Source organism: Solanum lycopersicum, chromosome 10 (assembly GCF_036512215.1).
Source record: "Solanum lycopersicum chromosome 10, SLM_r2.1".
Classification (NCBI taxonomy): domain Eukaryota; kingdom Viridiplantae; phylum Streptophyta; class Magnoliopsida; order Solanales; family Solanaceae; genus Solanum; species Solanum lycopersicum.
This window is the reverse complement of record NC_090809.1, coordinates 17647461-17719549: the sequence shown is the minus strand read 5'-3', so window position 1 is coordinate 17719549 and position 72089 is coordinate 17647461.

The following is a 72089-nucleotide window of genomic DNA, read 5'->3' as shown; positions in this document are numbered from 1 at the left end:
TTATGTTATTGCATTACTCACCTTATCTTGTTCAACATTATTTGGTAGTCTTGTACCATTCTTTATGAAAGTTGTAAGGACTAATTCAATGTGCTACTATGTTCATAAGTTCTTTTATATAGGGAATGTGGGGACTTTTCCCAATCATTAGTATACCCTGGGTTATGAGTTCATTGAGTCACAACTTGTCAAGTTATTCTTTAACATTATTTGGCCTTACAAGATCATCATAATTTAAATTTGCCATATAAGATTGGTATGGCTTTATCAATGGCCAATTTTATTACGTTTTTTTGAAATAATATTGTAAGCGAGTTTATTGGCATAAACCAATCTTTTACTAAACACTGCTCATGAGAATATCATCAGCCAAGTCAATTAACTTCATTTATATACTATAGTAATCTCATCATTTAATGCAATCCAACCTTAAATAATTTCCTTTCATCAAACACAATTGGGCATTACAATATTCTTATCTCATGTAAATGATACTCTAATCATACGGATCTAACCTATAGGTAACCTACACATAATGCTCAATTAGCACCACATATCAACAACATGATCTAGATTTGCATTATACATACTACTAGAATTGGAAATCGGGAGAACTAGGGAGATGAACATTCGATTCATTGGGAACAACCCTAGTTTAAATTTTCCTGAATTCAAAAACGTTTAAAGAGCCTCTTGGGAAAGAAATCCAATAAAGAAAACCCATACCTCACATTAGAATTTAATCTAAGAAGATCACCTCATACATTGCACAAAAAATCTTGAAGATGTACCTTCACAAAAAATCTTGAAGATGTACCTTTAAATCTCCTAAGGAGACTTGTTCACTATTTTTCTTATGTTTGTTCTTGTTTTGGAGTGGTAAGGTTTCTTACCTATTTAAACGTGAGTCTAATTCGTAGGAACTGAATATTGACTAACTCAACATAGGCCAATTAACTTAGTTAAATAATCAATTAGCTAATTACAAAAATATCCCTCCTAAATTGACTAAAAATACGAGAGCATTTGATTTAGCCAAATCTGAAAATTTTCTAAGGTGTCTCGACTTTACCATAAATTATTAATTAATTAAATATGTTTCTAATTTAGTAAATAAGTGACCTAGGTTAATTACTAAAGTACCCCTAAGTCACTAGGACCATAACAAACCTCTTTGGACCATCCTAGGTTAGGTATTAGGATGTTCTTTAGTTAGTTACCCGGCTAGTGTCACCCGATTAGATTTTTTTTCGGGTACACTATTTAGGTAATTTTAGTTAATCCTAGGTTGGTGATTTATTTAGATAAGTTATTTAAAGCCTAAAGTTATTTATCAACCTAGGAACCGCATGGCTTTCCTCGTGCGCGCTCCTGTCGTCACGACCGGAATCTAGACCCTAGATGAGACCGGCGTCGTTGACCTCTCAGAGGTCGCAGAGAAGCCTACTTACTTCATTCTTACTTTACATAGGTTAATTTCAGCAGAAAATTTGAAACTTTTTGTTTATTAACATACTTATAAAACCATTCTCATCAATACGTAATTGTTAACCATCAACCATCTAACATTAATAGATAAGCAACTGAAAGAAATAGTTCAATTCTTATTAAGTGTATCATTGCCAAAATGGCACCAATACATAGTCTGAATAAAAACAGGAAAGAAACACTAGTGGAACATGCTCCACTATCTCAACTCTAAAACTAAGCTATAATGTAAAACGGAAGAATCCTCGTAATCATGAGGACCTACCAAAACCGGATGAATGCTGAGTGCCCAGATAACTACAACGACGATTCTGTAGCTCTATCGTCTACCTGTGCCTACACCTAAAAGAATATAGTTTGTATAGGGTTAGTTCACACTTGTACTAAGTATTGGTATATGCAAGCACACACCAAGGACATGCATGAGAAAGAATAGCTCTTTCCTAAAAACATGATTTTTGGAAGTCAAGTCAGTGGACTATCAAAATTGAGATTTGGAATGTTTCCAAATTTTTATTATGAAAGTCAGTGATCTTTCAAGATTTGGAATAGGAAATATATTCCACGAGAACAACATATATCATCATACTTTTCATATTTTCACACAACATATAAAATTTACACATATCACATATCATATAGCATACAACACATTTTGCATATAGCACATAACTTCTTTAATATCATTCATTCATATGCCACGAGACCTTGGAATCATGGACTTAACATCAAGACATCCCAGAAATTAGGGCTCAATAGATAGGACCTCAAATAGGGAGTCTTCATTAGCAAACACATAGTCTGTTTCGTCCATTCATACGTACTCCATTTCATTTCATTCATAGGCCAGTGTAAACACCAGCTATACCGAGGATGTAGTTTAAGACTTTCATTAGGTTCGTTGTGAAACGACCAAGAATGACCTAATGTCATTACTTGAATCGAACTCACCTTTTGATTATCATATCCTAACACCTTTGGTATAATTCATTTCATTATGTGCATCATTAAAGGTTGACCTCCTTCATTCATTGGGAACTTTAACTTTAACCAACATAGATCATATGAGCATCATGAAATACAGTGTCTCCCCCACGCTGAAAAGAGGTAGAATCACCGGCCAAAGTAACCCAAAACATGCATTAGCATACATAGGAATTTAACCTCTCCAGATCCCTATATTGGATGTATAGGTCCGAAGAGTAGGATATATAAGGAGACCCATACCCGGCAAGCCAGACAGTATCAACTTATAAGAGTTACGTAAACCTCTTTCCTTCCTGAAAGAAGGCATTACCGCTCTTAGCTATCCTATTTTTGCTCAGTATAAAGTTACATTTCATTCATATACGTCATGGAAGATGGATTCTAGTATGAGGATAACATAGCTCATTAGTTGATTTCTCATCTCATCATTAGAATTAAGTATGCATTAACTTTAATATTTTTATGAGAGTGTTCATAGAGACTGGTGTCTTCATTAGCTTTCCACTCTCATAGGTGAGTATATTTTGATAACATTTAGTTAGGATCATTTGAGATGGCTCTCATCTTCACATTATCCTCTTATCATCATGTCACCGCATTCAATAACTTTAACACATTTTCTATTCATAACTACCCAACCCTTCACGTGAATGTTTATTTCATCATTTCATTATTCATTTCATCAGATGCCAATCAACTTGGCCATTTAGTGTATCTTACACTCATACATAAACCTTCTAGGGTTCATCATTTCATTACAAACATCTTAGCTTCACTTACTTTGGAACGTATGTTAGACTTATGTGTCTATACATACAAGCCACAGGGCTTCAATCATATTTCGTTAAGTGATTCGTACATTCCAAAGATTATGGCGTACAATACTTATGTATCTTGTATATATGCCAAGATTTTGATTTGATCTAAGTTTGTGGCATTATTTTGGATATTTTGTTCACGTATGACTTATGTATCAATACGGAAGTTTGGCCAAGGGAACTCAAGTTAAAATCTCTTGGATAACACTTTAAATTTTCATTAATTTTATTTTTAATCTCCATGATATTGTGACTCTAGATTAAACCCAAACATTAATAATATATCTTTAATTCTCTACTTGGTTTTCCTCCTAAATTGGCTGAAGGGTTGTGGGTTCGAATCCCCACAACCCCTTTTTTATTTTTCATTAACATCAAATTGCTCATTTTCACCCAAACCAAGAGGTTGTCGGATCAAACAACCATAGCCTCTTTTATTTTTGTTATTTATTTTTCAGGAATAGGGAGGTTGTCGGTTCGAATCCCCACATCCTCCTTATTTTCATTTAAATTCGCTAGAGGTTTTGAGGTGGTGGGTTCGAACCCTCGCAACCTCTAATTTTTTTTAAAAAAAAATTATTTTGTTGATTTCTGTGGGGCGTGGGATGGATTTCCCACGACCCCATACTCTTCCTTTAATTAATTTTCGCTCCCTTATTCTCTCATTTTCTCTACTGTCCAAGGGGTACTGGGATTGATTCACCACAACCCCTTTTTCTTTTTAAGATTTTCTCTTCTCCTTTGCTGTCTACTAAGAGGAAGTGGGTTCGAACCCGACTCCTCTCATTTATTTATTTTCATTTTATTTTACTCGCTGCCTGGAGGACGGGGGTTCGATTCCCACGCCTCTCATTTATTTATTTATGTCGTTTTCCTCTCCTTCGCAAAAACAGTGGCCCGAGTTCGATTCCCCCCATTCCCATTTTTCGTCTCTTTTTCTTGCGAATTGCAGTAGCCAAAAGGTGAGGTCATAGGTTCGAATCCTGGTGGCATCACCTCTTTATAATATATAAAATTTCAAGATTTTCATTATTAAACTTTAGTCTAATTTAACCTTGCATAGTTGCTGGAAATTTTAGGTATTTTTGATTCATTTTTATCAACGTTTTCACTTGATTCATAAGGTGTATTCATGTACCATTTTAAGACGTATTTAGGCGTATGTGTCATGACTTTATTTGGCTAAAAGATTTTCATCACTCAGCCACATTTCCTGAAATCAACATCATGATTTTCATGGATTTATGTACACAAAACAACAACTACAACCATACAAAATTTTGAGCATCAAGCCGAGGCCCTTGCCATATTCACAAACTTGTTCACACTTGCACATAACTTCAACCACACATTAATTGTCATTTTCATGATTTCAAGTACATAAACGTATTCACATTGAACATAAGAACATTACACATACCTAAATATACCATCAAACATACCCAACCTACGAATCATTGGGAGCTAGTGACAGGGACATGCAATGGGGAAAACAATTCTATTTTTCGGACTAAATAACTGAACCTTAAGGGATATCTTGGAAAAGGGACCAAGAGTAAAGAAACTCATAACTTTATTGATGTTCAAACGATAAATTTGCTGCCCAAAACCCTCTCCAAAATCAGTCCAAGTTACCTCAACGTCCACACCACTCAAGGAACAACTTCTCTTTGCCTTAACGTTTTTTGTTCCTTATTTTTTCTTAAAATTTCATGTGAGTTCTTCAAGTGCGAAGAAATCTTGATATTACTGTTGTTCTTTGTTGTTTTTGGCAGAACCAACGCGAGGAAGAGAGTGATGAACGTTAGATAGAGAGTAGTGAAATAATAGGAGTTTTAGTTTGGGAATAACTCGAACTCCTTATTAATTGATATAAAAAACCTGATTTAATTAGCTTAGTGAAAGTACCATTTTGCCCTTAAAATTTCAGATTTTAAATAATAAATAAATCACTATAAGTATTTATCCTATTCATTTTTAGGGTTGTCACACCTGTCCCCTAACCGGCCTAACCGAATTCGGTTGGGGCTTTGTCACTTTGTCTCTTGCATATGTGCTTGCACATGTGTTGCTGCACATTTCTTGTCCATGTACCCTCACTATGTCCTTGGGCACTGCCTAATCTACATGATCATTTTAAATTATTTTGTCTTATGGTACATAGGCTTGACACTTGGATGCCTCGTACCTAATGTGTGGGATCTAAGAAATGAATATTTTATTAGTTTACGGTCTTCATTAAAGGTACAATTCCTAAACAAGCTTCGATTGGAGCATTGAACACCAACGTATATCTTAATACATAGAAATTGTCTAAAACCCTTAAGCCAATATTCTCTAACATGCTCAATATTACTAAATATTGGGAATTGAGATGCCTATGTACCCCAATACATATTCTTAAAATATAATAAATTCTTCATTAGACAGGTACATTTTCTTGAATGTTACAAATTTCCTAGCATGAACGAAAGATATAATCTTAGCTAGTTTAACTTGTACACCCCTACCCACTCTAATTTTTCCCTACTAGGCATCTCTAGAGTACTGACTTAGCATTATAATTGTAACATTCCAGAAAATATACCCGTCTAGTGAAGGGCCTATTAAGTTTTAAGAATGCATATTGGGGGTAGATAGATGTCCCAATGCCCAATATTGAAGAATATTGGGCATAGTATAGAAAATTGGCTAAGGGAGTTAACCAATTTCTATAAATGTCCAAGTAGGAGTAATATAATCCAAGATTGTTGTCCAATACATCTACCTTCAATGAAGACCCTAACCTTAAAAAAGGTCCTCAACAAAATATATTAAGTGTTAGGAAACCAAGTGTCAAGCCTAGTATCACACCACATGACCATTAAAAATGATCATGTAAATTAAGAAGTGCCCAAGGACATAGTGAGGGTCCTTGGGGCAACAACTAAATATTTCAAATAGGACATCAAGAATGGTTAGTTAGGAAATTACTACCAACCCATGTGCAAGAACATGGGAAAGGCATGTGATAAATGGCCAAGAGGGGACCACCCTAACCAAATTTGGTTAGGGTAGTTGGGGGGCAGCAGACATGCACATGGATTCACACATGTGGGACCTAGATCTCCAACTAATTCTAGACTCTAAGCTACTTACCTAAATAACTAACAAAACTAGTATAAACAAATAAACATTATCTATTACATCCAACAAACTAAGACTTAATTGGGTGACACAAACCTAGTAACTCGTTAAAGAGACAACCTAGTACCTAACCTAGGATTGTCCAAAGGGTTGGTTATGGTCGTAACAAATTAGGAATACTTTATTAATTAACCTAGGTTACTTAATAAATTAATTTATCATCTTAATTAATAAATTTAAAAGTGAAAAACCGAAATCACAATGCAATTTCCACATTTCAGTTAAGACAAGAAAAGGACAACCTAATACCTAACCTAGGATGGTTCAAAAGGTTAGTTATGGTTATACTGACTAAAGGGTACTTTAGTAACTACCCTAGGTTACTTAATTGATTGAATTATGCATTTAATTAATTAGATTAAAGGGGCAAACCGGAATTCTTACACTAACCTAGAATAAATGAAGAAACATCCTATTACTTAACCTAGGATGATCCAAAAGGGTTACTTATTGTTCCAATGACTTAGGGGTACTTTATTAATTATCCTAGGTCCCATAACTAATTAAATTATCCATTTAATTAATTAATTTAACGGGGTCAAAACAAATTCTTAGGAGGGGCTTTTTAGTAATTAATTAATTAATTAATTAATTAACTTATTAAGAGTTAGTTAAATGAGTCAAGATCAGTTCCTAAAGCTAAAACTCACGGTCAAACACTCAGAGAACACAACGTTAAAACAAACGAAATAAAGTGCAGAAAGTTCATAGACGTTCTAGGCGATTTTAGGGTTTCTCCACGTTTTCATTCAAGGTGGTCGTCGTAGATTGAGTTCATCTTAAGGTATGGGTTTATCTACTGGAATTCTTTCCCAGAGAGTACATTCCATCGTCATAATCTTTGAGATTTCAAAACTAGGGTTGTTTTCCAAAAGTTCTCGTCGAACTTTCCTTTTCCATAGTATCCTCATTGTGGTTTCTATGTTGTATAGATTAGTCTTGATCATATTTTTGGTATGTGGTGCTGGATGATCTTGAAGTGTAGGGTTCTTGATTTTTAAATGTCGAATGAAATATGAAATAAACTCGTATGATGCTAAGGGTTTATTACGTGAATTAAAGAACGATGTTTGTTAAGTTATATTCAAAAATATTTAAGTGTTGATGTGTGACGTCTTAATGCATACTTACTGTTAGTGTGACTTTATGAAGATGTTATATTCAACAAATTCTAATATGATGTTGTCCAAGATGATTAAAAATGTTATGTTTAAGGTCATGAACTAAGATTGGCTTAGAAGATCTCAATGAAATCACAATTGAATGAATTGCCTATCTTATGCCAATAAAATGGCAAATAATACATTGTCTAAGAATGATGAATGGAATTGGCTATAATTTTGTATTGGAATGACTAAAAGATTGGCTAAAGTATAATGCATAAAAAGTTAATAATGATGAACATGAAAATTGGCTTACACCAACAAAGATGGTTATGTAATCCTTTCCAAAATTGTTTAGGCCTATACTAATCATATGCCAATGTTGTGTAGCCAAAAAAATGAAATGACAACTGAAGCACTTCTAAACTAATTCAATGAAACCATATCCAAGGGCGCGCCATTCATTGGGACAACTCCCAACATGCTTGAAAAGATTGAACTATGAAGATGTACGTCTCATTGTATAAAAGCCTCAACGATGATATGAAGATACTAAACAAAAGTAAGCAAGTAACGTAAGTAATAACATAACTAAAGATTTCTATGTTAATAAAGTTACCAGAATGAGGTTTTAAATGAAGTAAGATAAGCCTCACTTATATCTAAGCTACTATGTTAAAAATACTCACGAATGAAGATGTTAGATCGTGTGAGACCATTCTCATTAAAACCAAGATGTTATGATAGGGAAATTGAAATTTCATCAATGTAAATAAAAGGATGACTAGTCATCAATCGAGTAAGTAAATCTCAATCTAGAAGCAAGCTTCCATAATATTTGAGTCAACTCTAAAATATAAGAAGAGAATGAAAGTGAGCAAAACACCGATAGACTAGTTATGAGCATGTTCTTGCACGTGTAAGTCTCATGAGACGAGGTTACCACCGAGGTGGATAAGTAGTCTCGTTAAGTCCCTAGTCTTCGAACTATGTCTAGCTAACATAGGAGCTAGAATGTGGTTTCAACCTAACAGAGATAGGTATGTTTAAATCTCACCTTGTCCAGTGAGATCACCTATTTTTTATATAGAGAAGACACAGGATTTCATGTTTATCTAACACGATTGATGCCGATTAATCCTCAAAAGAATGTTCTTGGTTTACTATAGACGTGAGCCACTCCTTTCCATTGTGGAGTAAACACTTGATACGGATTCACCTTACCAAGGAATCACCCCTTTTCGGTGTGGGAATACAGTGGATTTCATGAGTAGCTCACATGATCAAGATTCATTTTAACTGGTGAATCACCTCTTTTCGGTGTGGGGAAGACACTATATTTCATGTTAGCTCACATGATCTTACTAATAAGGTGTCTCTAAGAAAGCAAGAAAGAAAGATGATGGACCATATGTTCAAAGTGAGCTATGAAAGTAAGAGCTTAAGAATGTCAATTGCCAATATCAATTCTGATGAAGTTTAAGCAAATAATGGCAAAGCCATATAAGTTTGACTTATAATGACTTCTTATATGATGTCAATAAAGGGGAGTAGAAACATATAGCAAATAAAAGCTTAACAACTTCCCTAACATGAAAATGATTAAATAAGTGGCATAGCCAATAGTGATTGGCTTATGGAGCATTAATGAATATATAATGTAACGAATGACTCATTGTAAGGATAGTGAAATCATTCCTTAGTCCTTGGATTACTTACTTGATTTATTGTGGGTATGGGACTACAATGAATCATGGCACTTGTAAGTAAAGCATAGGGCCAAATGAATTATTGAACTACATAATAACAATAACAAAAAGACTGGAAAAAAAAGTCCCAAAGAAAGGGCTCTTGGGTTCAAACAAAGCAAATTTTCAAATTTTCAAATTTTCGGTTTTAAAATTATGTTGATGATTCTAATGTCTTGTGATCACATAGAAATAAAGTTGTGTGCTTTGGATTCAGTAAAATATATCATATTCATACCACAATTCACAAATAACGTACTAGGAAAGTCTTGTGATGTCACTTTCGATAAATGGCATGTAGTTATAGGAAGAGCTTTCCTTTATCATGCATAGTCCTTATGTGTATGTGTGTATACACCCATAATTAGTATAAGTGGTGTACTAACGCTATATAATTTGCTATTTTTATAGGTGAAGGTCAGAGAGCAGATTGAAGATTCATTACAGCGGTTTGGAGATTAGCGTTCTCCAGACCATTTGGTAGGTCCTCTTGATTTTGAGGATTCTACAGTTTTAGTCTAGCCTATGAGTATAGATAGCTAGTGGATGTTGTCCCTAGCGTTTCTTTCAAATAATTTCTTTTCAAAGTTTTGTAATAAGGTCGTGTTTGGCAAACATATAAATGATATATTCATTCTCTCTATGAATTGATTATTTATGATTGATGGTTGTTTCTTTACTTTGAGCTTAGTATATGATGGAACTAGTAAATAATTATATGAAGTCTATGCGTAATTTATACGTTTAAAAAGTTTTAATTTTTCCACAAATTTAACTAGATGAATATGATTAATTTAAGAAGAGGCTTGTCAACTACCCCTAAGAGGTCAACGATGTCGGGTGCGATACGGATTCCTGAATCCGGGTCATGACAATAGTTAATTCTTTTATAATATAGAATAAAAATGATTCATGCCTAAGATTATACCAACTTAGTCATATCTAGCATAACCAAATCAACATAAATCTAAAATCCAAAACACAACAAGACAACACGATATACATTGGTGTTTATGACAGACTCTTCAACTAGGCAGAAACATGGATGGCGGCACCAAGTATATCACAATTAAAACAAAATCCCAAGTCAATTGAACTATCACGTACGAATAAGTAGAATCCTTATCAAACAACACAGTAGTCCTTCAGTCACACCAATTATAGTGCTTGTGATCACTACATCCGACCCTTATATGCCTAGGTTTTCAACAATTTTAACACACCTTTTAACTTATATGCAATTGTTAAATAATGACGTACAATTCGAGTTTAAAAATTATGACCAGGAAAAAATGCAAAAACTGGCGAGGTTCTGTCTCCCTTCGTCCCTCTCTAGAGGAATAAGTCCCGCTATAAAGGCTCTGACAGGATCGGAACCCAGGCAAAAAAAGTTTTCTTGGGTTTTTCTATGTCTTTTAATTTCATCAAGTTCCCAGCTTTACATAGCACTTTTGGAATAATCCTCGTAGCTAGGAGAGACATTAGTTACCCCAAGTCCATCTTAACGTAACACATTCCACAATTTCCATTAGGTTACATTCAACACTACAACTCACTCGTTCCAGGATACACCCAGACATTCACACGATTATCTCTTTGATACAATGCACATCAATATTTCTCGCTTAAGAACCACTTCAAAAATTATCTAGCCCCTTGTGCCTAATTTCATGATGATTTTTCTTTTACAACAGTTCTACTATACTCAAGCGGTTACAACTGGAACACTTTAAACATTTATACCAACACATTGCACATATCACATTCATTCAAGCAATACATGGAACTTAATCATATTAAATCATTCAAGTAATACACGCTTTAGTTTCATAGTTAATTTCCGAAAACAAGAAGCACACATTCATCTTTCTAAGTTACTATTCACATATAAGTCAAATTTTTTTATTTAATTTGTTAATTACATAAACGACCATCAATCATGTCTTATACGGTCCATAAGGCTAGATAGCCATTGGAACCCTCTTAGTTCCAAATAACTTGATTGTGTTCCACATCGTTCACTTCGTTGAGATATTTATTGCAATAAAAGATTCCAAATTTACTTGGATCATACAACAAGCGACAATAATATCTAACGAGCCCCATAAAAATGCTAATTTCAATAACAAAACTTGGTTGAAACGAATTCTAAATCACCTCAATCTTTACTTTATTGAAATCAGAGCTTAAATAAATCATACAAATGCAAGTGCACCTTACTATTAATCAAAAACTTCATCTATCTTATGCAATGGAGACTTGTTTTCAATAAGAGCAAGTGCAGTATTGGTTCACAACCACACTATACTTCAAGGATCACATTGATATCCCACTAATTAAAACATATATAAGTCAAAGCAACAAAATAACCATGTAACATACAAAATATCAACAATATTGATTAACACAATCTTCAAAGCATAAAAGAACTACACCACAACGACTCTTAAAGTCCACTTGTGCAATGCATCAAGGGAGTACCACTCCCCACTCACACTAAGTAGAACACTTTTAGAAATCATAATTCATAGTTCGTAAACAATAAATACAATTATCACAAGTAGTTTTTCCTCTCATGGAACACAATGCAATTTTCCTTTTATGGAACCCCAAACTCAAACTGTTAGTGCACTGACGTGGTACTCGATCCGAGTTAACTTACCGAAGTGGCAATCTGACCCCATAGTTTTTCCGGAAAATGGCAATCCGATACAATATTTTAGTCGAAAAGTGGTAATCCGATCCAATATTTGAGTCGAAACATGGCAATCCCATCCAAGTTAGCTCACTGGAGCGTGGCAATCCAATCCCATCAACCCACCAGAATTATATAAACAATTAAATGATCAAGATCATACAACAAGAGGTGATTCATGACATATAATTTTCCAATTATCCTCATTGACTATTAGGGTGATCAATAATAAAACATTCACATACATACATACATTATGATGAAGCAATAACAAACATATGTCATATCATCATGAAATAAGAATCATCATGTATATCAAATCCAAGCTTGAATCGTCAAAGGCACTTAAGTCTTCCTCTTCCATATTCATTCTGCTTGTTCTAGGTCTACAAAAAATAATATACAGAAGGATGAAAAATAAAAAATCTAATTATTCATACGATAACAAACCCCCTAGACAAAACAAAAGATCCTAATTCCCTAATTAGGGCTTTTCCACCATAGTTTTTCTATCAAACCCTTCCACATTGATAATAACCTAACAAGATAGGTTCTACAATCAAAAAATATATTCGGAGAGCTAAAATCTTACCTTTAACCTAAAACTGGTCGTTTAAGCCTATAAAATGGTCCTTAATCATAATACTCCAAAAATACCAAATAGGATCGCTTTAGGGTTTATCAACTGCTTTAAATCACGTTTGGCACACTTCAGCGGACCCATAACACTGCAATGGTTAGAATTCTGCCACTGCGGCCTCGAGGGAGACAAAATACATCTAGTCATGAAACGATCATTTTTGGGAGTTCTACTCGTTTAAACTTGATTCCGTGAAGTGCTATGAGTTTTTATCTTCTTATCTATCTACTAATGTAATTAAATTCACAATAAAATCATTCATTAGATGATAGATTTCCCTACACCTTAATTCGTCCGATTTCAACCAAATCGTTCCTAGGTTTAGAAAATTCCAAGTCCCAAAAGGTTTTCTGTCCCCAATTCTTTCTTCACTAACTTTTTCATAATGATAGAATCAGGTTGTTACAATTCTATCATTTGGTTTTGATTGATGTTATTTGCTCACTCTTTAAGATCTAATCCTTGAATAAAATTTCAAGAAGTATATGTGATATAGAAAGATGATATATGTTTTGAGCTTAAACTATGTGTTGTCGATTATTTGTGTAAGTAGTATGATTCTCTTACACTTCTGATAAGCATATTTTTTTAAACAATTACCTGATAACAAAATATGAGCAGATGATATATTTCCTAAGAGATAAACAACTAATCCTAAAATATAGGTCATGTTATCAATTATGAAGCAAAAATTATAGAACTTGAATAAATACATAAAACAACTTAACAAACACCAAAAGACTCGTTTTACAAAACAATGAATGTCCCAATTCAATTAATCATTTCGAATCACTCTTTAACATTTCTAACTAAACAGATGGATGTAAAAGATAATTAGACTTTTAGGGATAATGTAAGTTAGGTTTCAAACTAATTCATATCAATGGCAAACATAGGGTTAAGGGTTAAGGATAATCATCTACAAACTATACCAAACAATCAAGACATATCAAAATTAAGTTAGAATAATTGTTAATATATTTATATTATCCGATAGAAAACATAATCAAATCAATTCATAACCTAATTTTTGAGGTTGATCAGAACCCACACAAATCCCAACTTTAGAAAATACTTTGAAGGAATCCTTTGAGGAAATAGGTCTGGAAAGTGAATTGGATCCCATAGCTCAATGTTTTATGAAGATTTTATGGTGAATGCATCCCTTTAGAGCCCCAAAATCCCTCCCCTAGCTATTCTTCAATGTATCCTTTCAAAAGAGTGAGAAAGAATAGAGAAGGAAAAGGATTTGTTTTGTGAGTTATGTTTAGTCTAATGAGGGTTAAGGTCTTTATTTGCGGGGTTAATTTACATAATTAGACTCCCTAAAACCCCTAATTAACCACCTTACCCCTTAAATAATTCCATGAAACTAATTTAAAATGTGCAGGAAGGACCCTCACAGATGAGACTCCGATCGAAGGTTGGCAATGTCGCCCCGTCGATCCACAAATGGATCGTCGACTAGGTCTTGTGGTTACACATTGCTCATGCAGTGTGTTCACCGACATGCAAGGGTCCTCCTCAAGGGCCCTTGGTTTGTCTTCTGGAAGTCGTACTGGAACTTTTCGACTATGAGTTAAATTAAAAACATAATAACTAACATTCCACTAATTTTTCATGGATGTCCGACTCCTAAAAGCTCGTCAAATAAGCTTAGTCTAGCTAGTACGTCACTAGAAATAATTTTTGGATATCATGGACATTTTTTGGTTTCTAGACATCCTAAATGACCTATATCCATTAAAATAGGCCCTAAAATAGTGTTTTGACTTCATGATACTTATGTTAGTCATTAAGACACGTCTTGGATTTTCTAAGTGTACATTATCCCCCCCCCCTTAAGAATATTCGCCCCCAAATTACATTTAAAATCTTTAAAAGGAAGGAATAGACTCAAGATTATCATCGAAACAAGAAACAATACGTAACAAAATCAATCATATTCTTACACAAGACAATTCAAAACTTCAATTACCATACATAAGGCTCAACAATACATTATGAGGAATATCCTTCTCACAATAAAAAGATGATCTCAACATGCTTTACATGAGTCAATTATGAAAAAGTTCAACTTATCAATATGCTAGATATTATTCATAAAGACTCGACATATCAAAAGACACAAGACAACTCAAACAAGCCAAAGAGCAAAATTTCAAGTTCAAATGCATATCTTCATTGTAATTCACTGTAAGACTATTCAAAAATACATAATTTTCAAGAGTTCACCGAAAATCAAAGAATCTTCTATTTTATTAATTACTTTTATTATATGTAAGAACTACAAACCTTAGTTATCAAATAGATGAGGGTAACAAGACTTCGTGTCGGCCTCGGGCTCCACTGTTGGACACTGAACTAGGCTATTCTTCCATAACACCTTTATAGAAGCCACCTCTTTTTTCCTTAACTTCATGACTTTCCTTTAAAGAATTTGAACCAGAAATTCCCCATAAGAGAGGTTATCCTTCACACCAAGACCCTCAATTGGAAGAATACACTCGGGATTACAAATACACTTTTTAAGAATGGAAACATGGAAAAATGGATGAACCAAAGTCAATTCACTAGGTAGTTTCAACTCGTAGGCAACATTACAAACACTTTGCAAGATTTCATAGGGACCCACATAAAAAAGACTCAACTTCTGTTTCTTGCTAAATCTAAACAACCCTTTCATTGGTGAAATTTTCAAATACACATTTTCACCTTCTTCAAACTCCAAATCCATTTTCCTATGATCACTATAAAAAAATTTTCAAACCTAGGCCATTCACAACCGTTTCCCTTTAATATGAACTTTCTCCAAAGTCTTGTAAATCAAATCGGGACCAAAAAACGAAAGCTCTCTGTAACACCTTGAAAATCCAAGACTCATTGTAAAGTCTAACGTAGGTGTCGTAAAGTCTAAGAATTGTTTCTAAGTCTATCTTTAATATATATATAGGTCATTTAGGAGATATACGAAGTTAAACGTCCAAAACTTCCGGGAAGTTCGTTCAAAGAGATGATAGTGTGCCTTAGCCTACTTGAATAAGTTTTAGGAGTTCAAATTTTGTGAATGTTTGTGGAAAGGTAAATAATTGGTGTTTGAGTTGTTTCATGGCTAAAACTTCTGGGTACGACTCCCCAAGGACCAACCAAGGGCCCTTAAGGAGGACCCAGTATTTTGGGCAACACTGCTTGGTAGTGTGCATCGACGGGACAGACGACAACCAGTGTGTTGACAGACAGGGTGTAGATGACACCGTCATTCCACACTTAGGATGGTGCATAAGTTTCCTTCACCATCACAGTTTGTGGAATCATCGACGGAGTGCGGAGGTGCAGGTAACTGTCCATGTGTGGATCGACGGGGCGTTGATTCCACCGTAATCTCTCACATAAAAAGTTTGAGAAAATCCTCGCCTACATTAGTCTCTAATAAAACATACATATGTGCATCACAGACCGTTGGTGGACCAACAGTCCGTCGATCAAGTTCTCGTCGATGGGGTCTACAAATTCCTGCACATTATAAAATAAGTTCGTTTTATTAATTAAGTGGTTTAAGGGTTATTTGGGGATTAAAGAGAGACTAATTAATATGATTAAGTCCTACTATAAATATCCTCAACCTTTATTTATCAAAACACAACTCTCAAATAAACATTCTTCCTTCTCTCTTCTTTCTCTCTCTAATTGGAAGACTCCATAGAAGCTTAGCTTGGAAGGTGAATTGGGGGCTGAAAAGGGTGGATTATTAATAAAATTGTTGATAAACATTAGGTATTGGTTTTATTTACCTTTAAGTACCTTTCCTCAAAGGGTTCCTTCAAAACAGATTACAAAAAGTTGAGTTTTCTGATGGGTTTCATTCAATTACGAAATTGAAGTTATGGATTGAGTTGTTAATGAATTCTTAAGGTTATATTGAGTATATTGATATATAATTCAACATTTTTATGGTAATTGTTGATGGTTTGGTCTAAATTGAACAGTATGATTCTCTATCCCTAACTCTAGGTAGTAATGTTGACCTATATTATATGTTGATCATTCAATTGAGTTGGTTGTTGATTAGATTACTATGCAATGGTGTTATCATTATTAAAATAAAATTATTTATAGGACTATTGTGTTTGTTCTTTATATGTGATTCAAGGTTGGGAATTATAATGTAAAATTAGTCCATAAACCTTGTCTCAAGTTTTGATCTAAAGATGAAATGTATCATAGAGATGCAGTAGGCCTTGTTATCTTATTGGTTATCATTGTGTGATGATGTTACTCCCCAAGTTGGGTTGAGTTTTAAGTTGATGGTAAGACCTTAAAGATGGACTATGAGGAAGACTTGGTAAGTCTTAGAATCTCTATCTTTACTTCCAATTGTGATTAATTATTGTTGAACTGTGATATTATATTGGAGTATGACTTATACAAGGATTATAGGGTGGTTCTATGTTGAATTCAAATGTCTTGACTATGTTGTGAGGTTTATTAAGGTGTATGTGCTATAAAGATGGTGAAAACTATCAATGAGCCTTAATATGTTATTAAATGCTAAAGTGTTAACCTCAATTATATGAATTGTGATGAAAGCACTTATACTCATACAACTCTTATTGAGCTAATGATGATGATTATTGTACATGAGGTAAACCCTATGGCCTAAATTAAAGTTAAAATTGATAATTAAAGGCTTAAAGAAACTTCAGAAAGGGACTCTAGGTTAGCATCGAGTGAACTAGATAAAGAAGTGTCCCTTCCCACTTTGGGAAGGTAGGAGAACTACATCACTTTTGAAATTGGAGACGATATTGCATGGGGCATAAAAATGGTCCAAACTAAATCTCTTAGTTCTTGAACTATGCTTCCCCCATAGGAATACTAGCTAGTGGATCAACGTAGTTACGATGTTTCATGTTTTGGTACTACCTTGGCAAGCAATCCGCCTTCTTTCAATGTAGGGTTTTATGACACAAGATTCCACACTAGATCATGTGGTATATGTCGGTAAGGGAAAGATATTCCCAAAAGGTAAAATGAATTAAAGGATTTGAACCGTAACTTGGATAACCTCAGGGGTCTAGCTTCGTCTATGTAGAGATATGGGTTTCTACCTAGACATTGAACTAGTTATCCTTAAGGGGAGTCTTAGGAGAAGGTTCTTATTCATTATGACATGATAATGTATGATGTATATATGATGACCATGGCACATTATTCATACTATATGTTGATTAGTTCATTTATGAATATTCCTTGGATGATAATGATAATATATGATGAAATGCATGCTCAAATGACATGATATGTAAAGTTGGACATTGATCATGTTTCCTTCTTGAGGATACCCGATTGAGTGAAGTTATGGGGCTTTCCTTGGTCATTGCACTTGTTAAATTGATAAGGACTCGTGAGTAGTTGTCTTGCTTATTATGATATGTTTGACTCGTAATCATTCTTGTGATATTATCTTTTGATGTTAGGGTTGAAGTAAATCATGGTTTCAAATATATTGGGATCAGTATTACTTGTTGAGATATTAAGCATATTTGGTTGGTTGATATGACTTACTTGACTTTTCATTAGGTCCCTAAAGGGATAGGTTGGCATGTTTTTTTTTTATAAAAATTCCCTTTTAGCATGTTTTTCTTGTCTATGTGCATAAGATCTCATACTTAGTATATGTTGAGTACTAACTCCATTTTCTTCCATTTTTCTCAAAATTTTTTTGTTCTGGATGTTGAGGACTTTTGAGAGGCGACATCATTGAAGGCTTAAATTCATTCCTTCATCCAAGTAGGATAGGTTTTCAACTTTCAAAGGCAATGCCATCTTCTAGCTTTGGGATCTGTTAGGAGATAATTGACTCTATCATTTCTTTCTTTGTTATTTGAATATAGTACTTTCGTATGACCTATACATGGTCTTGTTTAATTGATGTAAGGGCTATTACCCATATTGTGATATCCGATGGTATGAGATGAGACAATATTTGAGACTATTTCAATATTCTTTTATATGTATGAGCAATAAAAGTAGAATACTATGTAACCTTCCTATATAAAGGGTCTATGTATACTCGATATGAATATATATTATGTATATGTAAAGGCTTATGTAAACTTCCAAGTAAGGATAGTTAATGTTTAAAATTTTTCTTCATTTTTCAACATATGAATGTAATGACGTAAAACTAAGAGAGTAGTCTTAGTCCTTAAAAAAGAAGACGATGCCGGTTACGTCTCAGGGGTAAACCTAGATGTGACACTTGGTATCAGAGTATGAGGTTGAATATCTTTGAGTTATGTGTCTCTCTCTACCACTTGTCTGTAGGTTTCATTCATAATTGTGAAGCGCGCCACACTTATGAGTACGAATCTATATGATCCTTAGGAATCACTCCTTTCTTGAAAATATTATATCGTGCCAATATAATATACTTATGGTGTGATATTGCATCTAATCCTATTATTGTTCTTATAGGAAGCATGAAAACTCGAAGGATTGTGGCTCGAAAGTTTGAGGACAAAGTTGCTAATGCGGGAGCTCTTCCCCAGGATGACCAAGCCCATTCAGTTGAGGAAAATGCTAGTGTTGATCAAGCCCCAATTAACCCCCAACCTATAATAGAGGTGAAGATGAGGGATATTCTTGCTCAAATGGCTCAAGCAATGACTACTCAAGCACAAGCCACGACGGTTCAAGCCCAAGCTATGATGGCTCAAGCCAATCGGGTTGTCGCTCCCCGTCCTTATCAATAAGCCACTACTATGGATTCAAGTCTAAGGGACTTCACTCGGATGAACCCTCCTATTTTCTATGGGTCTAAGGTTGATGAAGACCCCCAAGATTTCCTAGATGAGGTATACAAGGTACTATATGCTATGGGGGTGTCTTCAATTGAGAAGGACGGCTTGGCCTCACATCAACTCAAGGGTGTGGCTCATACTTTGTATGTTCAATGGAGGGACAATAGGTCATTTAGGGGTGGTCTGGTGACTTGGGAGATCCGTAAGGAGTCATTTTAGATCGGTTCTTCCCTACAGAGATGAGAGAGGAGAGAGTTACGGAGTTCATCAATCTTCGTGAAGGAGGGAAGAGTGTTAATGAGTACTCTTTAGAATTCAATAAGTTGTCTAAATATGATCCTTCTTTGGTCTTTGATCCTCGAGACAAAATCAGCCATTTTCGGATGGGGTGATTGGAGGACTTACAAGAGGAGTACCAATCGTCCATGCTACATGACAACATGAACATTTCCCGTCTTGTGGTTTATGCAAGAAGGGTTGAAGAGGCAAGAGCTAAGCGAAAAGTAGAGATGATAAGAGGGCAAGGTAATTCGATCAAGAAAACCTAAATTTAAGAAGCGTGTTTCAAATCAAGTCCCTTAAAAATTCAAAAGAGCTAGTGGTGGTAGGGTGTCTAACCCTAAATTAAAGATGGTAAAAGATACTAATTCACCAAATGAGAAGCCAACTTGTGGAAAGTGTGGTAAAAGGCACTATGGTGATTGCCTTAAGGGGACGGATAATTGCTTTAGTTGTGGCAAGAATGGTCAGAAGATGAAAGATTGTCCACACTTAAAGAGTCAAGACAAGGGTAGCAGTCAAGCTCAAGCAAGTGGTTCTAGTGATGCTCCAAAGAAGAACAGCTTCTACGCTCTCCGCTCTAGGGGTGAAATTCCTCTTGTTTATTCAGTCCCCATAGTGTGTGAATTTCTAGAGGTTTTTCCCAATGACGTTCCCAGTATTTTTCCTGAACATGAAATTGATTTTGGTATAGATTTATTACAGGAAACAAAACCCATTTCAGTCCCTCCATATCGGATGGCCCTGGCTGAATTGAAAGAGTTGAAGGCTCAACTCAAGGATTTACTAGATAAAGATTTTATAAGGCATAGTGTATCTCAATGGGGTGCTCCGGTGTTATTTGTTACAAAGAAAGATGGGTCTTTGAGTATGTGTATAGACTAACGTTAAATCAATAAAGTTACTATCAATAATAAGTATCCTCTTCCTCAGATTGATGATTTGTTTGATCAAATCCAAGGGGCGAGTTACTTTTCAATGATAGATTTGAGTCGAGGTATCACCAACTTAGGGTGAGAGTGACGATGTCCCAAAGATGGCCTATTAGACTAGGTATGGGAATTTGAGTTCTTGGTAATGCCTTTTGGTCTCACTAATGCTTCGACAACATTTATGGACCTAATGAATAGGGTGTTTTAAATTTATGCAGATTTATTTTTCATTGTGTTTATTGATGATATCTTGGTATATTTGAAAATGAGGATGTTCGTATGGGTCATATGAGGATAGTGTTGCAAACCCATACAGAACATCAATTGTATGCTAGATATAGTAAGGGTGAGTTTTGGTTAAGGTTGATACCTTTTCTTGCGCACATCATCTCCTGTGAGGGACTTGAGGTAGACCCAAGGAAAACGGAAGCAGTGAAAAATTGGTCTAGACCATTGACTCCGAAAGACACTAGGAGTTTCTTGGTTTAGTGGGTTACTACCACAGGTTTGTTGATGGGTTCGCGTCCATTGCGTTTCCTTTGACTACTTTGATACAAAAGAGTAAAAAGTTTGCGTGGTCGGAGGCATGTGAGAATGTTGAAAGATAGGCTTACTTCAATTCCGATGTTAACATTTCCGGAGGTTACAAAGGGTTTTGTGGTGTATTTCGGCGCATGACGAGTGGGTTTGGGGTGTGAGCTTATGCAAAATGGGAAGGTGATAACTTATGCCTCCAGGCAACTAAAGGTACTTGAGAGAAACTACCCACTTATGACCTTGAATTAGTTGTCGTGGTATTTACTTTGCTAATTGGATGCATTACTTCTACGGGGTTCGTGTTGATGTTTTTACCGATCATAAGAGTCTTTAATATGTGTTTACCCAAAAGGACTTGAATCTCAGACAAAGAAGGTGGATTGAATTGTTGAAAGATTATGATATGAATGTCCTTTATCATCCCAACAAGGCTAATGTAGTCGTGCATGCCCTAAGTCGAATGACTATGGGTAGTGTATTGCATCTTGACAAAGACAAAAAAGACCTTTCAAGGGAAGTACATAGGTTGGCTACGTTGGGGGTGAGGTTGGAGATTTCTTCGAATGAGGGTGACATAGTTCATCATAACTCTGAGTCATCTTTGGTAGCTGAGGTGAAGTCCAAAAAACACCTTGATTGAGCCTTAATGGAGTTGAAAGAATAAGTTCTCAGAAAGTTGAATGAATCATTCTTCTTAGGGGGGATTGTGTGTAAAAGTACCAAGGGAGATGATGTGCTCCTGATGAATATGGGTTGAGGGATAGAATCCTAGAAGAAGCATATGGGTCCCGCTACTAAATTCATTTAAGGTTGACAAAAAAGTACCGTGACCTAAGGGAGATATATTGGTGGGAAAATCTAAAAAGGGACATAGCGGAGTTTGTTGCTAAGTGTCTAAATTGCCAACAAGTAAATGCCGAACACCTAAAGTTTGGTGGCTTACTACAAAGACCCAAATTTCTACCTGGAAGTGGGAAGACATCAATATGGATTTTGTAGTAGGTTTACCTCGGACAGAAAAGTCCTATGATTCCATATGGGTGGTTGTGGATAGATTGACTAAGTCTGCTCTCTTTATTCCCGTCATTTGTTCATATTCGGCGGAGGAATATGCAAAAAATTTCTTAGATGATATCGTGTGCTGCCATGGCATTCCGTTATCCATCATATCGGATTGGGAAACACAATTCACATCAAGATTTCTGAGGTCGTTTGAAACAGGGTTAGGTACTACGGTGAAGATGAGCACCGCTTTTGATCCCAAATAGATGGTCAAGCGGAGCACATGACACAAAACCAGATGTGACAAACTTTTAGTTTGCAACCAGTTCCTTATGATATCGACCTTTTCCAAAGAATTATAAATCAACTTGGGACCAAGAAGCGATGGATTGCCCACTTTAAACCATCAAATATGAGACCTACACCTCCTACTATACAAGGCTTTGTAGGGAGCCATGGAAATGAATGAACGAAAACTATTGTTGTAGGAAAACTCCACCAAAAGTAAGTATCTATCCAAACACCCTTTAAAAGAAATGATGCACCCTATGTTGAAAAAGTGTATCGGTGATCCCAAATCCATTCTTCCTATTGAGGGTCTTGGTGTCAAGGAAAACCTCTCGTATGTGGAAGTTTCAGTTCAAATTCTTGATAGGAAAGTCAAAAAGTTGAGGAATAAAGAAGTGGTTTCTATAAAAGTTCTATGGAAAAATCATCTAATTGAGGGTACAACATGGGAGGCCGTGGACGAAATAAAGTCCTGTTACCCTCATCTTTTTGAGAATTAAGGTTAGTCATTCTTTTTAATAATCTAAATATGACTAGAAATTTTAGTTTCTTGACTTTGAAGTGAGGTTTTGCGCATTATGCATTTTTTGAAAGAACATACAGTGAAGTTATTGTAATATTTCGATTAAAACTTGAAATCTTGCTTATTGTGTGTTTTTGAGTTATTTTGTGCATTTTGATATAATGAGTCCTCATAAAATGATAGGTAGCATGTTGTTAAGTTCATCTTTATGTAAATTAACTCATGTAATATATGTTGAGCTCATAACTGTTGTGAAAAGGAAATGCCTCATGATAAAGTGTTTTGAGTATTATGTGTGGTAATATGAGTTTTGATATTTTACTTTTAATGAATTGATATTGTTTATTTGTTGGGCTGCTAGTCTTGAGTCTATTCCTCCCTTAGGAAGAATTTAGCGTCATCCAGGGACGAATATTCCTAAGGTGGGGATAATGTAACACCCTGAAAATCCGAGGTACATTGTAAATCCTTACATATGTTTCACAAAGTCTAAACACTATTTCTAAGTCTGTTTTTAATGGATAAAGGTCATTTAGGAGATTTAAGAAATAAAATGTTTGAAACATCTGGGAAGTTTGTTCAAAGGGATGATAGCGTTACTTAGACTACTTGACTAAGTTTTAGGAGTCGAATATGTGCGAACATTGATGAAAAGGTAACTGAGTTGTGTTTGAGTTGTTTCATGGTTAAAACATCTGGGTACGACTCCCCGAGGACAAACCAAGGGCCATTGAGAAGGGCCCTTGATGTTTGATGCAGCACTGCCTGGCAGTGTGCATCGATGGGACAGACGAAGGCCCGTGTGTGGGTCGACGGGGAGCCTATACCACTGTCGTCCCACACTTAGGATGGTGGAGAAGGTCTCTTCACCTTCAGAGTTTCTGGAATCATCGAGGGAGTGCACAGTCACAGGCTATGGTCCCAGTGTGGATCGACGGGGTGTCGATGCCACCATTGTCCCACACTCAGAAAATTTGAGAAAATCCTCGCCTGCACAAGTCTATGACCTAACATACGGATGTGCAACATGTACCATCTGTGGACCAACGGTCTGTCGATCGAGGTCTCTTCGATTGGGTTTGAAAATTCCTTCACGTTTTAAATTAAATTCATTTATTTAATTAAGTGGAGAGGGGTTAGTTGGGAATTAAATAGATACTAATTAAGCTTATTAAGTCCTACTATAAATACCCTCAACCATCGTTAAATCAAAACACAATTCTCAAATAAACCCTCTTCCATCTCTCTTCTTTCTCTCTCTAAGTGGAAGACTCCATAGAAGCTTAGCTTTGAAGGTGAATTGGGGGCTGAAAAGGGGTAGATTCGTTATCAAATTGTTTAGAAACATTAAGGTATAGTTCTATTCACCTTTGAGATCCTCTCCCACAAGGTTCATTCAAAATAGATTTCAAAAGGTTGAGTTTTCTTATGGGTTCCATTCAATTACAAAATTGAGATTATGGATTGAGTTGTTAATGAATTATTAGGGTTATATTGAGTATATTAATATTTAATTAAATTTGTTTATGTTTGATGGTTTTTTCTAATTTAAAGAGTATATTCTCTATCCCGAACCCTAGGTAGTGATCTTGACCTATATTATATTGGGATCATTCAATTGAGTTTATTATTCATTAGATTATTATCCTATGGTGTTATTATGATTAAATTAAAAAGATTTATAGGCCTATGATGCTAGTTATTGAGATGTGATTTAGGGTAAGGAATTACAATCTGAAATTAGTCCATGTACCTTGTCTCAAGTTGTGATCTAATGATGAATTGTGTTAATAGAGATGCAATTGGCCTTGTTATCTTATTGGTTATCATTGTGTGATGATATTACTCCCAAGTTGGGTTGAGTTATGGGTTGATTGTAAAACCTTGATGATAGACTATGAGGAATACTATGTAAGTCTTACAATCTCTATCTTAACTTCCAATTGTGATTAATTGTTGTTAAGCGATGATTTTATAATCGAGTATGCATTATACTTTGATTATAGGGTGGTACGATTTTGAATTTAAATATCTTGACTATGTTGTGAGGTTGATTAAGGTGTATGTGCTATAAAGATGGTGAAACTATCAATGAGCCATATTATGTTATGAAATGTTAAAGTGTTAACCTCACTGACAAGAATTGTGATGAATGGAATAATACTCATACAATTCTTATTGAGCTAATGAAGATGATGATTATACAACGGGTACACCCTATGGCCTAAATTAAATTATGATTGATAATTAAAGGCTTAAAGACATTTCAAAAAGGGACTCTAACTTAGCACGGAGTGAACTAGATAGGGAAGTGTCCCTTCCCACATAAGGAAGGTAGGAGCACTACATTACTCTTGAAATTGGAGACTATAATGCATGGCGCATGAAGAGGGTCCCAACTAAATCTCCTATATTTGAACAATGTTACCCCCATAGGAATACTAGCTAGTGGATCCAAGTAGTTGCTATGCCTCATTATTTGGTACTACCTTGGCAAGTAGTCCGCCTTCTTTAGGTGTAGGGTTTTATGAAACCGGATTCCACACTAGCTCATGTGGTCTATGTCGGTTAGTGAAAGATGTTCCCTAAATGTAAAATAAATTAATGGATTTGAACCCTAACTTCGATAACCTAAGGGGTCTAGCTTAGTCTTGGTAGGGGTATGGGACTCTACCTAGACATTACATTAATTACCATTGAGGGGAGTCTTCGGAGGAGGTTCTTATACATTATGATATGATAATATATTATGTATATATGATGACCACGGCAAATTGTTGATAATGTATGTTGATTAGTTCATTTATGAATATGCCTTTGATTATAATGATAATATACGATGAAATCTAAGCCTAAATGCCGATGATATGTAAAGTTGGACATTGGTCATGTTTTCTTGTTGAGGAATATTGATTGAGTGAAGTTATGGGGCTTTGCTTGGTCATTACACTTGTTGACTTACAAAGGACTAGTTGTCTTGCTTATTATGATATATTTGACTTGCATTCATTCTTGTGATATTATTTCTTGATGTTAGGGTTCTAGTAAATCATGGTTTCAAGTATGTTGGGATATGAATTATTTGTTCAGATATTAAGCATGTTTGATTGGTTGATATGACTTACGTTACTTTGCATACGTCCCTAAAGGAATAATTTGTCATGTTTTGATAAAAAGTCCCTTTTAGCATGTTTTTCTTGTGTGAGCATAAGATCACATACTTAGTACATATGTAGTACTAATCCCATTTTCTTCCCTTTTTCCCAAACATTTTACGTTCCGGTCGTTGAGGAGGTTTGGGAGGTGACAATATTGAAGGCTTGGATTCTTCCCTCATCCAATTGAGGTAGGTCCTCAAATTTCGAGGGCAATGTCATCTTCTAGCTTTGGATTTTGTTACGACCTTATTGACTTTATCATTTCTTTCCTAGTTAGTTGAATATTGTACTTTCCTATGACCTATACATGGTCTTGTTGAATTAATGTAAGGGCTATGCCCATATTATGATATCTGTTTAGATGTTATGACATGAAACAATTATTGAGACTATTTTATATTCTTATATATGTATGTGCAATAAATGTAGAAGGGTATGTAACCTTCCTATATGAAGGGTCTATTATACTCGATATGAATATATATTATGTGTATGTAGAGTTCTATGTAAACTTCCAAGTAGGGATAAGGAATGTTTTAAATTTATTAGCATTTTTCAAACGATTAATGTTATGGCATGAAATTAAGAGGCTAGTCTTAGTCAACAAAAAGGACAATGATGTCGGTTACGTCTGGGGGGTAAACCTGAATTGTACACTATTCCACTTTTAACCACCCAATAGGAGACCTTCACTGCTACCATACAAAACTTCACAGGGAGACATGGAAATGGATGAATGAAAGTTATTATAATAAGCAAAATCCACCAAAAGCAATTGCTCATCCCAATTTCCTTTAAATAAATAATACAAGCACTAAGCATATCCTTAAGGATTTTAATAGTACGTTCCGCTTGACAATCCATTTGGGGATGAAAAGCAGTACTCAAATTCTACTTCGTACCCAACCCATTTTGGAATGACCTCTAAAACCTAGACGTGAATTGTGCAACCCGATCTTATATGATGGATACTGGAATACCATGGAGACATAAAATCTCATCTATGAAGATCCTAGCATAATATTCTAGCGAATAAGTACACTTGATAGGAATAAAACGATGGGAGTTTGTCAACCTATCCACAACCACCAATATCGAGTCATGTTGCTTTTGAGTCCGAGGTAAACCCACTATGAAATCCATATTAATGTCATCCCACTTCCAAGTAGGAACTTGGATTTTTTGTAGTAAGCCACCCAACTTTTGATGCGCGGCTTTTACTTGTTGGCAATTCGAACTGTTAGCAACAAACTCCGCTATTTTCTTCATCATACCTTCCCACCAATATACTTCCCTAAGGTCATGATACATTTTTGTCGAACCCGGATGAATAGAGTAGAGGTACCCATGGGCTTCTTCAAGGATCCGGTTCCTCAACACATATAGTTTGGGAACATACAATCTTCCTTTGCACCATAAAAAACCATCCCCCTTTGGGAGAATGCCTCGTCAAGATTGCGAAGGAACGATTCCTTGATCTCCATCAATGATTTATCAAGGTGTTGTTTGGACTTCACCTCAACTACTAGTGATGACTCGAGTTATTATGAGCCATGAAACAATCATTCTGAGAATCTTCCAACCTCAAACCCAACCTAGCTAACCCATGAACATCCTTCAGAAGGTGTTTCTTGGCTTCATCTATATGAGATACACTACCCATAGTCATATGACTTAGAGCATCCGCAACCATTTTTGCCTTGTCGGGGTTATAGAAGATGTTCATGTCGTAATCTTTCAACAATTCAAACCACCTTCTTCATCGGATATTCAACTCCTTTTGGGAAAAGACATATTGAAGACTCTTATGGTCGGTATAGACATCAATATGGAAACCATACAAATAATGCCTCCATATTTTCAAGGCAAAAACCATGGTCACTAACTCAAGGTCATGAGATCCGTAGTTTCTCTCATGTACCTTAAGTTTCCTAGAAGCATAGGCTATCACCTTCCAATGTTTCATAATCACACACCCCAAAGCTTCTCAAGATGCATCACAATACACAACAAAACCTTTTCTAACCTCTGGTAAAGTCAACACCGCAGCGGAAGCAAGCCTATCTTTCAACATTTGAATTCTTCTCTCACATGCATCTTACCACTCAAATTTCTGAAAATTTTTGGGTCAAAGTACACAAGGGAGATGCAATGGACACAAAAACCTCCATAAGTCTCTAATAATAACCCTCTAAACCCAAAAACCTCCTAATATCAGCTGGAGTCAATTGTCTAGGCCAATTTTTCAACTCCTTCTTTTTCCTCGAATCAACCTCAACTCCCTCACTAGAAATAATATGACCAAGAAATTTCACCGACCTCAAAAAAAATTCACAATGGTTATAATTGGCAAACAATTGTTGCTATTTAGGTACTTGCAATGCCACCCTCAAATGGTTCATGTGCTCACCCTCAATTTTCAAAATATACCAATATGTCGTTAATGAAAACAATGACAAATAAATGTAGGTAATTTTGAATTACCATATTTATTAGGTCCATAAAGGTTTTCAGAGCATTAGTGAGACCAAAGGACATTACTAAGAACTCAAAATGACCATATCTAGTCCTAAATGTCATGTTTGGTATATCATTACCTCTCACCCTAAGTTGGTGATACCCCGACCTCAAGTCAATCTTAGAAAAGTATCTTGCCCCTCTGAGTTGATCAAATAGTTCGTCAATTCGAGGTAGATTTCTTGATTGTGACATTATTGAGTTGGCGGTAATCAATACACATTCTTAAAAACCCATCCTTCTGTTTAAAAAAATTGTAGCACCCAATGGAGAAATACTAGGTCTTATGAAACCTTTGTCTAGTAAATCTTTAAGTTGTGCGTTCGACTCTTTCAAATCGTCCGTAGCCATCTGATAAGGAGGATTTGAAGTGGGTTTTTATGAGGTAGCAAATCAATACCAAAATCAATTTCCTATTTGGGAGGAATACAAGAAAGATCATTAGGGAAGAAATCTAGAAATTCACTCACTACTGGGACCAACTTAATGGGAGGAATTTTGGAGTCTAGATCTTCGACTCTTACAATATGGCATAGACAACCTTTAGAGATCATTTTGCATTCTTTTATACAAGAGATGATACGACCTATAGAGATAGAGTTTCCCCCCTTCAACTCTACAATAGGTTCATTTGGAAATTGAAACTTCACCACCATTAACCTACAATCAATAGAAGCAAAGAAAGCATGCAACCTATCCATGCACTAATATCAAAATCAAGAATATCGAGTTCTACTAGTTCAATATAAGAAACTCTATTAGGAAATATTATAGGACAATTTCTATACATACTTTTTGCAAAAACCGACTCACCCACAAGAGTAGAAACTATAAAAGGTTCATGCAAAATATCGGTCAAAATTTAAAACTTTTTGGCTTCTAGAGGGATAAAAAATGATAAAGTATCAGTGGGATCAAGTAAGGCATAAAAATCAATAGAGACGACTTTCAACATACTGGTCACCACGTCGGGGGAAGTATCCTGCTTACCCCTAGAGTAGGGAGTATAAAAGTTGTTATTCTTTGGAGCCTCATTTGAACCACTTGCTTGATCTTGAGCACCTTTTTTCTTTCCCCTTTATTAGGGCAATCCATAACCTTGTGGTTAATTTTTCTACAACCAAAACAATTGCCCGTCCCAACCAAGCACTTACCAAAAATACCATTTCTAGACATGGCACATGTAGGCTTCTCATGTGGTGAGTTTCCACCCCTTAACTTTTGAGCTCTAGGTTTATTTACCTTATAATCACGAGCCTTAGGGAACTTGGATGGAACCTGGATAGAATCCCACTTCTTAAATATAGGCTTTTCTTGTACATGAAACCTATTCTTTGAAGAACCTCCAAAAAAAGGTATTGCCCTCTTAGCATCTCTACTTTTCCTCTTAGCCCATGCCTCTTCCACATGTTTAGCATGTACCATCAGATGAGAATTGTTCATGTTGTCATGTATCATATCCAAATGACACTTCTCTTGCAAATTATCCGACACCCCCGTCATAAAGCGACTCATTTCTTCTCTAGGATTGGAAAAATTAAAGAATTTGATGAACACTCATACCTCCGTGGCGAAAGTTGAAAAACTCCACCTCTTTAGCTTTCCTCATCTTCCTAGTAAAGAATCGATCAAGAAAATTATTGTTGAAAATATCCTAACTCACCCCTCAAAGGCCTATTATCTCTCCATTGAACATAGCATAGTTGAGCTACGTCCTTGAGTTGATAGGTGGCCAACTCAGCATTCTCACGTGTGGACAACCCTATAGCCAAGAGTATCTTATAGACTTCATAACCCTATATCCAAGAGTATCTTATAGACTTCATCAACGAACTCCTGGGAGTCTTCTTCAACCATACACAAGTAGAAAGTAGGAGGCTTCATACGAATGAAGTCCCTTAGACGGGAAGCCATAGTACTAACTTGTTGATCAGGAAGGGGTACAACCTCTCAATTAGCTTAGGTCGTCATAGCTTGGGATTGAGCAGTGGAGGCTTGAGGAAACTAGATAAGGGAAGACCTTATAACACCATCCGTCAAGGGTGGAGAATGGATCGTAGTTTGTTCCATATTAGCATCTTCTTAAAATGGAGGAGCTTGATCACCACGCAGATGAGCTCCCGCATGGGAAATCTCTTCTTCAAGTCTTCGTATTGCATTCCTTCGATTGTTCATTCTTCCTATAATCAAAACAATTGGATACGCTGCAAAAGCACACCATAGGCATACTTTAATGGCATGATATAAGATTTCCAAGAAAATGAAAGTTTCCTAGGCTTCATGTAGGTTTCTATCCAAAAGTGTGGCGCGTTTGACAATTATGACACAAAATTACAGAGACGTTGTTGAGAAATACAATGACTCTACCTCATACTCTGATACCAAGTTTGTCATATCCGGGTTTACCCCCTAGATGTAACCGGCGTCGCGTCCTCTTTAAGGGATAATACTATCCTCTTAGCATCCATCATCACATTCATAAGTCGAATTTAGCAGAAATTTTAGAACATTTCATTACTTCTACTTGGAGTTTACATAGACCTCTACATACACATAACATAGATATTGAGTATACATAGACCCTTCTTATAGGAAGTTGACATAGTCTTTTACTACTATTGCAGATTAGAACATATAAGGTAGAACATAGTCTTCAACGATTTTCTCATCTATCAATGTAAAGAGAGCCACATATAGGCTTTATCTAATCCCTACTCAAATGAAAGGATATAGAATGAAAGAGTCTTAGTACTAAAAAAATTCTTAAGCTCGATATTGGTATCGCTCTAAGAAAATAAGGACCCACCTTACTTGGATGATCAAAGGATACAAGTCTTCTTCAGGTTGCCTTCCGAAATACTTCAACGACCGGAACCTAAAATTTTGGGGGAAAAGGAATAAATGGGTTTGTATGTCACTTATACTAAGTATGAGACCATATGTGCATATTAGATCAAATCATGCTAAAATGGATATTTTATCAAAACATGCTACTTTCTTCTTTGAAACCATATGCATCTTCAAAGGAAACATACAATTCAAAAAGGCATATTCATAAAGTCAAAGTAAATATAATACTTGTCAACATACTTTAACTCATTAGCTAATATAACCCTATCATCAAGTAATTACATCACAAGCATGGATAAGAGTTCATCATATAACAATAAAGCAAGAATACTACCCATGAGTCCTCATAAATCCAAAAGGTGCAATAACCAAGCAAAGCCCCATAACCTTCCCATTAAAGTGACCCAACAAGAATCATTGCTAATATTCAACTTCACATGACACAGCCTTTTCGAATATTCAACGTCATACTTTGAACAAGATAGACCAATTACATGTTCATAAGAGTATTAATCACCATGTAGTATCATTACATATAAAGTCATGATACTATCATATTTTTCATTCATTATCATATACATATATAATATCAACCTTCTAAAGCATCCATAAAGGTAAACTAGTACAAGACATAGGTAGAGTCCATACCCCTATGTAGTCTAATTCTACCACTCAAGTCACCTTAGGTAGTTTATCTTCATTTTCTCATTTTTTAACTTACGGAACACTTACCTTAACCGACATAGACCACAAGAGCTATGTCTTGAATCCGGTGTTGTAAGACCTTACACCGATGGAAGGTGGTCTACCGGCCAAAGTTAAACCAAACATAAATGTAGATTTATAGGTGGGTCCACTAGCTAGTCTTCTTATGGGGGCAACATAGTTCTAGAACTAAGAGATAGGTAATCCCTGTACGTATCATTTGGGAATCGGTGCCTCCTCTCAATAAAATCCATTGGATTCATATCCCTCTTTGGGGATTCAACACCACGTTTATAACTATAGCGTGAAGCTTCCTCTATGGGAAGTCATCACTTCCCATTGTCAAGTTTACTCGGTGCTAAGCTAAATTCCTTTATTGTAATGTCTTCAAGACTTTAATTATCAATCATAGATTAGTTTATGTCATAGGGTCTACCCCTTATATAATCATCATCATCAATAGCTCAATAAAAATTGCATGAGTATCAGTTGTTTTATTACAATTCATATAAGTGAGGTTAACACATAACATTCATATCATAATAAGGCACATTTGTAGTCATCACCATACTTATAACAGATACACCTTAATTAACATCAGAACATAGTCAAAATATTTCAATCCAACACCATACAAACCTATCAACCCTAATACAAGGCTTACTCCAATAAAACATCATGACTTAATCACAATTAACCGCAATTTGAAGTAAATGATTGAGATCATAAGACTTACCAAGTCTCCTTAATTGTTCATCATCAAGGTCTTATAATAAACCCTAAATTGAACCCGATTTTGGGAATACAACATCATAAGTCAATAATCAACATGATAACAAGGCTAGGAGAATCACTACATCGTAATTTAGTACAAGATTATAGCTTAAGACTAGATACTCAACTCAATTCACTTACTAACCTAGATCATCTTCCCAAGAACTAGTATGAAAGACTAAATTTCACTCAAATTTTTTCATGATAAATGTAACAACATCATTTAATAGCAATTAAATCCATAACCAAGTAAATTAAACCAATTTCAACCTAATTAATATCAATGTCAATGCTAGGGTTAAGGGTTAAGGATTATCATCTACAAACTATACCAAACCATCAAGACATATCCCAATTATGTTAGAATACAGGTTAATTTATTCATATTATCCAATAGAAAACATAAAAAACCAATTCATAACCTAATTTTTGAGATTGAGAAGAACTCACATGAAAACCCAACCTTTGAAAATACTTTGAAGGAACCCTTTGACGAAAGTGGTCTCAAAGATGAATTAGATCCCATACCTCAAATTTTTATGAAGATTTGGTGGTGAATTCATCCCTTTACAACCCCTAAATCCCTCCCCTAGCTAGTCATGAATGGTGCCTTCCAATACAGAGAGAAAGAAAAGAGAAGTAAGAGGATTTGTTTTGTGAGTTATGTTTAGTCAAATGGGGGTTGGGGTCTTTATATGGGGGGTTAATTAACTTACTAAAACTCCCTTAAATCACTAATTAACGACCTATCACCTAACTAATTAAATGAAACTAAGTTAAAATCTAGAGGAAATTGGACCCTCATAGACGAGACCTGGATCGATGGTCTGTTTGTGAGTCGACGGTCTTTGTGCCCTTTCATGCTGCACATATGTCGCCTTAATCACAGAATGTTCATATGAAAGCCTCCAACAAAGTGGTTAAGTGTTGGTCGACGGTTGGAAACAACTCCCTGTCGATCCACACATAGATCGTCAACTATGTCTCATGGTTACACACTGCCAATGCAGTTTTGACACCGACGTGCAATGGTCCTCCTCAAGGGCCCTTGGTTTGTCTTTGGGGAGACGTACCCAGACGTTTTGACCATGAATAAACTTAAACACTTATTAACTACCCTTCCACAAATGTTCATGGATTTCTATCAACTAAAAGCTCGTCAAATAGGCTTAGGCATGCCAGTGCCTCACTAGAACTAGTTTCCCAATATCATGGACGTTCTTGTACGTTTTGGTTTCTAGACACCGTAAATGACCTATATTCATTAATATGGTCCCTAAAACATTGTTTATACCTCATGATACTTATGTTAGGCTTTAAGAAATGTCTTGGATTTTCGAAGTGTTACATTTCTGGCCTCAATTCTTTCTTCATTGACTTTTCCATAATGATGGAATCAGTTTGCTAGAATAAATATCAATTTAATCATCTGAAACGTCGAATTACTATGGGTACTTGTCTCGCGTGTTCTTCTTACCAAATTTGACAACCCCAAAGTTTTTCAAAGCTTCAATGTCAAAACAACAAGTTCTATACCTACACAGTCTCCCTAACTATGAATTAATGAATTCATATCAACACTCGAGTGACAAATATTGTTTTATGTAAACTAAACTAATCAAAAAATGAAACCCAACAACCACAAAAATTGATTGTACACATGTCAATAACATGTTATCAAAAACTTGACACAAACATCAAGATGAATAATTTTTCAATACACATGGTAAAATCCCGAATGAAGACTCGACATCATTAGAGGTGAACCTAAAATAACCACCACATAGCCATGATACTCAAAAATCATACTTCTAACAACATCTCCATCCCACAACTAAAATTTCCACAATATTTAATTTATAAAACGTTTAATCTTTATACATCAGATAGTCCTTGAGAGATATGTCCAAACATACAAATAAACAAACCATCCAACAACACTATCAAAATACTAGATTTTGTATTTCTACATTAACTCTTAAGAATAGTAGATTTGGAATCAAATCCCTAAATTCCACCACACATAATCAATACACGACCTTGAAGAAAAGCTAAAAATCAAGATTGTTGAACAACAATCAATATGGAAAGTAGCTCTTCTCTAATTTCTGATAAGCAAGGTGGTACAAGTAGAATCATTAAAATACTTTAACATTTCTCAAAACATACCACATAAGTCATCTGACTTACCCACATATTCCCAAATCATCCCACTCAACCAAGAGAACATCCCATGATCAAAACTGATCCACCAATAGGGATCCATCCCTAAAACAAAAAACACGCCTGACCCTAGCTAGTCCATGACACTTCCAAAGATGTACAAAATTAAATAGATCGTCTTATAAGAATTTATGGAATAACACAAATACTTTTACTTTGAAGAGTTGATACCAGTCCTTCCCATTCACTTGTCTTAACATAACCTTAACATATTTTCATTGAACCTCACACTCTCAATAGTAATCACCATCAATGACACGTCAGCCATTGACCTTATTTTGAACCAACACTTTTAAAATGAAAACCTTTCATAGGTACTTTATCAATTCAAGAGTAATCAACTTTACAACTCAACCCACGTGTAAGTCATTTGTAATGATCAATTCCTCATACAATTGATCATTCCTAATCTTACAAATTCATACCTTGATAAAATATATCACTTCAAATATAGACTTCCAATGAAATATATCAATTGTTAATTCACTACTCTAACACAATCCCGTTATCTATCAAGATTACCTTACATGATTATTTAACCACCTTATGTAATTTATGGTTCACCACAACGACATCTATCCCACTGTAGCGGCGATGCCACAACGACTCTAATCCCCCTACATCGAACATAGTGGAATAGTGATCTACCCTCTTAGATTTACAATTTTATGTTTCTTCTTGTCTTCTACAACGACCACTACCCCGCTACAGCGTCATAAACCAAGACAAAAGATTCTCAGAAGAATTTCAATTCCTTATTTTTACAACACTTTCTGAACACTACACTCATAAAATACCTTTTACTGTAAGGTCTATTCCCAAAGATCTACTTACCCAGATTCAAAACTAAACAAATCACTTTTGAGCACCTCGATCTAATGAATACACACTTCTTTCTCAAGTCCTTTTTTCAATATTTTTTAATCAAACTGACAAACTTGTGACCCTTTTACAATAGCTACGTCATCACAAAATAAAACACGTGTCTCAGAACATAATTATTTACGCCTCTAAATATATTTCTTTTGCCTTTACAATCGATGAGATATTCTTGTTCTCGCCTCACTATAAAGGTTACAATCATCCCACTAAATTTCTTCATTTTTACTCTAGATCCTTTAAATTCTATTCGAGTGGTGTCCCACCATCTTTTAAAACATTTCATATGACAACGTTATTCACCAAATATTTGAAAACTACAACCTGAGATACTCGCAAGTCATAAATAGTACACCAAATTTTCTTATCCACAATCTTAGTACATAGTAGCATCTCATCACATTCTACTGCGAACTCTTATCACCATTACGTTCAATAATCCCTTACTATTGATAAATGTCATCATTTTTGTTAGTATAACCCTCAAACTCAAGTATACTCGTTATATATGAAGGACTAACACAATTTTTTTAATGCACTTTCTAGAATTTTTCTGTGCATTCACCCAACTATAATCAATGGGATTTTCTTTATCCATAATCTTGTAATTTTTGTATTAATCCACTTCCTTATGGGTTTAAAAATATGTCAATGTCCTTATAATACAATCCTTCTTATTAACAAACAAGACATGAGTACTCATGGGGAAACTCCAGGATTGATGAAATATTATCAAGAAGACCTTTGATTTGAGCTTTATGCCCTCTCTATTCAAACACCATATGAATAGATTCACTAGAGGGGATTGATATCAACATCCCGAATATGAGCAAATTATGCCAAAAAATCCTACCGTACCGATTCCTAGGTATGAATGAAAGATATTATCTTGGCTAGCTTAGGCTTGTACACCCCTACCCACTCTAATGTTTCCTTACTAGGTATCTCTAGAGTTATTGACTTAGTATTACAATTAAGTATGTTATAATATGAGAAAAACCTATTCATGCCTAAGATTATACCAAGTTATTCATATCTAGAATAACCAAGTCAACACAAATCTAAAAATCCAAAACACAATAGGCCAATACAATATACCTGCTGAGTATGACAGACTCTTCAACTAGCGTAGAAATATGAATGGTGGAACAAAGTTTATCACAAACCATATAATATCCCAAGTCAATTAAACTATCACGTACGAATAATAAGAATCCTTATCAAACAACACATTATCCATTCAGTCACAACAATTGTAGTACTTGCGATCACTACATTCGACCCACAAATGCCCAGCTTTTCCACAATTTTAACACACATTCTAACTTATATTCGATTGTTGACGATTGAGGTACAATTCGATTTTCAAAATTATGACTAGGAAAAAATTAAAAACTGGCAAGGTTCTGCCTCCCTTTGTCCCTCTCTAGTGGAAAAATACCCGCTATAGTAGCTCTAACGGGACCAGAACCCAAGAAAACAAGTATTTTGGGTTTTTCTATGTCCTCTAATGTCACCAAGTTCCTAAGTTTACTTAGCAACTATGCAATAATTCCCATAGCTACGAAAATTATTTAATACCCCAAGTCCATATTAATGATACATGTTCCACAATTTCCCTCATGTTATATTCTATACTACTACCCACTCGTTCACATAATACACCCAGATATTCACACGATTATTTGTTTGTCACAATGCACATCAAGATTTCTCTGTTATGAACCACATCGGAATTTATCTAGACCTTTGTGCCTAATCTCATGATGATTTTCCTTTTACAACAAGTCCTACGACACTCAAGCTGTTACAACTGGCACACTTTCAACATTTATACAAACACATTGCACATATCACATTCATTCAAGTAATACAGGGTACTTAATCATACTAAAGCATTCAAGTATTACACCCTTTACATTCATCGTTAATTTACGAAAACTGAAGCACACATTCATCGGTCTAAGTTACTATTCACATATTTGTCCAAATATTTGTTTAATTAGATCATTCCATAAACGACCATCACTCATGTACTATACGGTCCCTAAGGCCTGGTAATAATTGGAACCCTCTCAGTTACAATTATCTTACTTGTGTTCCATCTAGTTCACTTTGTTAAGATATTAATTTGAATGAGAAGATCCCAAATTTACTAGGCTCATACAACTACCGACAATAGTATATAGTTAGCACCACAAAACTTAAAATTTCAGTCACAAAACTTATTCAAACCCAATTCTAAATCGCCTCAATCTTTACTTGATGGAAACCAGACCTTAAATCATACTTACAAAATACCAGTGCACCTTGCAATTTATTAAAAATTTCATCTATTTAAGGCAATGAAAACTTCTTTAGAATAACAGCAAGTGCAGTATTTGTACACAACCACACTCTACTGGAAGGATCACACACCTTTCTCACTAGGTATAGCATATATAAGTCAAAGCAACAAAATAACCATGTAACTTATGGAATATCAACAGTATTGATTAAAACAATCTTCAAAGCATAAGAGAACCACACCACAACAACTCTTAAAGTCCACTTGTGCAATGGATCAAAGGAGTACCACTCCACCACTCAGACTAAGTACAACTCTTTGAGAAGTCATAACTCATAGTTTGTAACAATAAATAAAACTATCACAAGTAGTTGGTCCTCTCACGGAACCCAATGCAATTGTCCTCTTATAGAACCCAAACTCAAACTTTTAGTGCACCAATGTGATACCCGATCCGAGTTAACTTACCAAAACGTGGCAATCTGATCCCATAGTTTTGCTGTAACATGGCAACCCGATCCTATTTTTAGGCCGAAACGTGGCAATCCAATCCCTTTAACACACCACAATTATATAAACAATTACTTCATCAAGATCATACAACAAGAGGTGATTCCTGGCATATAATTTTTCAATTATCCTCATTTATTATTTGGGTAATCAATAATGAAACATTCTCATACATACATGCATTATATGAAGAAATAACAAACATATGTTATACCAACATGAAATCACAATCATCACCTATATCAAATCAAAGCTTGAATCACCTAAGGTACTTGAATATTTCTTTTCCATATTCTTTCTGCTTGTTCTAGGTCTACAACAATTAATATATGCAAGGATTAAAAAATGAAAGGTCTAATTATTCAAATTATAACAAACCCCCTAGACAAACCCAAGATCCTAATTCCCAAATTAGGGCTTTTCCACCATAGTAATTAGTTCAACACCCTTCCACATTGATAATAACCCAAGAAAATAGGTTCTACGAATCGAAAAATAGATTCGGGGAGCTAAAATCTTACCTTTAGCCTTAAAATGGTGAAAAAGTGTTAAGAGCTCTTATGGGCTAGCCTCCTTAACCCTAACACTCGAGAAATACCAAAAAGGGTCATTTTAGGGTTTATAATCTACTTTAAATCACGTTTGGCCCAGTTCAATGGACCCATAATGCTGCAGCGGCCAAAATTCTGCTACAGCGGCCTCGATGGAGAAAAAATACACCAAGTTATGAAAAGATCATTTTTGAGAGTTCTACTTGTCCAAATTTTATTCTTTGAAGTGCTAAGGGTTTATTATCGTCTTATATATCCACTAATGTATTTAAATTTACAATTAAATCTCTCATTCATTTCTAGATTTCTCTGCACCTTAATTCATCCGATTTCATTCAAATCTTTTCTAGGTTTGGAAAATTCCATGTTACTACCAAAAGGTTTTTCTGTCCCCAATTCATTCTTCATTGACTTTTTTCATAACAGTAGAATCAGGTTGTTACAATTCTAGCTTTTGGATTTGATTGAAAGTGTCTTCTCTCACTTGAAGAGGTAATCCTTGAATAAAATATCAAAAAGTATATGTGACATAGAATGATGATATCAGATTTAGTTTAATCTATGTCTTTTTTATTATTTATGTAATTCATACGATTCTCATACACTTCCGCTACGCATATATTTTTTTAAACAGTTACGTGAATAATAGAATTTGCACACTTGATATATAGCCTAAGAGATAAACAACTATTCCTAAAATATATGTCATGTTATCACTATGAAGCAAAACTAATAGAACTTAAATAAAAACAGAAAACTAATTAACAAACACCAAAAGACTACTTCTACAAACCTATGAATGTCCCAATTCAATTAATCATTTTGAGTCACTCTTTGACATTTATAACTAAATAGAAGGATGTAAAATATAATTAGACTTTTACGGATAATGTATGTCAAGTTTGAAATCTCTTTTTGATAAACTAACATATCTATGAAGTCTTAGAGTAAAGGAAATTTCACCTAAGTTAAATATTGATGTCCAATTAAAAATATTTTAAAAAAATTACTTTCCTTAGAGTTGGTAAGAGAATTGGTGTTTCTGATAGAGAAATTGAAAAACTCTCGCAAAAAGAATGATATGAAATATAAGTACAAAGACATAAATAGATAGACATACATTAAACTGATTTTTATATCAATATGAAACTAAATATGAAAAATATATTAAACTGGTTCTTATATTATGATGAAACTAATCATTTACACAATACATAAGATGAAAATTGGACTTAGAATATAAAGTATAATTTTTATGTTCTATTGGTTAACACGAAAGTAATTAACATTAAATGTGCAAGAACTAATAAAAGAACTCTCGTGAGCGTGTCAAATGTATTAGTTAAGGGTTTTCCTAGAGATCTTCACAATTTGAACATCATATAGCCAACTCTTCCTTCTTCTTTTTTGCAAGATATAAATCAATGTTTCTTTTTGGTCGTCTTGTTTATCATTGTTTATCATTTTCTTTATCAATAACGGTATTTATGCTTGCATGGATCAATCTCCTTTTCATTGATACTCTCGTTCACTATTATGTCCAATTCATTTTTTCGAATGGAACCTATAATCTGTAAAAGGAAATAAGTTTTTCAAATATATCAAAGTTTCAACATACCTAGATACATATATTTGTAAATGCAATCATCAAGTGATAGAATTAACATAAACAAACAACATTCATTAAATAGGATTAGCAGTGAATTTTATGTTAAGCGATAAAAGATGTCTGTCGCAAATATCTATTTGTTATTATGTTGTGTAATTTTTGTACATATGCAATTAGTAATAACAGTCTTAACATGAGTTTAATTGTTATTGTACAGGTCGCCAATGTTAATAAGATTGTTCGGAAGATTAACAACAAATTTTTGAGTCTCATTCTTGTATTTATTGTCGTGTCCTTTCTTTTACACCTCTATGATGAAGATTACCACTATGAGATTGAAGGTAATCCTTTTATGTTCTTTTATTTCTTTTCTATAACTCCACCCTTACATTTAATCAATTTTTTTTGTAAAACTAATGAAATTGTGATGATGCCTTAACAAGAGGGTTACAGTTACTGTTTTTTGATTATCAGTGATGTCATTACTTACCATTGACTCCACATTGCCTTCCCGATTAATATCTATGTTCAAGTTTTCAAAACCTTCGAAGATATATTTTCTTACGTCCCCAATAGATCGACGCATACTAGGTTTAATCTCATGGAAGTAAAACTGCAATTAATGACGAATTTACCTATACTTAATGTAGAAATTACATTTCTAAGAGATTAAAAGAATAATTTTTAAAAAAAATAATAACAATAATTACCAAAATCATGTTTGATAATTTTTGAAACATAAAAAAATGATATATTTATCATTTTTGTTTGAAGAAGCAAGAAAGAAAAATTAAGTGCAACTAAATCCTAATTTGATTGCAAATGACTATCACTAAATTTAAATTGTAAAGAATAACATAAAAATAATAAATGTTGAAGGTTCATCCAAAAAATCCATTATATCCAATCAAAATTTTTAGATAAGTAGATAAATGTTAGTATACTTTAGGAATGTAGTAAGACTCAATATAAAGATCATTATGAGTTATGCACCTCCTCTCATACATGGTCAAGGACTGCACATGAACAGTCCTTTAATATTCAATGAACAGTACTACTCATGGGGAAGACAAGGATGCAAGATTTCATTGAAGTAGAAGACTATGAACTATGGGTTAAAATCACTAAAGGGAAACTAACTACTATTACTGATAGTGAAGGGAAAAAGGTACCTAAACCTACAAAAAATACAAAGAAGGTGACTACAAAATGATATGAAAGAATGCAAAAGCTAAGTATATTCTCGTATTTTGACAAGGACCTGATTACTTTAACCGCATCTCAAGTTGTACCTCTTCAAAAAAATAATGGGATATCATACAAAATTCTTAGGAAGGTAAAACTCAAGTTCGTAAATTAGAATTGCTAGAATTTGCTCCGAATATAAACCTTCAAGATGAAATTAAGAGAATCACTTGAATACATGATTACCAAATTCACCACTGTAGTAAACGAATTAATATCCTAGGGCAAAGTATACACCACTGAGGAACAAGTTGACAAAGTAATAAGCACTCTTCCTAGATTATGGGAAATACAATTTATTGCAATTAGAGAAGCCAAGGACCTAATCAATAAGAATTTGGATGAATTAGTGGGAAATTGCAAACTTATGAGATGAAAGAGGGGAAGTAAACAAAGAGAAAAATCATGGACTTAAAGCTACTAAAAATGATGAATCGGATATAAATAATGATGATCTAGCACTGATAAATAGAAAATTCAAGAAATTCTGCAATAGGGGATTGAATTCATGTAAGAAATCAGCATCCACAAAAGAATAGATTTTTGAGAAACCACAAGGCGGAGGTTCCTTAAAGTGTGGTAAAACATATCATCAGATTAAGGACTGTCCTATGTGGGAAGTAGAATTGAGAAAGGAAAGAGCTGAAAAAAGAAAAAGGAACTTCTTAACAAAAAGAAAACAAAGAAAAGAAAAAAGCATTGTATACCTCTTGGGGAATAGGTTCATACATGTATGAAGATGATGATAAGGATATCGCTTTGATGGCCATAGAAGAATCAGAACCTGAACCTTCATCAGACTCTGAAGAGATGGAGGCAAATATTTTTTATTGATAAGATAAACTAGTAAAGTTCTTTAAGAAAAACTTATCCTATCTATTACTCACTTCCATAGATACAATTCAAGAACTAGTTAAAACCATGAATCAATTGCTTGCTTCTATGACTAGTTTAAAGTTTGAGTGTATTAATCTTTATAAACTCAACACTAAACTACAAGGGAAACAAAGCAATTTGAAACCCACAATCAGGCAATAAAAATCAAAGAATCTAAAACTAAAAGTACTAGGTAAAGAAAGGCATGTGAACAACCCAAGAATGAACTTGCAGTGACCAAATTGAAAGACAAAGTAAAACTTGAAAAAGAAAAATTCTAGGAGAATAAATCTTGAATTATCTAAGATAAAAAACTATTTGGAAAGATCTAATAAATTGAAAAAATCGTTCATGATAGAAACACATCTAGGTGACAATACTCGGAACATAAAACTAGAATAAGGTAGGAAGAGCGTATGATTGTGAATGCTAGGTTTTTGTATTATTTATAGTAACTCAGGTCACTCTTAGAAGATTTGTCCAAAATACAGAGCTACGGCAGAAACTAAAACTAGAGGAACTTATGAAAGATGTCAAAGGAACAGGTATACTCCTAGGAAAACCAATCTTCCCAAATGGGATTATAGAGATGTTATTTATCCTTTTGAAAAAACAAAGGACCCAAGTTGATCTGGGTTCCTAAATCAAACCTTTTAAAAAAATCAGGAAAAAGTGAGAGAAAGCAAGTAGCAATTGTAGATGGACAATGCGTGTTCCACACACATGACTAGAGACAAAACAACGTTTCTCTCACTCGAATAAAGAAAATGAGAAATGGTAGCTTTTGGTAATGGAAGGAAAGAACAAATCAAAGGTATTGGTAAGATTGGAAGATCTGATAAACATTCAATTAAAAAGTGTACCATATTGAAGGTCAGAAACACAATTTACTAAGTATGTAACAACTGTGTGACAAAATAAACAGGGTAATCTTCTCATCAACTAATGTTAAAAAAGTTAATACAAAAACTCAGGAAGTAGTCCTGACAGGAAATCTAGATTAACATGCATATACAATAGATACCTCTTGAATATGTGATAAAAACCTAGTTTTCTCAAGTGTAATTAACAAGTATCCCTTGCTATGGTAATAACTCCTAGGTCATGCTAGTCATGTACAACTAAACAAACTCATCCCTAATGAACTAGCTATTGGACTACCTAAACCAAAATTCAAAGTGAACAAAGTCTGTGAAGCATGTACGTTAGGAAAGCAAGTAAAATCATCTTTCAAATACCATAATGTCATGAGTTCAACCTGACCTTTTGAACTTTTACATATGGATTTATGTGTTCCCATGCGAGTCAAAAGCAGGGGGAAAGATATATATTTGTACTGGTTGATGACTATTCTACGTATACTTGGACGCTCTTTTTGGCTGCAAAAAATGATGCATTTGAAGATTATGGTGCTCTTATAATAAAACTCCAAAACAAGTTTGAAAAAGAATTGATAGGAATGGTCTGATCTTGTTACCCAATTTTAAAGCTAAAAATTTGTTTTATGTTGTAGTTCAGATGGAGTGGATCATAATTTATGTTCTCCTAGAACCCCACGACAAAATGGTGTGGTTGAATGAAAGAATAGAACTATCCAGGAAATGGCTAAAACAATGATGATAGCTAATAAAGTGACCAAGAAATTTTGGGTTGAGGCCGCAAATGCTGCTTGCTATACCTTGAATACGTGTATGTCGCGACCCTTGCTATATAAGACCCCGTATGATTTGTTAAAGGGCATAAAACCAAAAATCTCCCGTCTAAGAATATATGGATGTAAATTCTTTATTCATAATAATGGGATAAATCTGTTAGGAAAATTTGATGCAAGAAGCGATGAGGGAACCTTTTGGAGATAATCCACAAATAACATAGCATATAGGGTACTAAACAAATGGACTATGTGTGTGGAAGAAAGTATACATGTTGTTTTTTATGAATATAATACTATGAATAACCGGAATATGCAAGAAGATTATAATATCTCATAGGCATCCATTGATAATGCAAAGGAACAGGAAGAAAGACCAAGACTCCTCCAAGAAAATAATGAAACTAGTATCCATGATCCTAACAACCAGGAAGAAAACATAGAAAAGGCGTCTGAAGAAGAACTAACAGGACATAAGGATGCAAAAAATCCATGTTTGGTTTTAAAAGAGTAAAACTATCAAGGATCTCGTACTTTAGACAATATACTCACTGATCTTAACTTCAGAATAACAACCAAGTCAAATATGAAAAATCATTGTTCCTTAAGAATTTTTGTCTACGATAGAAACAAAGAAAAAAAAAGGAAGCTCTTCAAGATTCGGAATAGATAATTGCCATGGAGTAAACACTGATACAATTTGAAAGAAGTCAAGTTTTGAACCTTGTACAAAAACAACCAAACAGAATAATAATTGGCATAAAGTGGTTGTTTAGGAAACAGTTAGTTGAACATAGTAAAATAACCAGGAAAAAAGCAAGGATGGTAGTTCAAGGGTACAATCAAGAAAAAGGAATATATTGTGATGAAACTTTCACACACGTGACAAGACTGGAAGCAATCAAGTTACTCATAACTTTTGCAGCGCACATGGAGTTTACCTTGTATCAGATGAATGTAAAGACTATGTTGCTCAAAGGATAACTAAAAAAAGAAGTGTTTGTACAACAACCTCCTTGTTTTGAGAAAATTGACTACCCTGACCATGTCTGTAAACTTGAAAAGGCTCTTTTTGAGTTAAATCAAGCACCAAGGGCATGATATGGTAGGTTTTCAAAATTTCACCTAAGCCATGGATATTCAAGAAATAAAATTGACAACACACTTTTCTCAGAAACAAATGAAAGGATTTATTGATTGTTAAAGTATATGTTCATGACATCATATTTGGAGCAACAAACAAGGCACTAACAAATGAATTTTAAAAACTCCTGAGCAATGAGTTTGAGATGATCACAATTGGAGAGTTAAACTACTTTTTAGGGATTAAGATAAAGCAATCATCTACACGCAGATTAATTCACGTACAGAAATAAATCACGCAACTACTCAAAAGAGTAAAAATGTAGTATGCAAAACAAATAGGTACTCCATTACCACAGCCACTAAGTTAGACCTCGAAGAAACAAATTCTGTTGTAGAACAAAAATTATATAGAGGTTTGATTGTTTCACTTTTATATCTCACTACTAGCAGGCCTGATATTGTGTTCAGCGTGGGTTTATGTGCATGATTTCTAACTAACCACAAGGAATCTCATCTTCAAGTTGTTAATAGAATTCTCAAATACTTGAAGGGAACCACAAATTTGGGACTATGATATCAAAAAGGGATTAATTTTGACTTGATACGATATGTGGATATGGACTATGCGATTTATTTAGGAGACACAAAAAGTACAATAGGTATGGATCACTCCATAGGATAATGTCTAATTTAGTGGGGGTATCAAAGAAAAAAAATTCGGTCGAACTATGCCTTGTAGAAGCTGAATATGTGGCAACAACATCTTGTTCTGCACAATTGTTATGGATTAAGCAATAGCTTAGTGATTTTTCTCTCATAATAGAACGTGTTCCAATCTTTTGTGATAACACAAGAGAATTCAACATTACAAAAAATCCAATACAACATAAAAGAACAATACACATTGACATTCATCACCACTTCATGAGAGACAACGTTTAAAAAGGACAAATCGCTATGAATTTTTGTACTTCTGAACAACAAATTGCTAACATTTTCACTAAGGCATTAACAAGGGATCACTTTTGAAAGAACACGTTGGAGTAAGGGATGATCAAAATCACCAAATTGTATGTTCTTTACTTATAAGATTATGGTGTTATGGTACATTAAATATTAAAGTATGATTAATGTCTTTTCCGCTGTTAATAAATAAGCTGCAATTCTCAGAAAACTTACAACACAGGAGATGGATACAATATAGATAACCATACTACATATAAAAGGTATGTACACTACACTTTCTAAAGAGGACTAAAAAATATTTGTACATGTCTACCTACTTGTACTCCTCATTAAATAACTTTGTTATCCAAATACAATTAAATTGCCAAAAAGTTGTATCAATCTTTCAACTATCAAATCAACTCTCTCTCTCTCCCTTTTATTCTTCTCCTAAAACCCTTTCACTTCCTAATACAATCCTCTCATATGCCTGTTGCCTTTCTTCCCTCTTAAAACCCTCATAATTCCTCATCTTCCTAACAAAACTTTCACACTTTTCTCCTAAATCATGACTCGATTTTCCAAATATCTAAACCTTGCCATTATACCGTATGAGTATCTAGAAAATCTGATCATCTCTTCTGACATATTGTTCATCGATACATTCGGTGTAACCCACCCGTTTATGTACTTATGATGGATGATTAAACTCAGCAGAAAGGTAGAAATTTGGGTGGGGTGACTGAAAAGCTAGATTCCCATTATAAGGGTAACATGGATAAACTAAGGAACAATCACATACTACTTCCATTGATCAAGACAATGTTCCACTGGCAAGAATTATCCTAAGATCTCGCTTTCTCCTTTGTTAAACATATGATAAATCGAGTACTCAAGTTGATCAGTATATATCCATGGCAACTCCGATTACGGTAACTAGAGCGGTACAAAGTGAATTGGATTAATGTCTCCTTTCTAGGTCCATTAAGAAGTCATCTGCCAAGAAACATAAGTTCATTCCTCCCATAAATCCCATTGATATCATTGATGAGGACACTATTGAATCTTGTCACATCACCAAACCACACCCTAGAAGTTAGGGAGAATCTAAGAGTGGAACCGGCGTACTTGACCTATCGAAGGTCTTGTACAAGCCCTTATATATCATTCATCGCATAAACACAGTGAAAAGTAGTGCCGAATTAAAACTTTTAACAAAACATAATATTGTCTTTAAAAATCTCTTACATATAAAGCAATAGGAAATTCTAAGAGTCAATCTCTTCATCTCATGACAGAAGAATACTTGTGACACGGCCCATACAAAATACGAACGTAGAAATACTTATTCTATCAATACTTCAAATAGAAAGCATTATATACATATATGCCCTCGAGTCAAATAATGACACACTTTAACCTCTCTTGAACGATGCTACAGTCCAAGTCTTCACTTCCCAAAAGCTCCTCGCCTACTAAGAACTATATCGATAGATGAAGCACCCGTTAGTACAATCACATGTACTAAGTATGATATATGCATAAAAATCATGAAAATGAACATTCATTGAAAATATGCATATTTTATTTTAGAAATAATATTATAATAATAAGAACACCATTTAACAAAATAGAAACACATAAGAAAACATTTAAACAAAAAAATTATAATTTTAATGATCACTTTACAGTAACCTCATTCATTGTTACAGTGAATTACTTCACTATACAGTGAAGTTACTTATCCTTCACTTTAGACACCCTTTAGATTCTAATCCTCTAAATCAAAGCTATCCTAAAATTCACTTAAGTCACAGAAAGAGATACCTCCGATATAGCCTCTCTAGATTTGCCTAAATGACCCTTAAGATTTCTTATAATGAGTCACATACATACTTACGAAGCATCACAAACATCAATGTAAGATTCTGCTACTAAAGGTTACTGTAAGTCTCACTTGATTGAGTTGTGAAGCGACCACCCATATAATCCCTTACATACAAACTAAAGAGATCCAATAGACTCCCTAGAATAGAATCATTCTCAATTTACACACCAACATAATAATGATAAGACATTCTTCTTATAAAGGCTATCAAAAGACCTACCAAAGTAAATCAAGAAGATAACGTCCATAATTGACCTCTTCAAGATTACCTATGTAGTCCTTAAGACTACCTAATTCTTAGATCATGTCCACAATGACAAACATTTTCCCTAACTAGAGTCATCCACATGACTACCAAAGATAAGACAAGAAGAGATCATCTTTTATGCCCTCTTCACAGTTTAGCTAAGGAATCCTTAAGTCACTTTAGATTATGTACTTATTCATTTACATACTTCTTAACATAATTCATGAGTTCTTCTGTTCATTAACAATCATACATCAAATAAAGGACATTCAAGTAATGGTCTTGGATAAGACCTAGGAACTCCACATAACACCTTCAAACCCTAATGTGCAATGTCTAGATGGACTCCCATACCACCACTTAAGCCTCATAAACTTCTCTAATTCTAATAGTTATTCCATATGATGAGAATAGGCAATAAAAGACATAGACCATGATAGAAAGACATGGAATCCGGAGTCCTATCCTAATCCAATGAGGTTGTTCTGCTTGCCAAGGGTAGAACTTGGACACATCCCATGTAGGCACATGGTTAAGAAATATGAAGGGCATACTTTGTAATCTATGTCACTCTTTAACTAAAACTACTTTCCCTAACCATAATCACTCGGTGCTAGCCTTCTTTCTCATAGAGTAATTCACACATTAGGTACACATAATAGGGTTCCATAACAAGTTCATAACCCTATTACATTTATCCTACCAAAGAGGTCCTCCTAAGGTTACCTTCCAATGGTGACAAGAAGCTCTTGATAACTTTCCTAAGAATTATATGATGTTGTTCCAGCCAATTAACATTAAGTCTATCATTCCTTTACTTTGAAGGATACCATTATGGCTTACGAGTTCAACAGTCTTAACCTTACCACTAAGTCAAGGTTTTCACATAAAAGACTCTTTTAAGTTCATTTAAGGTCACATGTCATTCATACATTCAAGACTAACACTTCTAACATCCTAAATAAAGACATCACATATTCATAATCATATATACATCAAGCAAGGGACACAAGTAAACCAAGACAAAACATCACATACTTTACTTTTAACTCATAATAAAAGTCATTCAAGAAGCATGTAGAAACAAACCTAACATCTTCAAGTCATCTTATAAATTATCATAACATCACTAATGTAACCAATATAGACTCATATAGTCAAGTAGGAATAACAAAGACTCAACCCTAACACTATACACATTATGTCAAAGTCGTAGTCTAACATGATCACCTAAGACAACATGAATAAGAGAATTCATATATGACTTCACATATAGATTGATATGGTCATGAATCACCTAATCAACTACACAAATATTCATATTACTTCAAGTAGTATCCAACAAAACAAAGATCATCATATTGCATAAAGTAACGCCGACAAGGCAACATCTATTTCAAATAAAACACATAAAACCTCCACCATAAGTGCTCCATAACAATCAAAATGGAATCAAAGTATAAATAACATCAAATTAATGGAAATAGGGTAGCATACCCCCTCTTCATCCTCAACACCTCAATCCAAAATCAACATATTCAATTCGATAACACAAGACCTTTACCCAAGGCCATAACAAATAATTAAACATAAAAACTACAATAATAAAGGAAGTAGGTCAATTATATGTGAATTCATCAATATAATACAACCTAGATATCAATTTACTACAATTATTATATCAATGAATAGCCCATATAAAATTATATAAGAATTCATCAACACTAGATCAAAAACTAGGGTTCGTCAAAATTCATGGGTTCATAGGTAATTTAGGTTAAAATTATCAAAATACATCAACATCATCGTCAATATAAGTTTGAAAACAATTGATGCAAGAACTCATGGTAGAATCATGAAATTGGACAATGCAACTTTGAAAACATTAGAAAACATCTTGAGAGTTGGGCTCCTTGATGAAACAAGTGTCGAGGATAAAAATCCATGACTCACTGATGGTAATTCTTGACTTCGTGGAATAATTTTCACTCAAAACTTCACACCAAGTTCTTCCTAGATTTTGAACTTCAATGTAGTCTTTGGGAGATCTTAAGGGATTGTGGGGTTTTAATTTAGAAGGATGAAGTCTTCAATGTGTTTTAGTCTTATAAACACATCTAAAATATCCAAAATACCACTAATAAACCGCCAATAATCTTATTTGTAAGTGGATGAAATTAGAATATCACCCCTCAACTTAATAGTGAGACAGCACGCAGGCTACAGTTACCATTGACAGTTGCCCATCGACGGGGCGTAGGTCCACTTATGGGCCGTCATGGACTTCGTCGATGGGCTTAGAGACTTGGAAATGGGATATTATCTCCCTATGATAAGTACCAAACGACGCCCACCACCTTTGGGGCGTCAACAAAGCCAGTGGCTGTTGATTACCATCTTTAGGTGGACTGCCTTTGGGTAGTTTTGGCCACCAACATGGGTCCTTCCTCAAGAACCCATGGTTGGTCCTTGGGGATGTTAGCCCGGACCTTTACAACCCAAGCATGCTATTTTATGAGTTTATCACCTCTCACAAGAACTTCATCCAAAACAAACACGTAAAATTCGAAGAAACATGCCTAGATACATAAGGTCATTTCAAGACACATCTTTCGTACGTTATCGAAGTTCTTGTATGTTTGACCTCCAAACTCCATGAAACTTGACACACTTCATATTAATTCTATAATAAATCATTTAAGGACCTTATAACATCATTAATCACACATAAACATATAGAACCACATATGAGCCACAAAGGTGACTTAGTCGTCGAACGTTTTCGTTGGCCCTTGACGTTTGACTTCCAATGCACCTAATAATTCAGATACTGCCTCAATACCATATATTAGAACTATTTTGGACCTTAGGCCATCAATACCAACATGTTAGTCTCTATTTAACCTAAGTCATTTTTGGGGTCTTACAATATCACCCACTTGGACAACATTTGTTTTAAAATGACACTTCCCACTCTGCGAATAGTTCCAAGAATAGAGATTCAACTAGCAGCTAATAATCTTTTCATACAACACATAACCATGAACAAAACATAAATTTCTAGTAGTCAAGAGATTTACAACACAACAAGAAACTAGAAAACAATTCTATCACTCACTATTCTCCAAAACTCACATGTTTCATTCCAAATAGTAAAAGATCATTTTATATTTGATATCATACTTAAATACATAAGTTATAACCATATTAGAACAATTTTAGACCAGAGAATCAATTAGTCAATTTTCCAAAAAATTTACAGTGAAGTGTTTTAATGGTACATTTATTTTTACCCATTTTTTAAAAATGAGTCTTTTAGGCAATTCATGATATAAACATGCTAATATGCGAAGTAACATCATATAAACACATCTTACAATATAATCATAACTTCATAAAATTAACAATGCAAAAAGTTAAAGAAATTCAATTTCAACAGAACTCCTAAACACCATTCACATACGACATGCTTCCATACAATTCTATCCCATATCCTAACCATACTGCCCCAATTATAAGGAACTCATATTACAATAAGAGAAAGAGAACTTACCAACATCATCATCGCTCTCATCCGGATTCACCTCTCTAGACCGGAGTACATAGAGACACCTCTTCGTTGGAGCATCATTTTGTGGAACACTAGTACCAACTTGCTTACCCTCTCTTCCTCTAGAAGAAACCATAGGAGAATCTCTCACCTTGTGTCCTTCCTTACCAAACCCGAAGCAACTCCCGGTACCAATAGACACTCACCATAATATTTCTTGCCACATTTGGCACAAGTAGGTTTGACCTTTTGAGAACCACCTCCTTTCTCCAATTTCACCGTAGCACTCTTAGGTTCTTCTTCAGTTTGAGCCCTCTTCTTAAACCTAGTTTGCTCTTGATCATTAGAACCACACCTTTTCAACCTTCAAGGCATCCTCCAAAGTTTAGACTCTTCAATCGATTGTGCATACACCAGACGTCTAGCTAGGGTCATATCATCATCTAGCATAGCGGTATGATATTCTTCCATCACTAAGTCAGCTACACCCATCACAAAACAACTCATTTAATATCTTGGATTGGGCACAACGGAAGGGGAAAATCTAGATAATGTTGAGAATTTCAAAGACTACTCCTCAACACTTATATTTCCTTGTTTGAGATTCATAAAATCCACCATCTTAACTTCCCTTTTCTCCTGGGAAAAGTATTTACCAAGAAAAGCTTTCATTAATTCTTCCTATTCAGTAGGACCCGATTCTTCCAGCCTATTATCATTCCATTGAGTGCACCACATTTGAGAAACATACCTCAATTGATAGGAAGCCAACTCCGCCTTCTCTCTAGATGTAACTCCAATAGTACTCAACACCTTGTATACTCCATCAAGAAACTCTAGTGGATCCTCCACCACTTTAGAGCCAAGAAATATTGGAGGATTCATCTTCACAAAATCTCTCAACCTAGATGTCATAGTACTCACTAAAACCCTAGGCACCATACTCAAATTCACTTTAATAGTCAAAACGCAGGCTAGAGCAAGCAAAGCCTCTCTAATATTTTAATTAGTCAAATCCGGATGAACGACCGACACAACATTTCCTCCTTCTACATTAGGAATACGATCACCTTCGGGAGGCACTTGGGCACCTGTAGCACCTTGGAGACCTTGACCATCTTTAGGAACTTGCTCAACTCTCTAAACTTGAGGAGGAATCTCCTCATTCATCCTCTTCACTTCCAACTATAAAGCGGCCATCCTTCTAGTTTTCCTTTCATAGAAACACAAGGAAACAAATTAAGAAGGATACTCATAACATTTACTCTATTGCACGACACAGAAGTAGAAAAGAAGGGAAACTCTATCGTCCTGTAGCCTCTTGCCCATAGATGTGACGCGACTCACACAAATTGTCAAGACTCTACTAGACGTGACTTGATGAGACTTTTTGATTCCTAGTACTACTTTCACAAAACAATGCTCTAAAACCACACCTAGAAGTTAGGGACAATCTCGGATTGCAACCGGTGTAGTTGACATCTCTCAGGTCTTGTACAAGTCCTTACATATCATTTATCGCATTAACATAGTTAAAAGTAGTGCGGATTTAAACTTTTTCACAAAACATAATGTAGTCTTTACAAATCTCTTTCATATAAAGAAATAGGAAATACTAAATCTCAATCTCAGTATCTTAAGACACAAGTATATTAGGGACACGACCCTTACAAAGTATGAATATAGAAATACTAAGTCTGTTACAATACTTCTAATGGAATACATAAAAGATATTTATGCCCTCGAGTCAAACTTCAACTTCTATTAAATAATGCTACGGTTCAAGTCTTCACTTCTCATAAGATCCTCACCTACCAAGAACCATATAGATAGATGAAAGAATGGAGTTAGTACAACCACATGTACTAAGTATGACAAGATGCAAAAAAATCATGAAAATGGACTTTTACTAGAAATATGCAACTATTCTTTTAGAAATCGTTTTATAATGATAAGAACACCAGTTAACTACATAGAAACACATAAGATAACATTTAAACCAAAAATCATAATTTTAGAGGTCACTTTATAGTACCCTCATTCACTGTTACAGTGAATTACTTTACTGTACACTGAAGTTACTTATTCTTCACTTTAGACTCCCTTTAGCATGTAATCTTCTCGCTCAAAGCTATCCTAATATTCACTTAAGTCACACTTCATAACATAAGTCATTAGTTCATTAGTTCATTAAGACTCATACATCACATAAAGGACATTCAAGTAATGGTCTTGGACAAGACCAAGGAACTCTAACTAACAACTTCAAAGCCAATTTGCCAATGTCTAGAAAATGTGTCATACAACCACCTAAACCTCAGAAACTTATCTAATGCTAATAGGTATTCCATATGAATAGGAGAGGCAACAACCGATATAGACCATGATAGCACCACATGGAATCCAGAGTTCTATCCTACTCCATGAGGTATTTATACTTTCCAAGGGTAGAAAATTAGGAACATCCCATGTAGGCACATGGTTAAGGAATATGAAGGGCATACTTTTTGTAATCTAGTCTTGCTCTTTAACTAGAAATATTTCCCTTTATCATACTCACTCGGTGCTAGCCTTCTTTTTCATAGAGTTATTCACACATTAGGTGTCACAACCGGAGTCTAGACCCCAAACGAGATTTGCATCGTTGACCTCTCACAGGTCACAGACAAACCTACTTATGTCATTCTTACTTTGTCAAGGTTAATTTTAGCGGACAATTTGAAATTTTTTGTTTCTTAACATGCCTACTAAACATTCTACTACATACGTAATTGTTCACCATCAACCATATAACATTAAGATAATAAAATAAAAGAAACAGTTTATTATAACGATAAAGATGTACTTGAAAAAATGGCACCAATACAATACCCGAACAAAAACGGGATAGAAACTCTAGTGAAACATACTCCAATATCTCAATCTTCCAACTAATCTTGAATGTAAATGGGCAAGAATCCTCGAAATCATGAGGGCCTACCATGTTCGGATGAATGGTTCACGTCCGGGATAATTGCAACGTTGATCCTGTATTTCTAGCGTCCACCTATGCCTGCACCTAAAAGTTTAGAGTTGTATATGGTTAGTACACACTTGTAGAAAGTATGGGTATATGCAACCACACACCAAGGAAATGCATGAGTAAGAATATATCTTTCCATGCAACATGATTATAACAGGTCAAGTCAGTGGACTTTCCACATTGAGATTAAGAAAGTGAGTGAACTTTCAAAATTTGGATTAGGAAAGTTTATGAGATTTCAAAATTTGTATTAGGAATGTTATGAAATGAGAGTAACATGAATCATCATATTTCATATTTGTCACACAGAAAACAACAGCGTACACATAGAACATATCATAATACCTACACCACATAACATTGTTCATATCATTCATTAGTATCCCATGAGACCTTGGAATCATGGACTTGACATTACGAATTCCCAAAAATAAGGGCTTGACATATGATACCTCAACTAGGGAGTCTGCTCTAGCAAACACAGAGTGTGTTTCGTTCATTCATACGTACTTCATTTCATTTCATTCATGGGCCAGTGTAAACACTAGCTATACCTAGGATGTATTTTAAAGACATTCATTGGGTTCGTTGTGCAATGACCAAGAATTACCTAATATGATTTATTGAATCTAACTAACCTCTTGATTATCATATCCTAACACCTTTGGTATCATTGGTTTCATTATATGCATCATTTGAGGCTGGCCTCATTCATTCATTGGGAACTTTAACTTTAACCGATATAGATCATGTGAGCATCATGAAACCCCACACCGAGAATAGGTGGAATCACCGGCCAAAGTAACAAAAAACATGCTAGCATACATGGGAATTAAACCCCGCCAGATCCTTTATTAGCAGTATATATTCGAATACTAGGAGATATAAGGAGACCCGTACATGGCATGCCGAACAGCCTCATCTCATGAGAGTTACGTAAACCTCCGCCCTTCTCTAAAGAAAGGCATCATCTCTCATATCTAGTTTATCTATAAAGTTACATTACATTCAACTAATATTTCATGAAAGTTGGCATCTCGTATAAGGACATCATAGCTCAATTGATGATTTATCTTTTCATCATTAGTATTAAGTGTGTTAATGTCAACACTCTCTTTAGAGTGTTTATAGAGACTGGTCTCTTCATTAACTTTACACTCTCAGAGGTAAGTACGTTTTGGTAACATTTAGTTATACTCATTTGATATTGCTCTCATATTTTACATTATCCTTATATCATGTTGTCACCACATTCATTAACATTAGCACATTTTCTATTCATAATTACTCACCCCATTTTACGTGAATATTTATTTCATCATATGCCAATGCACTTGGTCATTTTGTGTGTTTCACACTCTTAATTGGCCACCCCATTTTACGTGAATATTTATTTCATCATATGCCAATGCACTTGGTCATTTAGTGTGTTTCACACTCTTAGTTGACCACCACATTTTACGTGAATATTTATTTCATCATATGCCAATGCACTTGGTCATTTAGTCTGTTTCACACTCTTAGTTGACCCTTCTAGGGTTTTATCATTTCATCATTTCTTTGTTCATTTCATTATTTCATTGTTCATTTCATCATTTCATTGTTCATTTCATTATGTGACAATGCACTTGGACATTTAGTGTGTTTTACCCTCTTACTTAACCCTTCTAGGGTTACATCATTTCATTACATACATCTTAGTTTCACTTATTTTTAAACGTATGCTAGACTTATGGGTCTATATATACAAGCCATGAGGCTTCATTCATCGTTCGATTAAGTGATTCTTATCTTCCTAAGATTATATAGTACAGGACCTATGCATTTTGTCTGTATGCCAAGATCTCGATTTTGATCTAAATAGGCAGCATTATTCTTGAATATTTAATTCACGTATGAGTTATGTATCAATACAAAATTTGGGAAAGGGAAGCCGGTTTAAAATCCCTTAGACAACACTTTACATTTTAGTTTTTATTTAATTTTAGTAAATGTGACATTGGGACCCTAGATTGAGCCTCAACATCACCATTTCCTTTTTAGTTTTATCCTTTGAAAATTCTCTTTAATGGCCGAGGGGTACTGGGATCAAACCCCGACAACCCCTTTTATTTTTTAAAATCAATTTCTCCTTGTCTATTTTGAGTTGACTATAATGTTGTAGGATCAAACCCCCACAGCTTCTCTTTATTTTTATTTTATTCTCCTCCTTAAATATACCTAAGAGGTCGTGGGATCGATTTCCACAAGCCTCCCCCTTTATTTTTCTTTTATTCTCGTCCTTAAAATCAGCCTAAGAGGTCATGGGTTTCATTCCCACAAGCCTCCCCCTTTATTTTCTTTTATTCAACTCCTTAATCTGCCTAAGAGGTCGTGGATTCGATTCCCACAAGCCTCCCCCATTATTTTCTTTTTTTCTCCTTCTTAAATCTGATTGAGAGATGGTGGGTTCGAATCTCACTCCTGTCATTTCTTTTTTTTTTTTATTTTAAGTTACATGTTTAAGACAATACCATTGTTCGAATCCCCTTCACAATATTTCTCTTAACTTCTTCATTTTCATTGTTTTTTACAGGGTGAGGTCAGGGGTTCAATCCTCCGTGACCTCACATGTTTTAATTCAAGTTTTTTTCAACATTTTGAACCCTCTTTGCTGATAAAAATTCGTCACTATAAGCTGGAAAATTTCTTTTAATTTTTCAGTATCCTTTAATCAAGATACACCTTAGTTCTTAGGGGAATTATGTAGTGCATTCAGAACGTTTTAGGTGAGTTTTCATGGATTCGTTTAGACAAGAGATTAATCCCTCAAATCAGCCACATTCAACTCTTATGAACATCACATTTACATAAACATGTGTACATGAAATATAAATAACTATCATGTCATTTCAAGTCCTAAACCATGAACAATAGCAACGACAACACATACATAAACACATAAGTATATTTTTGGAAGCATCAACATAAGCCACATAATTCCAAACATACATATAAACACATATTCGTCATAAAAACACGTTTCATCCCTAGTTTTCTGCCAGCAAACATAACAAACCTTTGATTCAATGGGAGCTAGTGATAGGGACGTGCAACAGGGAACAATTCTAGTTGTTGGAATAGATTCGCCTGAACCTTAGGGGGTCTCTTGGGAAAGTGACAAAGAGGGAAGAGAACCCATACCTTTTTTACGTTAAAATATTGAATTGCTTCTGAAAAACATCACCCAAGAACACGTCTAAGACTCCTTAATATCAACTCCACTCGGATGACAACCTCCCTTAGCCTAGTGTGCGATTAACGTTTGTTTTCATGTGATTTCGTGTGAGTTCTTCAAGGGTGAAGAACTTGAATTATTTTTCATCTTTTGTATATTATTTTGGCAGTGAAAAAACATGTGAAATAATTTGAGAGATTGAGCGTGAGAGAGGAGACATAAACGTGAGAGAGTGGGTGTTATAGGAGGCTTAGGAGTCTAGTTTTACGACTTATTCAATAAGGTTTTGTTTATTTAATAAAAATCTGATTTTTATTTTATTTTAAATCAGAAAATTATTAATAATTATTAATTAATTACATTAATTTAATAGCTTAAATAAAACATCACTTTAATTCATTGCTTCCACCTAGGATCGCACCCGTGTGTAGGATGACTTCACTTCAAGAGCTAAATTTCGGCCCTCTCTCCCAAAAACCACTCCACCTTATTAATTAAATAATTAATTGTATTTTTAGGGTTATTACAATACTACCCTTAGTCTAGAAAAAGACTATTTTACCCTTAGACCATCCAAACCTATGATTTTCCCTTTTCATGTCCGGTAAAGACTCCTTCACGTAAATTTTCATATTAGAGAGCTCTACATGGTTCGACACAACCTTTCAAAGATCAACTAACTCCCAAAGTTAGTTGTCTTGGATATAGCAAGGTTTTGATGTATGGTTCTACGCGCATCAATCTGTGTGAACCCTGGTCTAATCATAAGCGTTCTTTACACATTAAGCATTTCTTATCTAATCCATTTTAGGGTTATTACGTTAGGTTTATATAAGAGGGTTCCATAACAAGTTCATAACCCTATTAAATTTACCCTAATAAAGAGGTCCTCTTAAGGTTACCTTTCAATGGCGACAAGAAGTTCATGATGACTTTAATAAGGATCAATATGAAGTCGTTATAGCGAATTAACCTTAAGTCTGTCATACATTTACTTGGAAGGATACAATTACGGCTTACGATTTCAACAATCTTAACCTTACTACTAAGTCAAGGTTTTCACTTAAAAGACTCTCTTAAGTTCATTTAAGGTCACATGTCATTCGTACATTCAATACTTAGAGTTCTAAAACCATAAATCAAGACATCACACATTCATAATCATATATACATCAAGAAAGGGACATAAGTAAACCAAGACAAAACATCACATACTTTACTTTTGACTCATAATGCAGGTCATTTTAAAAGCACCTAGAAACAAACCTAACATCTTTAATTCATCTTGTATACTATCATAACATCATCAATGTAACCAATATAGACTCATATAGTTAAGTAGAAATAACCAAGACTCAACGCTAACACTATACACATTATGTCAAAGTCATAGTCTAACATGATTAGCTAAGATAACATGAATAAGAAAATACATATATGAATTCACATGTATATAGACATGGTCATGAATCACCTAATAAACTACACAAATATTCAAATTACTTCATGTAGTTGCAAACAAAACCAACATCATCATCATGCATAAAGTAACGCCGACAAGGCCATATCACTTTCAAGTAAAACACATAACACCACCACCATAAGTGGACCATACCAATCACAATAGAATCAAAGTATAAATAACATAAAATTAAAGTAAAGCATACCCTCACTTCATCCTCAACACCTCAATCAGAAGTCAACTTATTCAATGTGATAATACGAGCCACTTACAAAGGCCATAACCAACAATTAAACATAAAAACTACAATAATCAATGAACTAGGTAAATTCAATGTAAATTAATAAATTTAATACGACCCACATATGAATTTAATACAATTATTACATCAATAAATAGCCCACACAAAACTACATAAAAATTCATCAACATTAGATCAATATCAAATAACCCAAAACTTAGTCAAAAAATAGGGTTCATCCAAATTCATGGACTCATAGGTAATTTAGGTTAAAATCATCAATAAAACATAAATATAATCCACAATAGACGTTTGAAAAAAATTAATGCAAAAACCCATGGTAGAATTATGAAATTCGACAATTTAACTTTGAGAACTTTGGAAAACATCTTGCGAGTTGGGATGTTTGATGAAAAAAGTTACAAGGATCAAAATACATATATAAATGATGATAATTATTCACTTTTATGAATAATTTCCACTCAAAACATCACATCAAGCTCTTCCTTGATATTGGACTTCTATAGAGTGTTTGGGAGTTCTTAAGGGATTTTGGGTTTTTGATTTAGAAGGATGAAGTCTTCAATATTTTTTAGGCTTATAAACACATTTAAAAATACTCAAAAGAACCCTAATAAACCTCCAACATTCTAATTTTGAAGTATAGTAAAATTACAATATCACACCTCAAATTAACGGTGAGACAGCACGTAGGCCAGAGTGACCATCGACGGTCGTCCGTCAACGGGGCGTAGGTCCACTTACGGGTCGTCCTATCCTTCATCTATGGGTTCATATTCTTGGAAATGGGAACTTATATACCAAGGATAAGTATCAAGTGAAGCCCACCAACTAGAGGGGGTCGACCAGGTCATTGGTTGTCGATTGCCATCCGTAGGTGGACTGCCTTTGGGCAGTTTTGGCCACCAACATGGGTCATTCCTCAATGACCCTTGGTTGGTCCTTGGGGATGTTTGCCCGAACGTTTCCAACCCAAATATGATAATCTATGAGTTTATAAACTCTCACATGAATTTCATCCAAAATGCACATGTAAAACATTACGAAACATGCCTAGACACACAAAGTCATTTCAAGGGACATCTTTCGAACGTCATGGACTTTCTTGAATGTTTGACCTCCAAACTCCACGAAACTTGAAAAACTTCCTATAAATGATATAATAAATCATTTATGTACCTTATAAACTCATTAATCACACATAAACACATAGAACCACATATGAGGCACATAGGTGACTTAGTCATCGAACGTCTTTGTCGATCCTTTACATTTGACTTCCAGTGCACCTAATACTTTAGACACTGACTCAATACCATATATTAGACCTATTTAGGACCTTATTCTATCAATACCAACATTTTAGAATCTAGTTAACCTAAGTCATTTTCGGGGTCTTACAGAACCTAATAATGATAGTAAAAGAAAGCGAGGCTTCTCGGTAATTAGGTCAAAGAAGAAGGTGTCTGTGTCTAAAACTGTAAAGAAAAGAAAACTTATTGAAGACACTTATGAAGAAATTTTGGTTGGGGATAACACTCGTAATGGTAGGAGTCTTGCATTATAGAAAAGAAAGGGGATTAGGGGTATGCTTCTAACTCGAGTTGGGGTCAAGAAATCGATGGATTTCTTGTACTTCTACTGGCTCAAGGATGGATAAATCTGTTTCATCAGGGCAATAAAAGAAATAAAAAGGCTAGGAATAAAACTACGGAGTTTTACATAAAATGTTATGAGGATTGTTTCCTCTACTACAAGTAAAGTAGGTGGGATATCCTTTACTCTGACTGCTGAGGTACTATAGGACATTCTGGTGTACCAAATAGAGGATGGTGTAAATATTTTTAGCAAACACGGCCAACCTTGGAAGGATTTTCTTTACCCCTTGACATATCACGTAGATTTGCGCATGATGCAACACGTAAAGGTTATACTAGGGTTGATAAAGGTTCCATGCTTCCCTTGCATACACTTTTTTTTTATGTTGTGCATAAATTTATTCTTCCCAAGTCCCTAAAATGAATTTAGGACAAATACTTGTATCTTACCCTTATTTAATTATTGATCTCTAAGGTTGAAATAATTTGCCTCAAATAATTTTGAATCACATTCAAAGAATATGTGGGAATGATAATAAATATCATGGACTTCGGTATACCTTTTTGTTGGGTATAGTATTTGAGTATTTCCAAGTTCGTGTTCTGGAATGAAAAAAACGGACTGTTCACGATGCGTTGAGGGAGGTGGATCCTATTGTGATACCTGTTACACCCAAGGGTATTAATGCTTTGGAACAGCGTCTGAAGGCTTTGGTGACTTCGAAGAATGAAGAAAGTGCTAACCTTCGGGTCGCACACTCAACTTCCATTGATCAACTACACATAAGTTATGGGATTGAACATGCTAAGTTCGTTGAAGAGAACTCCAGACCTAAGGATGAGTTGGTCAAAACTCAAGCAACATTTGAGACAGAAAGGTCTTCCAACTCTGTACGTCAGAAGAGTCTGGTTGAGTTGTTATCTACAGGTCCTCCATCCTTCTCTGTGCTACCCTTTGCGTAGCCTTGTCTATTTGTTATGTGTCTAGTGTTTTTGGAATCCTCTTGAATTGTTGTGTACTTTCCTAACTGTTGAGGATGATTCTTTTTTGTTTAATTCTTTTTTCTCTGTCCAAATGTCTAATGAATTATGGCTTATTTTTTCATAGTTTATTGGGTTATTACTGCTTTTATATTATTTTTTTCTGATGTCAAAAGAGGGAAGCAAAGCTGCTGATATGCTCATTGTTTAAACAATGTAGGCATGTTAGTATGGTCAATGCCATACAGTGTAGCTACAAATGCTTGAATAATTGTGAATCATTCAAAAAGGGGGATTTGTTGGACGCTAGAGTGCTGATTATTTTGAAGAAGGCCAAAGTACGTAGAACAGGTTAGTTTGTGCTAATGCAATACAAAAAGAGTTTAAACCGATTCGACAATGGAATGAGCTTTCAACAGAGTTTTTCTTATTTAAGGAATAAAAATTGTATCTAATCAAGGGAAAATTGCATAGGCAATTTTCTATTCAATGCAAAATGCAAAGATGTCCTAACGCAAGAAGGAGTTGTTTTTAAGTAGATTTTCAAAAAGACATAGACAAGGTCAAATTGAATTAAGATTTGAGGATACAACTAAGAAAAGTTTGAGTTCAACAAGACTTTGATGAGGTTTTTTCTATAAATAGGATCATAACTTCTTCACCAAAGTTTGTGCACTTACATAGACAGAAAATCAAAACAATATCAAGATGTTTAAAAAGAGTTCTCATATTAACTTGGGGGGTGTTGCGAGTTGAGTAAAAAGTTGTACAATTGTATTCAAGAGTCTTTTTAACAATCTGAGTTTGTATGAATAAGATCTGTTCGACAAGTTGAAAAACTTAAAGAATATTAGAAGACACCAAACTAGGGGGTTTTGTTTCTTTGGGTAGAGAGGAATTAGAGTTAATAATTCCTTAGGGTACCTAACTTTAAAATCATTGTATTTTTTGAACCTTTATAAATAATGCAAAGTGTTTCTTGAATTATTTATCGTCAAGTATCACATAAACATAATCTTTTTTTCTTTACGTGTTCCTTTGAAAAATTCAGAACGGTAAAATTTTAACAGAACTTATGTTACCGCTTCAGATATTCCATTTTGACGTTGTCTCCTTTTAACTTTTCATCCATTTAACATGTCATAATATTTTCTACTAATTCAATATGAATCACTTTCCTTGTCTTCATTTTACTATTTAGTACTAGTGAAAATATTAAATTAGTCGGGCCTCTCCATTTACTAGACAAACGATTTACAACTTTTCCCTATAATAACCATGTTCTTTTAGAACTGATTTTTCGTGTTATGGCATATTACACATTATTTTTTTAATAATATATCACCATAATAATAATAAAATAGCAAGACAAATGATCCTACTGTAGAAATGTCTAACAATATTAGTGTGTTTTAGAATAATGTCTAAGTAATCGAATGTACCAACTTTTTTTTAGTTTAATAGTGTAAAGGTTTTCCGCACTTTCCAAAGGTACAATTATAAAGTCAACAAATGCATTTTCTATGGCTTTTGTAGTAACTAAATTTCTGATCTTCCTAGCCAATCTTTGGGGGTACTATGCTTGTTTCAACATTATTCCTGAAATAAAAAAATATGTTAAAGTTAGGTTATATAAATGAAAAAAAAAAAGAATGTATAGTTATATTATTTTAAAATATGCAAACATATCATTTTTCAGCAGTAGAAGTAAAAAAATTGAGGTTACATCTATCGAAGTAAAGGAGAAAGATGTTTTCTAGACAACAAACTAAGAGAATTGAATGACATTGTAGAATTGCTATAAAGTTGAAGTGTGTCAACATTTTATTCTTTTTAACCATATAATTATACTTTTTCATATGTAACAAAGATACTATAAATCTCATCCTTACTTTGACAATCATATTTCAAAAAGCTAAATAATTTTTCAACAAAAGTTATTCTACATATAAACAAAAAGACACCATATTTTAACGAAAACTATTTTATATTTTCGAATAATGTCTTCTTGTTAAAAAAAGAGAAAATGATCAAATTATCCCCATCCTATTACCGGGTTTCCAGTTACGCACTTATACTTTATTGGGATCATATTTTCCCCCTAATTATTTATGAATGAAATTATTACCTTACTAAAAAGTCACAACCACATAAGGTTGATCAGTGAGATCCACGCGTTTGACACACCTTTTTTTAAAAAAATTCTAATGCCTTTTTTGCTAACATTTGTTTCCTTTGTCTTCCCCCCTTTTCATTGAATATAATCCCTGAACACTGTCAATGCCATTTTTTCTGTTTTTTCTTCCCTTTTTTAAATTATTTGTTTTATTAAATCTAAAATTATTATTTATTTATGATCATGGAATAGGTGCATAAATTATAAGACTTCATGTCAATCTAATTGACCAGAAAATAAATTGTCCGTTAGAGACTTTTCTATTAGGAAATTTTGAGAACATTTTTTTTAGATATTTCCATCATTATTATGTTGTTTGAATGGATTTTATTAACTGAAAAGGTTTCTTACAATAGCTTCAAAATTGTATTTCAATGGAGCTTTAATGACTTTTAGTTGATTTTGAAATGGGCATAAGGTAACTTACTTAATAGTTTTTTATTTTTGTGAATGGAAATGAGATTTCCATCTATGATTTGTGGTAGTGATTTTCAAAGTGTGATGGTGAAATTTTATGGCTGACAGGAATGCTCTACTAGGTTTCTAAGAAGGACAAAAGAAATTAGAAATGACATAGTTGTTTTCGATGAACTCTATCCAAGCTTTTGTTCTATTTCCATGGATGATCTATGATGATGGGAGTTATATAGCGGAAAATTTAATAGAAGTTTCATGTTTTGTGTGATTGAGCGATTGAGTTTGTCTTCAACTATGTACCTCAATTTTCTGGCATCAACAAGAGGGTGTCGGACAATTGTTTTGAGCTCCAAGGAACAAAAAAGCTTAATTTACAAATTGTTGTGTAGCTTGTTTTTCTTCTGATTTAGTTTATTTTTATTTTAAGTTACTTTCGGTGTTTAAATTTGACTTCCTTTATAAATTAAAAAATAAAAGAAATAAATTAAGGGAAAAGATGAAAATAATATTAAACATAAAGTTTTTAATATTTATTTTTTGTCTTCGATATATTACCTTTGTCACATAGGGATTTAGAGAAGCAATCATTTCAATTTTAAATAGTTTAGGGGGGGGGGGTAATTGACATACTGTGGTTTCACGGTATAATTAATACTTTTTCCTTAAGTTTAGTGTGTCCGAAAGCCTTTTTTGTGCTAATTTTGACATAAGTTTCTCTTTATTTTGTAGGAAATTGGTCCAAACCTGAAAGCGGAGATTTTGAGCGAAAAATGCAAAAGAGACCACCTACGGAGCTTATGACGGTCCGTCGTGCCTGTGACGGTCCGTAGGTGGCAACGTAGTGCAGCTGCTGAAGGAAGATGGGGAAGTCTGACCAAGTATGGGATTACGAAGCTTGTGGCGGTCCGTCATGGCTATGACGATATGTCCTGCAGGTTCGTCGTGAAGATCAGAGAAGTGATCCCAGTACCCAGATTCGAAGAGTTGAGGTATTTTGTAACGAAGACCCTCGACGGACCGTTGTGCATATGACGGTCCGTCACACATACCGTTGAGGAAAATGAAGAAACAAGTAGAAGAAATTGCACCAAGTATGGGACGACGGAGTCCACGACGGTCCGTTTTGACCACGATGGTCTGTCCGTGGTCCGTCGACCCAGCCGCGTTTTGGCTGATTTCCAGTAATTTGAATCCTTGCTTAATTAGGTTTTTATTTTTTATAAATAGTTCGAAAACCTCGTTTTTTAGGTTAGACTCTGGGAGATTAGACATCAAATTATTAGACTTTGTGTATTAGTGTTTGATTTTTGGAGATTCCTACAAGTGATTTTTGGTGATTAATCAAGCAATTTTTCGGACTTTATTCTTTCTCATTGAAGTAAGTACATGAATTCTTATTTAATATATTTGAATATTGTGTTTATGGCCATGAGTAACTAAATTCCATAACTAGTGTTGTGGGAACCATAGGCAAATAATGAGATAAACCCTAGCTAAAATAACAATTCTAGAATAGTGTCTTGCATGTATTAATAATTCTTTCGCTTAGAAGTCTTTTTAACGGATGATCAACGTTAGAACTCGCCTTAATGCTACTTGCCGGACCAAGGAGGTAGATAATAGGAAAAGAATTATTAACATAGATTTAGTGTATACTATCTTATATGCTAGTATTTATTGGTACGAGGTAATAACTTAGTCAAATATCTAATACGGTTCTTAATATGAGGTAAAGATAAGGGTTAGGAAAGCAACACACGTAGCCAGACCATGGTGCGGAGTGAGATTTTCTAGATGCCGGACCAAGGATTTAGAAATACATAACTTATCTCTTTGCATGCAACATACTAGGAAAGAATTGTTATAGTTAGAATTATCAAGTTATGAACTTGTGGGGAACACGTAAACCCTAGTTACTCTGATTAATTGATTAAAACCTAAAATTAAAAGTTGTTAAGTGTCTCTTTCAAGTTCGTTGTTTATTTTCACTTATTTAGAGATAGAACCACCCTTTTTATGTTTTTACTTTCTAAGGAAGTCATCAACCGAACAATAGTAATAACAAGTTGAAGTTAAGTCTAGACAATTTTCCTCGTGGGAACGATCCCAACCTCACTAGTTTGGTTATTTACTTGACGCGACCGCTTTACTTCTCATTTGAGAAGTATGTTTGAGTGTATCAAATTTTGGCGCCGTTGCCGGTGAATTTAGCTTTAAGATTAACTTGAACTTATTACTAAAGTTTATTTGATATTTTCTTGATTTTACTTTGTTTTATTGTTTTTGATTTCCTTTCAAAACTTTCCTCCTTGTATGCCAAATACACGGAGAGGAACAGAACCCTTGTTTCCCTACGATCACGAACTAGAGCGTATAGTGCGCAATATGAATAGAAACTTGGGAATAAATGATGAGGATCCAAACCAGAACATCCCAGATCCAGTGGATGTTCATGGTTAGATGTTACCTGACGCTCTGGGTGAACATGAACAGAGGGGACAAAATCCCGTTCCACGGCCCCAAGCATACTACAGAGGGTATGATTACATAGCAGACTCGGATGAGCCACTTGTCTTGCCCCCTCTACCCACAGGCCACACTTTTGTGGTGACTAGTAGCCTGATGCAAATGCTCACTGCTAGAGGTTTGTTTTCAGGGCTACCTTCTGAGGATGCACATGCCCATATAGCTAAGGTAAGGGCAGTGTGTAAAAGTTGTGCGGGGAGGCCTGATTTGGATCTAGATGTAATAGGTCTCAGAGTGTTTCTCTCTCACTGACGGGAGAGGCTGCTACGTGGTTTACTGAGCTCCCATACAACTCTATCTTCACTTGGAACCAACTATGGAATGTCTTATTAGCACGTTACTATCCGGTCTCCAAGAAATTAAACCACAAAGACAGGTTGAATAACTTCGTGGCACTACCAGGAGAGTCAGTTAGTAGTTCTTGGGATAGATTCACCTCATTCTTTAGAAGTATTCCAAATCACCGTATTGATGATGAGTCACTGAAGGAATACTTCTATCAGGAACAGGATGATAACAATAAAGCGGTGTTGGACACTATAGCAGGTGGATCTTATGGAGAATGCCCTTATGCTGAGATTGCTGAGAAATTAGAGAAAATCTCCTATAACAACAAAGCTTGGAGTACTAGGAAGTCCGATACTGGGAGAAACACTTTCGCAGTGCAGTCCACTCACAACCTAGCCACAAATGATATTCGTGAAGAAATGGCTCATATGAGAACTGAACTTGGGTTGGTACTAAACCATGTCACTGGGGGTGCAGAAACAATTAATGCAGTCAATTACTTGGCTAAACCACCAACTCCAAATGATGAGTGCTATTATGCAGAGGACACTTATGTGGTAAATGAGTAGACGGGGGGTTTCCTACCAAGCTCCCAAGGCTCGCATAAGGATAATTGCCGCCAAGGTCAAGGGAACCAAGGTCGGAACTATGGTAACTACAACCGTGAGGGTCATTATGTACGAGATGGAAACTACAACCGCGACAACAACTTTAACAGGGGTAACTATGCTAATAGAAATGACAGGAATGGGACCTATGTCCCTCCTCAAATCGTGAAATTACTCCAAGGGGTGGTGGAGATAGTATGGCGCGAGTTGAGGATATGTTGCACAAAATGATGAGGAGGTTCAACACTAGTCATGAACACATTAAAGAGTTGAAGTGTGATTTAGCAAGTATTGGGCAAAAAGTTGATACACATGCAATTTCGACTAAACAGATCGAATTGCAAGTGGCCCAATTATCTGCGACAGTGAACACACGACAACCAAGCACTCTTCCTAGAAACACTGTCCAAAATCCAAAGAATGATGTGCACTGCATGGCAATTACTACTCGCGGTGGCAAGCAAACCATTGACCCACCTATGCCATCTAATGAGAATAAGGTGACAGAAGATACTGATAAAGTGGTAAATGTTGATGCTGATTTAGAGGATAACATTGCAAAAGATGCTGAAGTGCCTAAAAAGGTAACTCCTATGCCTAGGACACCACCCCAATTTCCTCAAAGATTAGTCAAAAAGACTGAGGATGGCAAATATGGGCGTTTTATAACAATGTTGAAGCAACTTTCTATCAATGTCCCTTTGGTAGAAGCTTTAGAACAAATGCCCGGTTACGCCAAGTTTATGAACGATCTGGTCACAAAGAAAAGATCGGTCACTTTTGAGGATGATGATAGATTGCAGCATTGTAGTGCTATTGCTACAAGATCCCTAGTACAAAAGAATGAAGATCCAGGTGCGTTCACTATTCCTTGTACAGTTGGGTCATTACATTTTGCGAAAGCATTATGTGATCTGGGGGCAAGCATAAATCTAATGCCCCTCTCAATTTACAAGAAGTTGGGTTTGGGGGATCCAAAACCCACTGCGATACGGCTACTGATGGCCGATCGGACAGTGAAAAAGCCCATAGGGATACTCCATGATGTGCTAGTAAAAGTGGAGTCATTCTTCTTTCCAGCAGATTTTGTTATTTTTGACTGCGAAGTCGATTTTGAGGTGCCCATTATTCTTGGGAGGCCATTCCTTGCTACAGGTAGAGCCTTAGTTGATATGGAGAAGGGACAGATGACATTTCGGTTGAATAATGAAGAAGCAACCTTCAACATTTGTAGGACCATGAGGCAGAGTGGTGAGCTCCAACCGGTATCTGCCATATCCCAAAATTAAAAGTTGTTAATTGTCTCTTTCAAGTTCGTTGTTTATTTTCACTTATTTAGAGATAGAACCCCCCTTTTATGTTTTTACTTTCTAAGAAAGTCATCAACCGAACAATAGTAATAACAAGTTGAAGTTAAGACTAGACTATTTTCCTCGTGGAAACGATCCCAACCTCACTAGTTGGGTTATTTACTTGATGCGACCGCTTTACTTCTCATTTGAGAAGTAAGTTTGAGCGTATCAGTAATAGAACCGCCGTAAAATATACGTGTGTAGTTTGAAATCCAGTAAAACGTTGGGGGCTCATTTAGATATTTTCTCTATTCGCAAATAAGTACAAGAAAACTTTTTTTATTAGTTTATAAATTAATTTGATTCTTTTAATTTTGCATTGGCATTAAAATTAATTCAATGATATACATTTAGATGTGAACCAACATTTTTAATATCAATAATTCCGACTTCATTCTTATACAATTTTTGTTTACAATCTTGATATACCCCTCAATATTTTGGGTTAATATTGATAACCCACTCGTTTGTCAAAACGAGCACACATATATACTCCTATTCTTACACAAATAAATAGATTTACCCTTTTCGACTGAGGTAAGTAACAAAATATATAGAAAACTTTCATTCCTAGTTAAATAAAATCTATAAAGTGGGTGTAGTTGACCCTTTCTCACATAGTTCAACAGTATATAATCTAGTGTATAATTTAATTTCTTCCGAGATATATTTTTTTCATAAAAAAACAAACTATATAGGAATAAAGTCCAAATGCCACAAACATTCAATGATATTAAATACTCCAAATTCTCTTATGAGGGAGGAAAATTAATTAAAATATTAAAGATATATTCCGAAAATTAGAGCATCCGACATGATAATAAATGACATATAATGTTTTAAGAATCTTACTTGTAGTGGTTGACTTGTTATAGGAGTGGGTTCTAGTATAAAATCTGCATAATTGATTTGATTTTGTTGTACTTCTAAATAATGCACATAACTTCCAATTATTTTCAAAAGAAAAAAAAGTGATACTTTTTTTAACATATTCTCTAATTTTGAGTCAACTATCTATATCTATCTATATTACCGCATGAACTCCTAACTTGAACGTTAAATAAATATAATATCCCTAACTTAGGTTCTGACTTTTGCAATGAGTTGTAATTTTTCTAATAATTTGTGACTTTTTTCTAAGAGTTGTAATTTTTTTATGAGTTGTGACTTTTCCAATGAATTGTGATAATTTAATTAAGTTGTGATTTTTATAAAGGATAGTCTCAAAAGGTCATGACTTTTCTGATAAGAAACAAAATTACTTGTTTATACCACCCTTTGTTGACTCTTCATAGAGGGGTTTACTCTGATTTTTATCACCCACAATTTTATTTAATGTTCTAATCTTCTTTTTATTGTATTTTAAAATATTTCTTATTTTCATTGAGTGAGTTCAAATAAGGTTGTAAGTAATGCCTTTTCGCTTAATATATTTTCACGTCCCGAGCTTACACCATAGACGTGGCCGGCACTCGAAGACCATAGTTGGTCCCAAGTGAACCCTTGGTCTGACTAACTTACTAAGCAGAATAATTAAAGCATGAATACTAGGATCAAAATGAACTTAATCAATAGTTTATAGGATAACTTATAACGTTTT